Here is a 72,089-nt window from a genome sequence, read left to right as displayed (position 1 = left end):
TTTTAAACCATATAAAGGCAATGCTACCAAATACTAATTGAGTGTATGTAAACTTCTGATCCACTGGGAATGTGATTAAAGAAATACAAGCTGAAATAAATCATTCTCTCTACTTTTATTCTGACATCTCACATTCTTAAAATAAAGTGGTGATCCTAACTGACCTAAAACAGGGAATATTTACTAGGATTAAATGTCAGGAATTGTGAAAAACTGAGTTTAAATTTATTTGGCTAAGGTGCATGTAAACTTCCAACTATATATATATATATATTTTTTACTTCAATTGTGGGAGGCGCACAGTACTACATAGAGCCATGACTACATTGAGCTCTATTCCATTTCAAGTAACTGATTCAAAATGTAATATTTGATTTAAAAAACAGATAAAAATCACCTTATGGAACAGCAGGGACTGTGAAGCAACACAAACATAGGCACACACGCACAATACACACACAAGCACATGGATTTAGTACTGTAGACATGTGGTAGTGGTGGAGTCGGGGCCTGAGGGGACTTGGTGTGTTGTGAAATACATAAATGTAGTGTAATGTTTTTAAAATTGTATCAATGCCTTTTAATGTTGCTGGACCCCAGGAAGAGTAGCTGCTGCTTTGGCAGGAACTAATGGGGATCCACAATAAATACAAATACTTCTCCTCTCCTCCCCATGTTTCAACCACACAGCCCTCCATGTTATCAAACACTGCTACTGGATAATGGGCCCACGTGGGGAAGATCGTTTTTTTATTTTTTGTTATCAAGTGGATATTTTATGTCCTATTATTATAAATTCTCGATGGGACAATAAAGATACGAATTGATTATTGATTGAACTTTGTACTGACTCGCGTTGTATTTCACTCTATCAACAGTCACCACCAAAACAGCAGTGGGACTGAGCCCGACCGACATATCGATTCACCGATATTGGCCTTAAGCGCCATAACAGTATCGATCGATAATTCCACTGATAATTAACATTCAATACATAGGAGAGAGAGAGAAAAAGGGATTCTTAAGCTGATCTGAACACTTGTGGCAAGGTAGCCTAGTGGTTAGAGCGTTGGACTAGTAACCGGAAGGTTGCAAGTTCAAACCCCCGAGCTGACAAGGTACAAATCTGTCGTTCTGTCCCTGAACAGGCAGTTAACCCCACTGTTCCCAGGCTGTCATTGAAAATAAGAATTTGTTCTTAGCTGTCTTGCCTAGTTAAATAAAGGTAAAATAAAATAAAAATTCTAACGATGTGTCATTATTGTCACAAAGTAACATTTGAAGCATATTTTAGACAATTGCTCTTTTGAATGGACATTTATGAGAATTCCGTGTAAAACAGTATATATCGGTATCTGTAAGTTTTGCCCCCCCCCCCCAAAAAAAAATCTGAATTTGTATCAGATCTCAAAAAAACATTGGTTAAGCTCCATTCCTCTCCAAGGTTCAGTTTGAAAGTAATTTCCTGGTTCACTTTGAAAGTCATTTCCTGGTTCAGTTCGAAAGTCATTTCCTGGTTCAGTTTGAAAGTCATTTCCTGGTTCAGTTTGAAAGTCATTTCCTGGTTCAGTTTGAAAGTCATTTCCTGGTTCAGTTCGAAAGTCATTTCCTGGTTCAGTTCGAAAGTCATTTCCTGGTTCAGTTTGAAAGTCATTTCCTGGTTCAGTTTGAAAGTCATTTCCTGGTTCAGTTTGAAAGTCATTTCCTGGTTCAGTTTGAAAGTCATTTCCTGGTTCAGTTTGAAAGTCATTTCCTGGTTCAGTTTGAAAGTCATTTCCTGGCTCAGCACAATGTGTCTGATCAGCTGCACATTGAGCTCCAGGTCCATCTTCTAATCACCGTCCATCATTTCCAACAAGTCTATGGTGCTGTCAGAGTACCTGCCAATCACAACGAGACAGACACGCAGAGTACCCAATCACAGACAGGGACTGACACAAACAGGAAGAGAAACAGACTAATCAGTCAAAGAATGAGACAGTAATGCTGTTGGCAATGAAAACGAGCCAAAAATAACAGTCATTTATTAAATTAAATCTTTAATTTGTTAGACAGCTTTGACAATCCTCTCAGTACCATTGACATTGTCCTATCAGAGTAATATAATGGATGTCTAATAAACTAAAGGTATGGTAAGTTAGAGGCACTGGTGGCATACATTCATCTCTTTAAATAAACATCCCCCACCCCCTCCCCCTTCCCCCTTCCCCCAGTAACTCACTTGTCTTGTAGTCTGAGGGCGTAGCAGGGCCAGCACCCCCCCCTCAGTAACTCACTGGTCTGGTTGTGTGAGGGCGTAGCAGGGCCAGCACCCCCCCCTCAGTGACTCACTGGTCTGGTTGTGTGAGGGTGTAGCAGGGCCACCCCCCCCCCCAGTAATTCACTGGTCTGGTTGTGTGAGGGTGTAGCAGGGCCAGCATCCCCCCCCCCCCCTCAGTGACTCACTGGTCTGGTTGTGTGAGGGTGTAGCAGGGCCAGCATCCCCCCCCTCCCCCAGTAACTCACTTGGCAGGTTGTGTGAGGGCGTAGCAGGGCCAGCATCCCCCCCCCTCCCCCAGTAACTCACTTGGCAGGTTGTGTGAGGGCGTAGCAGGGCCAGCATCCCCCCCCTCCCCCAGTAACTCACTTGGCAGGTTGTGTGAGGGCGTAGCAGGGCCAGCATCCCCCCCCCCCAGTAACTCACTTGGCAGGTTGTGTGAGGGCGTAGCAGGGCCAGCATCCCCCCTCCCCCCAGTAACTCACTTGGCAGGTTGTGTGAGGGCGTAGCAGGGCCAGCTTTAGTCTCCGGATAAGAAGGTGCTAATCTTCCTCATTAATTTAGGCTTGAGGCTAATGGATCTATCCTAGTGTGTACACCTTATCATCTCCAAAACATCCTCCAGTAGGATCTCACCTAATCATCTCCAACACATCCTCCAGTAGGATCTCACCTAATCCTCTCCAACACCTCCTCCAGTAGGAATTCACCTAATCCTCTCCAACACCTCCTCCAGTAGGAATTCACCTAATCCTCTCCAACACCTCCTCCAGTAGGAACTCACCTAATCCTCTCCAACACATCCTCCAGTAGGATCTCACCTAATCCTCTCCAACACATCCTCCAGTAGGATCTCACCTAATCCTCTCCAACACATCCTCCAGTAGGATCTCACCTAATCCTCTCCAACACATCCTCCAGTAGGATCTCACCTAATCATCTCCAAAACATCCTCCAGTAGGATCTCACCTAATCATCTCCAAAACATCCTCCAGTAGGATCTCACCTAATCATCTCCAACACATCCTCCAGTAGGATCTCACCTAATCATCTCCAACACCTCCTCCAGTAGGATCTCACCTAATCATCTCCAAAACATCCTCCAGTAGGATCTCACCTAATCATCTCCAACACCTCCTCCAGTAGGAACTCACCTAATCCTCTCCAACACATCCTCCAGTAGAATCTCACCTAATCCTCTCCAACGCCTCCTCCAGTAGGAACTCACCTAATCCTCTCCAACACATCCTCCAGTAGAATCTCACCTAATCCTCTCCAATGCCTCCTCCAGTAGGAACTCACCTAATCCTCTCCAACACATCCTCCAGTAGAATCTCACCTAATCCTCTCCAACACATCCTCCAGTAGGAACTCACCTAATCATCTCCAAAACATCCTCCAGTAGGATCTCACCTAATCATCTCCAAAACATCCTCCAGTAGGATCTCACCTAATCATCTCCAATACATCCTCCAGTAGGATCTCACCTAATCATCTCCAACACCTCCTCCAGTAGGATCTCACCTAATCATCTCCAACACCTCCTCCAGTAGGATCTCACCTAATCATCTCCAAAACATCCTCCAGTAGGATCTCACCTAATCATCTCCAACACCTCCTCCAGTAGGAACTCACCTAATCCTCTCCAACACATCCTCCAGTAGAATCTCACCTAATCCTCTCCAACGCCTCCTCCAGTAGGAACTCACCTAATCCTCTCCAACACATCCTCCAGTAGAATCTCACCTAATCCTCTCCAACACCTCCTCCAGTAGGAACTCACCTAATCCTCTCCAACACATCCTCCAGTAGAATCTCACCTAATCCTCTCCAACGCCTCCTCCAGTAGGATCTCACCTAATCATCTCCAACACCTCCGCCAGTAGGAACTCACATCCCCCAGTAGGAAAGGGAGAGAGGGAGAGAGGGAGGAAGGGAGAGGGAGGAAGAAAGGGAGAGAGGTAGGGAGAAAGGGAGAGAGGGAGAGGGAGGAAGAAAGGGAGAGGGAGGGAGTAAGAAAGGGAGAGGGAGGGAGGAAGAAAGGGAGATAGGGAGAGAGGGAGGAAGAAAGGGAGAGAGGGAGGGGAGGAAGAAAGGGAGAGGGAGAGGGAGGACTAAAGGGAGAGGGAGGGAGGAAGAAAGGGGAGGGAGGGAGGAAGAAAGGGAGGGAGAGAGGGAGGAAGAAAGGGAGAGAGGGAGGAAGAAAGGGAGAGGGAGGGAGGAAGAAAGGGAGAGGGAGGGAGGAAGAAAGGGAGAGGGAGGGAGGAAGAAAGGGAGAGGGAGGAAGGAAGGAAGAAAGGGAGGGAGGGAGGAAGAAAGGGAGAGAGGGAGGAAGAAAGGGAGAGAGGGAGGAAGAAAGGGAAAGAGGGAGGAAGAAAGGGAGAGAGGGAGGAAGAAAGGGAGAGAGGGAGGAAGAAAGGGAGAGGGAGGAAGAAAGGGAGAGGGAGGAAGAAAGGGAGAGGGAGGAAGAAAGGAGAGGGAGGAAGAAAGGGAGAGAGGGAGAGGGAGGAAGAAAGGGAGAGAGGGAGAGGGAGGAAGAAAGGGAGAGAGGGAGAGGGAGGAAGAAAGGGAGAGAGGGAGAGGGAGGAAGAAAGGGAGAGGGAGGGAGGAAGAAAGGGAGAGAGGGAGAGGGAGGAAGAAAGGGAGAGAGGGAGAGGGAGGAAGAAAGGGAGAGAGGGAGAGGGAGGAAGAAAGGGAGAGAGGGAGAGGGAGGAAGAAAGGGAGAGGGAGGGAGGAAGAAAGGGAGAGAGGGAGGAAGAAAGGGAGAGAGGGAGAGGGAGGGAGGAAGAAAGGGAGAGAGGGAGGAAGAAAGGGAGAGATACATGGAGAAAGAAAGAGAGCTAGAGAGGTAGGGAGAAAGGGAGAGAGGGAGAGGGAGGAAGAAAGGGAGAGAGGGAGAGGGAGGAAGAAAGGGAGAGAGGGAGAGGTAGGGAGAAAGGGAGAGAGCCATGGAGAAAGAGAGATAGGGAGAGAGACATGGAGGTAGGGAGAGAGGGAACACGACATGGAGAAAGAGAGAGAAAGAGTGGAGGAGGAATTTACAAATTTAATTAAAACGTTAATTCACAATTTCCATTTTTGATTTTCAAACTCCATTCCACATTTTGCTATGACCAAACACACACTGAATCCGGTCAGACTCGGAGCAGGTCGTTAACGGCAGAGGGAACGTTCCTCTCATGAACCAGGTGGCTGACGGAGAGAGAGAGAGATATTTAGAGGAGATAGGAGAGGAGGATGAGGATGATGAAGAGGAAAGAGAGGATAGGAAGACACTCACGTTGAGGAGCGAAGCCACTGTAGAATAATACCCGCTGTGCAATACAACACCGAGCCCTGTTTCCGTGGTAACCGACTGAAAGGGGAGGGGGAAGAAATTCAATACTCAATTGAATATAAGCACTTATTAATATGTGTTATTACTGCGTAGATACTCATGTATTAATACAGGGTATTACAGTTTATAAATGCACTTATTAACATGTGTTATTACTGCGTAGATACTCACTCACTTATTAATACAGGTTATTACTGCATAGATACTCACTTATTAATACAGGTTATTACTGCATAGATACTCACTTATTAATACAGGTTATTACTGCGTAGATAGTCACTTATTAATATGTCTTATTACTGCGTAGATACTCACTTATTAATATAGGGTATTACAGCCTAGATAAACACTTATTAATACAGGGTATTACTGCGTATATACTCACTTATTAATATGTGCTATTACTGCGTAGATACTCACTTATTCATACAGGTTATTAATCTTATAAACACACTTTCTCTAATACACTGGAAGCCATTTAATTAGGGCACAGAAAAAGGAGGCGATGTTGGGGAGAGAACTCAGAGAGGCCTAAGCAGGGTCTGACAATGAACCACGGCCCGCTGGCCCACGACCAGTGAAGACAACATCTGACTGAAGATAACTTTTCAGCTCAATTTTGCATTTCTGTTCAAAATATTTACATGCTGTGTCACAGTCTACCATTGAAAAGCACTGAAGACTACAATTGGAGAAAGTCATGCTATTTGTATTTGAGTAATATGATTGGTCATTATTTCAAGCAGTACATGAGCTGATAACTTCACACAGTACCCGAGAGCTGTCCAGAGCAAGAAGAAGCACTCATCAATCTAACTGATTTATTTTAGGGAAAGTGAATTACAAACGTAAACCTTCAATAGTGAACATACTAGCAATATTTTGGCTACTGTTTATAGTCTGCACAAAGAAAGCTACAAAAAGACACCTAGTATTCGTCTTAGACCGTAGGATAGTTATCTCTTTTGGAATATTTTGTCTTGGCTAGCCTACTTTAGCCAGGTCCATATCTCCTTTGGAATACATTGTCTTGGCTAGCCTACTTTAGCCAGGTCCACATCTCCTTTGGAACTTGTCTTAAAAAAAAGAAAAGGGGGCGGCGTCCTATTTTTAGATGTAAACAACAACAAAAATATTCTCAAAATGACATTGGTCTGCTTTTGAAGCAATAATTACTACAATGCAATTCGAAAGAACAGGGAAAATCTCATTTTTGACTGTACTGCCCCTTTAATACATATCATAACAACAAATGTAGCCTATAAATATCTGAATATAAATTCTGTTCGGGCCTGTACATTTTTGGCCAAGTAGCTCGACAAAGTTATCTTTGGTCGTTGGGCCTACAGACTACACAAAAAAAAGCAGCAAGTGTATTTCACTATCAAATATTTGATGTCTTCCATCACCAACACATTTGAGGATGTGGACTAAGCGTCTGGCTGACACACACACACACACACACACACACACGCACGCACACGCATACACGCACACACGCACCTGTGTGCATGATGTATTGATCACATTAACTTGTCTCTGAGCCACTGGACACATGATTAGTCTGTCATCTCTCCTCCCTGATTACCCCAGTCTGTCATCTCTCCTCCGTGATTACCCCAGTCTGTCATCTCTCCTCCGTGATTACCCCAGTCTGTCATCTCTCCTCCGTGATTACCCCAGTCTGTCATCTCTCCTCCGTTATTACCCCAGTCTGTCATCTCTCCTCCGTGATTACCCCAGTCTGTCATCTCTCCTCCGTGATTACCCCAGTCTGTCATCTCTCCTCCGTGATTACCCCAGTCTGTCATCTATCCTCTGTGATTACCCCAGTCTGTCATCTCTCCTCCGTGATTACCCCAGTCTGTCATCTCTCCTCCGTGATTACCCCAGTCTGTCATCTCTCCTCCGTGATTACCCCAGTCTGTCATCTCTCCTCCGTGATTACCCCAGTCTGTCATCTCTCCTCCGTGATTACCCCAGTCTGTCATCTCTCCTCCGTGATTACCCCAGTCTGTCATCTCTCCTCTGTGATTACCCCAGTCTGTCATCTCTCCTCTGTGATTACCCCAGTCTGTCATCTCTCCTCCGTGATTACCCCAGTCTGTCATCTCTCCTCCGTGATTACCCCAGTCTGTCATCTCTCCTCCGTGATTACCCCAGTCTGTCATCTCTCCTCCGTGATTACCCCAGTCTGTCATCTCTCCTCCGTGATTATTCTATTCTGTCCTATTTCCTCTCTGTCCATTCTGTTCTATTTCTTCTGTCTGTCTATGTTGTCCTATTTCCTCTGTCTGTCTATTCTGGAGTCTCTCACTCTACACATTTATCAGACATTGTTATCCAGAGAGCTTTCCAGTAATATATCAATTTTAAGATGGCTGGGTGAGACAAGCACATTACAGCCATAGAAGTATGTTTCACTATCTACTGCCATCCTCTTTTCTCTGTCACAGATCTCCTCTGTTTCTCTCTGATCTTCTCTCACTTCCCAGATTCCCCCTCCATCTGTCCTCTTCATCCCTCTCTCCTCTTGGCCTCTGATCCCTCTCCTTTTGGCCTCTGATCCCTCTCCTTTTGGCCTCTGATCCCTCTCTCCTCTTGGCCTCTGATCCCTCTCCTTTTGGCCTCTGATCCCTCTCCTTTTGGCCTCTGATCCCTCTCTCCTCTTGGCCTCTGATCCCTCTCCTTTTGGCCTCTGATCCCTCTCCTTTTGGCCTCTGATCCCTCTCCTCTTGGCCTCTGATCCCTCTCCTTTTGGCCTCTGATCCCTCTCCTTTTGGCCTCTGATCCCTCTCCTCTTGGCCTCTGATCCCTCTCCTTTTGGCCTCTGATCCCTCTCCTCTTGGCCTCTGATCCCTCTCCTCTTGGCCTCTGATCCCTCTCCTTTTGGCCTCTGATCCCTCTCCTTTTGGCCTCTCTCTCCAGCTTAGGAGGACTATACAGGACAGCATCTTAACCATCCATACCCCTGTCTGTCTGTCTCTACCCCAAACCCCTGTCTGTCTCTACTCCAAACCCCTGTCTGTCTCTACCCCATACCCCTGTCTGTCTCTACTCCATACCCCTGTCTGTCTCTACTCCATACCCCTGTCTGTCTTTACTCCATACCCCTGTCTGTCTTTACTCCATACCCCTGTCTGTCTCTACTCCATACCCCTGTCTGTCTCTACTCCATACCCCTGTCTGTCTCTACTCCAAACCCCTGTCTGTCTCTACTCCATACCCCTGTCTGTCTCTACTCCATACCCCTGTCTGTCTCTACTCCATACCCCTGTCTGTCTCTACTCCATACCCCTGTCTGTCTCTACTCCATACCCCTGTCTGTCTGTACCCCAAACCCCTGTCTGTCTTTACTCCAAACCCCTGTCTGTCTCTACTCCAAACCCCTGTCTGTCTCTACTCCATACCCCTGTCTGTCTCTACTCCATACCCCTGTCTGTCTCTACTCCATACCCCTGTCTGTCTGTCTGTCTGTCTGTACTCCATACCCCTGTCTGTCTGTACCCTATACCCCTGTTTGTCTGTACCCCATACCCCTGTCTGTCTGTACCCCATAACCCTGTATGTCTATACTCCATACCCCTGTCTGTCTGTACCCCATACCCCTGTATGTCTATACCCCATACCCCTGTCTGTCTGTACTCCATACCCCTGTCTGTCTGTCTGTACCCCATACCCCTGTCTGTCAAGACTCAATACCCCTGTCTGTCTGTACCCCATACCCCTGTCTGTCTCTACCCCATACCCCTGTCTGTCAAGACTCAATACCCCTGTCTGTCTGTACCCCATACCCCTGTCTGTCTGTACTCCAAACCCCTATCTGTCTCTACCCCATACCCCTGTCTGTCTGTACCCCATACCCCTGTCTGTCTGTACCCCATACCCCTGTCTGTCTGTACCCCATACCCCTGTCTGTCTCTACCCCATACCCCTGTCTGTCTCTACCCCATACCCCTGTCTGTCTGTACCCCATACCCCTGTCTGTCTGTACTCCAAACCCCTATCTGTCTCTACTCAATACCCTTGTCAGATAGGGGTTTGGAGTACAGACAGACAGTCTGTCAAGACTCAATACCCCTGTCTGTCTGTACCCCATACCCCTGTCTGTCTCTACCCCATACCCCTGTCTGTCAGGGGTATCCTGTCTGTCTGTACCCCATACCCCTGTCTGTCTCTACCCCATACCCCTGTCTGTCTCTACCCCATACCCCTGTCTGTCTGTACTCCAAACCCCTATCTGTCTCTACTCAATACCCTTGTCTGTAACCCATACCGCTGTCTGTCTGTACTCTCCCACTCTACCAATGCTTCTTGTCCTTCAGCAAAAACACAATACCACCCACACACACCGGCTCCAACACACACACACACAACGCAACCAACCAACACACACACACACCGCCTCCAACACACACACACACACACCGCAACCAACACACACACCGCCTCCAACACACACACACACCGCCTCCAACACACACACCGCTACCAAAACACACACACACACACACACACACACACACACACACACACACTGCCTCCAACACTCACACACACCGCCTCCAACACATACATGGATAAAAAAAGCATCTGCTAAATGGCATATATACATACACACACACACCGCAACCAACACACACACACACCGCCTCCAACACACACACTGCAACCAACACACACACACACCGCCTCCAACACACACACCGCAACCAAAACACACACACACACCGCCTCCAACACTCACACACACCGCCTCCAACACATACACACACCGCAACCAACACACACACACACACACACCGCCTCCAACACACACACTGCAACCAACACACACACACACACCGCCTCCAACACACACACCGCAACCAACACACACCGCCTCCAACACACACACACACACCGCAACCAACACACACACACACACACACACCGCAACCAACACACACACACACATACCGCCTCCAACACACACACCGCCTCCAACATACACACACCGCCTCCAACACACACACACACACACCGCAACCAACACACACACACACCGCCTCCAACACACACACACACCGCAACCAACACACACACACACCGCCTCCAACACACACACACACCGCCTCCAACACACACACACACCGCAACCAACACACACCGTCTCCAACACACACACACACCGTCTCCAACACACACACACACTGCCTCCAACACAGTCACATTATCTGCTTCCCACACACACACACCGTCTCCAACACACACACACACCGCCTCCAACACAGGCACATTATCTGCTTCCCACACACACATGACCTTGATGGGATAAGTTGTATTGCTCCGTCCGCCCCCAGCATCAGACTGCTGGACAGAAAGACAGAACAGACGCTGCTAAAAGCCATCAGACTGCTGGAGAGAAAGACAGAACAGACGCTGCTAAAAGCCATCAGACTGCTGGACAGAAAGACAGAACAGACGCTGCTAAAAGCCATCATACTGCTGGACAGAAAGACAGAACATACGCTGCTAAAAGCCATCAGACTGCTGGACAAAAAGACAGAACAGAAGCTGCTAAAAGCCATCAGACTGCTGGACAGAAAGACAGAACATACGCTGCTAAAAGCCATCAGACTGCTGGACAGAAAGACAGAACATACGCTGCTAAAAGCCATCAGACTGCTGGACAGAAAGACAGAACATACGCTGCTAAAAGCCATCAGACTGCTGGACAGAAAGACAGAACAGACGCTGCTAAAAGCCATCAGACTGCTGGACAGAAAGACAGAACATACGCTGCTAAAAGCCATCATACTGCTGGACAGAAAGACAGAACATACGCTGCTAAAAGCCATCAGACTGCTGGACAGAAAGACAGAACAGATGCTGCTAAAAGCCATCAGACTGCTGGACAGAAAGACAGAACAGACGCTGCTAAAAGCCATCAGACTGCTGGACAGAAAGACAGAACAGACGCTGCTAAAAGCCATCAGACTGCTGGACAGAAAGACAGAACAGACGCTGCTAAAAGCCATCAGACTGCTGGACAGAAAGACAGAACAGACGCTGCTAAAAGCCATCAGACTGCTGGACAGAAAGACAGAACAGACGCTGCTAAAAGCCATCAGACTGCTGGACAGAAAGACAGAACAGACGCTGCTAAAAGCCATCAGACTGCTGGACAGAAAGACAGAACAGACGCTGCTAAAAGCCATCAGACTGCTGGACAGAAAGACAGAACAGAAGCTGCTAAAAGCCATCAGACTGCTGGACAGAAAGACAGAACAGACGCTGCTAAAAGCCATCAGACTGCTGGACAGAAAGACAGAACAGACGCTGCTAAAAGCCATCAGACTGCTGGACAGAAAGACAGAACAGACGCTGCTAAAAGCCATCAGACTGCTGGACAGAAAGACAGAACAGACGCTGCTAAAAGCCATCAGACTGCTGGACAGAAAGACAGAACAGACGCTGCTAAAAGCCATCAGACTGCTGGACAGAAAGACAGAACAGACGCTGCTAAAAGCCATCAGACTGCTGGACAGAAAGACAGAACAGACGCTGCTAAAAGCCATCAGACTGCTGGACAGAAAGACAGAACAGACGCTGCTAAAAGCCATCAGACTGCTGGACAGAAAGACAGAACAGACGCTGCTAAAAGCCATCAGACTGCTGGACAGAAAGACAGAACAGACGCTGCTAAAAGCCATCATACTGCTGGACAGAAAGACAGAACAGACGCTGCTAAAAGCCATCAGACTGCTGGACAGAAAGACAGAACAGACGCTGCTAAAAGCCATCATACTGCTGGACAGAAAGACAGAACAGACGCTGCTAAAAGCCATCAGACTGCTGGACAGAAAGACAGAACAGACGCTGCTAAAAGCCATCAGACTGCTGGACAGAAAGACAGAACAGACGCTGCTAAAAGCCATCATACTGCTGGACAGAAAGACAGAACAGACGCTGCTAAAAGCCATCAGACTGCTGGACAGAAAGACAGAACAGACGCTGCTAAAAGCCATCAGACTGCTGGACAGAAAGACAGAACAGACGCTGCTAAAAGCCATCAGACTGCTGGACAGAAAGACAGAACAGACGCTGCTAAAAGACATCATACTGCTGGACAGAAAGACAGAACAGACGCTGCTAAAAGACATCATACTGCTGGACAGAAAGACAGAACAGACGCTGCTAAAAGCCATCAGACTGCTGGACAGAAAGACAGAACAGACGCTGCTAAAAGCCATCAGACTGCTGGACAGAAAGACAGAACAGACGCTGCTAAAAGCCATCAGACTGCTGGACAGAAAGACAGAACAGACGCTGCTAAAAGCCATCAGACTGCTGGACAGAAAGACAGAACAGACGCTGCTAAAAGCCATCAGACTGCTGGACAGAAAGACAGAACAGACGCTGCTAAAAGCCATCAGACTGCTGGACAGAAAGACAGAACAGACGCTGCTAAAAGCCATCAGACTGCTGGACAGAAAGACAGAACAGACGCTGCTAAAAGCCATCAGACTGCTGGACAGAAAGACAGAACAGACGCTGCTAAAAGCCATCAGACTGCTGGACAGAAAGACAGAACAGACGCTGCTAAAAGCCATCAGACTGCTGGACAGAAAGACAGAACAGACGCTGCTAAAAGCCATCATACTGCTGGACAGAAAGACAGAACAGACGCTGCTAAAAGCCATCAGACTGCTGGACAGAAAGACAGAACAGACGCTGCTAAAAGCCATCATACTGCTGGACAGAAAGACAGAACAGACGCTGCTAAAAGCCATCAGACTGCTGGACAGAAAGACAGAACAGACGCTGCTAAAAGCCATCAGACTGCTGGACAGAAAGACAGAACAGAAGCTGCTAAAAGCCATCAGACTGCTGGACAGAAAGACAGAACATACGCTGCTAAAAGCCATCAGACTGCTGGACAGAAAGACAGAACAGACGCTGCTAAAAGCCATCAGACTGCTGGACAGAAAGACAGAACAGACGCTGCTAAAAGCCATCAGACTGCTGGACAGAAAGACAGAACAGACGCTGCTAAAAGCCATCAGACTGCTGGACAGAAAGACAGAACAGACGCTGCTAAAAGCCATCAGACTGCTGGACAGAAAGACAGAACAGACGCTGCTAAAAGCCATCATACTGCTGGACAGAAAGACAGAACAGACGCTGCTAAAAGCCATCAGACTGCTGGACAGAAAGACAGAACAGACGCTGCTAAAAGCCATCATACTGCTGGACAGAAAGACAGAACAGACGCTGCTAAAAGCCATCAGACTGCTGGACAGAAAGACAGAACAGACGCTGCTAAAAGCCATCAGACTGCTGGACAGAAAGACAGAACAGACGCTGCTAAAAGCCATCAGACTGCTGGACAGAAAGACAGAACAGACGCTGCTAAAAGCCATCAGACTGCTGGACAGAAAGACAGAACAGACGCTGCTAAAAGCCATCAGACTGCTGGACAGAAAGACAGAACAGACGCTGCTAAAAGCCATCAGACTGCTGGACAGAAAGACAGAACAGACGCTGCTAAAAGCCATCAGACTGCTGGACAGAAAGACAGAACAGACGCTGCTAAAAGCCATCATACTGCTGGACAGAAAGACAGAACAGAAGCTGCTAAAAGCCATCAGACTGCTGGACAGAAAGACAGAACAGACGCTGCTAAAAGCCATCAGACTGCTGGACAGAAAGACAGAACATACGCTGCTAAAAGCCATCATACTGCTGGACAGAAAGACAGAACAGACGCTGCTAAAAGCCATCAGACTGCTGGACAGAAAGACAGAACATACGTTGCTAAAAGCCATCAGACTGCTGGACAGAAAGACAGAACAGACGCTGCTAAAAGCCATCAGACTGCTGGACAGAAAGACAGAACAGACGCTGCTAAAAGCCATCAGACTGCTGGACAGAAAGACAGAACATACGCTGCTAAAAGCCATCAGACTGCTGGACAGAAAGACAGAACAGACGCTGCTAAAAGCCATCAGACTGCTGGACAGAAAGACAGAACAGACGCTGCTAAAAGCCATCAGACTGCTGGACAGAAAGACTGAACAGACGCTGCTAAAAGCCATCAGACTGCTGGACAGAAAGACAGAACAGACGCTGCTAAAAGCCATCAGACTGCTGGACAGAAAGACAGAACAGACGCTGCTAAAAGCCATCAGACTGCTGGACAGAAAGACAGAACAGAAGCTGCTAAAAGCCATCAGACTGCTGAACAGAAAGACAGAACAGACGCTGCTAAAAGCCATCATACTGCTGGACAGAAAGACAGAACAGACGCTGCTAAAAGCCATCAGACTGCTGGACAGAAAGACAGAACAGACGCTGCTAAAAGCCATCAGACTGCTGGACAGAAAGACAGAACAGAAGCTGCTAAAAGCCATCAGACTGCTGGACAGAAAGACAGAACATACGCTGCTAAAAGCCATCAGACTGCTGGACAGAAAGACAGAACAGACGCTGCTAAAAGCCATCAGACTGCTGGACAGAAAGACAGAACAGACGCTGCTAAAAGCCATCAGACTGCTGGACAGAAAGACAGAACAGACGCTGCTAAAAGCCATCAGACTGCTGGACAGAAAGACAGAACAGACGCTGCTAAAAGCCATCAGACTGCTGGACAGAAAGACAGAACAGACGCTGCTAAAAGCCATCATACTGCTGGACAGAAAGACAGAACAGACGCTGCTAAAAGCCATCAGACTGCTGGACAGAAAGACAGAACAGACGCTGCTAAAAGCCATCATACTGCTGGACAGAAAGACAGAACAGACGCTGCTAAAAGCCATCAGACTGCTGGACAGAAAGACAGAACAGACGCTGCTAAAAGCCATCAGACTGCTGGACAGAAAGACAGAACAGACGCTGCTAAAAGCCATCAGACTGCTGGACAGAAAGACAGAACAGACGCTGCTAAAAGCCATCAGACTGCTGGACAGAAAGACAGAACAGACGCTGCTAAAAGCCATCAGACTGCTGGACAGAAAGACAGAACAGACGCTGCTAAAAGCCATCAGACTGCTGGACAGAAAGACAGAACAGACGCTGCTAAAAGCCATCAGACTGCTGGACAGAAAGACAGAACAGACGCTGCTAAAAGCCATCAGACTGCTGGACAGAAAGACAGAACAGACGCTGCTAAAAGCCATCAGACTGCTGGACAGAAAGACAGAACAGACGCTGCTAAAAGCCATCAGACTGCTGGACAGAAAGACAGAACAGACGCTGCTAAAAGCCATCAGACTGCTGGACAGAAAGACAGAACAGACGCTGCTAAAAGCCATCATACTGCTGGACAGAAAGACAGAACAGACGCTGCTAAAAGCCATCAGACTGCTGGACAGAAAGACAGAACAGACGCTGCTAAAAGCAATCAGACTGCTGGACAGAAAGACAGAACAGACGCTGCTAAAAGCAATCAGACTGCTGGACAGAAAGACAGAACAGACGCTGCTAAAAGCCATCAGACTGCTGGACAGAAAGACAGAACAGACGCTGCTAAAAGCCATCAGACTGCTGGACAGAAAGACAGAACAGACGCTGCTAAAAGCCATCATACTGCTGGACAGAAAGACAGAACAGACGCTGCTAAAAGCCATCAGACTGCTGGACAGAAAGACAGAACAGACGCTGCTAAAAGCCATCAGACTGCTGGACAGAAAGACAGAACAGACGCTGCTAAAAGCCATCAGACTGCTGGACAGAAAGACAGAACAGACGCTTCTAAAAGCCATCAGACTGCTGGACAGAAGGACAGAACAGACGCTGCTAAAAGCCATCAGACTGCTGGACAGAAAGACAGAACAGACGCTGCTAAAAGCCATCATACTGCTGGACAGAAAGACAGAACAGACGCTGCTAAAAGCCATCAGACTGCTGGACAGAAAGACAGAACAGACGCTGCTAAAAGCCATCAGACTGCTGGACAGAAAGACAGAACAGACGCTGCTAAAAGCCATCAGACTGCTGGACAGAAAGACAGAACAGACGCTGCTAAAAGCCATCAGACTGCTGGACAGAAAGACAGAACAGACGCTGCTAAAAGCCATCAGACTGCTGGACAGAAAGACAGAACAGACGCTGCTAAAAGCCATCAGACTGCTGGACAGAAAGACTGAACAGACGCTGCTAAAAGCCATCAGACTGCTGGACAGAAAGACAGAACAGACGCTGCTAAAAGCCATCAGACTGCTGGACAGAAAGACAGAACATACACTGCTAAAAGCCATCAGACTGCTGGACAGAAAGACAGAACAGATGCTGCTAAAAGCCATCAGACTGCTGGACAGAAAGACAGAACAGACGCTGCTAAAAGCCATCAGACTGCTGGACAGAAAGACAGAACAGACGCTGCTAAAAGCCATCAGACTGCTGGACAGAAAGACTGAACAGACGCTGCTAAAAGCCATCAGACTGCTGGACAGAAAGACAGAACAGACGCTGCTAAAAGCCATCAGACTGCTGGACAGAAAGACAGAACATACACTGCTAAAAGCCATCAGACTGCTGGACAGAAAGACAGAACAGATGCTGCTAAAAGCCATCAGACTGCTGGACAGAAAGACAGAACAGACGCTGCTAAAAGCCATCAGACTGCTGGACAGAAAGACAGAACAGACGCTGCTAAAAGCCATCAGACTGCTGGACAGAAAGACAGAACATACACTGCTAAAAGCCATCAGACTGCTGGACAGAAAGACAGAACAGATGCTGCTAAAAGCCATCAGACTGCTGGACAGAAAGACAGAACAGACGCTGCTAAAAGCCATCAGACTGCTGGACAGAAAGACAGAACAGACGCTGCTAAAAGCCATCAGACTGCTGGACATTAATCAAATGTTCACCCAGACTATTCACATTATATCACATTGACGCCCCCCCCCCCCCTTTTAATTTTACATTTATTTACTAAATATTTTCTTGACTCTATTTTCTTAAAACTGCGTTGTTGGTTAAGGGCTTGTAAGTAAGCATTTTACGGTAAGGTACCTGTTGTATTCAGCGCATTGTGACAAATATGATTTGATTTGATTAGAATTTGATTTGATGTGAGCCGGAGCCGAGAATGTAAGCTCAGTGTTTGTCTGTGTGGTGCAGAACACAGAGACTCACTGAGAACATCTAAGCCTCCAGACGAGACGAATGTCTGCAGCCTCAGTGATCCGTCACTCACCCTGCTTGTACGACCTGCACACACCTTCTCTCACTAGTTAGTCAGAAACATCGGAGGGTAAGATTATCAGAGCCCTGTACTCCATGTGCAGCTGTGCTTTCTCTATGCCCTGAACACTTAACCCTCTATGCCCTTAACACTTAACCCTCTATGCCCTGAACACTTAACCCTCTATGCCCTGAACACTTAACCCTCTATGCCCTGAACACTTAACCCTCTATGCCCTGAACACTTAACCCTCTATGCTCTGAACACTTAACCCTCTATGCCCTGAACACTTAACCCTCTATGCCCTGAACACTCATCCCTCTATGCCCTGAACACTCATCCCTCTATGCCCTGAACACTCATCCCTCTATGCCCTGAACACTCATCCCTCTATGCCCTGAACACTCATCCCTCTATGCCCTGAACACTCATCCCTCTATGCCCTGAACACTGCTAACTTAAAGGTCACTCACCCATGTAAATGGCAGAAGAAGACAATTACCAAGGGGACAAAGTGAACACTCCGCAGTGTGCGACCTGGTGACTGAGCCGTTTACGAAGATGAGGATCTACTCGGACAACAGAAATACTACGACACTGAAAGGAAAAAATATGAACACAACATTGTGAAGTGTTGGTCCCGTGTTTCATGAGCTGAAATATAAAAAGATCCCAGAAATGTTCCATACGCACAAAAAGCTTATTTCTCTCTAAATATTGTGTACAGACTTGTTTTATATCCCAGTTAGTGAGCATTTCTGTGGCATATCAAGAAGCTGATTAAAAACAGCATGATTATTACACAGGTGCACCTCGTATACATGCGTGTCGTGTTCACCAGGGTCTTGACCTGACTGCAGTTCGGCGTCGTAAATGCAGGAGAAGTGTGCCCTTCGCGGATGAATCCCGGTTTCAACTGTACCGGACGGATGACAGACAGCGTGTATGGCGTGGTGTGGGCGAAGGCAGCCGATAGGTCTGCCATGTGGGCGAGCGATTTGCTGATGTCAACGATGTCTGCAGAGTGGCCCCGTAGTGGCAGTGGGGTTATGGTATGGGCAGGCATAAGCTACGGACAACAAACACAATTGCATTTTTATCGACGGCAATTTGAATGCCCAGAGATACCGTGACGAGATCCTGAGGCCCATTGTCGTGCCATTCATCCGCCGCCATCACCTCATGTTTCAGCATGATAATGCACAGCCCCATGTCACAAGGATCTGTACACAATTCCTGCAAGCTGAAAATGTCCCAGTTCTTCCATGGCCTGCATACTCACCAGACATGTCACCCCTCGAGCATGTTTGGGATGCTCTGGATCAACGTGTAAGACAGCACCTATCCAGGAACTCTGTTAAAGCCATTGAAGAGGAGTGGGGAGAACATTCCACAGGCCACAATCAACAGTCTGATCAACTCAATGCGAAGGAGATGTGTGAGGCAAATGGTGGTCTCACCGGATACTGACTGGTTTTCTGAACCGCTCCCCTACTTTTTTTTTTAAAGGTATCGCTGACCAGCAGAAACATATCCATATTCCCAGTCAGGTGAAATCCATAGATTAGGGACTAATTAATTTATTTCAATTCACTGATTTCTTCATATAAACTTTAACTCAGTAAAAATCTTTTGAAATGGTTACATGTTGATTTATTTTTGTTCAGTGTTGTTCTGTTGTATATTCAATAAAATGTGTCTCCGTTTCCCTGGACTCCAGGGGCCGTCTGTGATCGTACCCTCAAATCCTATGGAGGATATTTAAAGGAAAACTCCACCTAAAAACAAATCTTTTGTTATTTGTTTCATTCGGTTGTCAACATAATCCCAAAGTGCTATGATATGCACCTTGATATGCACCTTTATGATATGCACCTTGATATGCACCTTTATGATATGCACCTTGATATGCACCTTTATGATATGCACCTTGATGATATGCACCTTGATGATATGCACCTTTATGATATGCACCTTTATGATATGCACCTTGATATGCACCTTTATGATATGCACCTTGATATGCACCTTTATGATATGCACCTTGATATGCACCTTTATGATATGCACCTTTATGATATGCACCTTTATGATATGCACCTTGATATGCACCTTTATGATATGCACCTTGATATGCACCTTTATGATATGCACCTTGATATGCACCTTTATGATATGCACCTTTATGATATGCACCTTGATATGCACCTTTATGATATGCACCTTGATATGCACCTTTATGATATGCACCTTGATATGCACCTTTTAAAATACATAAATCATCTGATGCATTTTGCCAATTCAAAAACAACAAACTGAAAGATTAAAATAAATGTTTATTTAAACAAGTGCCTTGTTATTATGCCTATGGCGTGCAGAACACAGTACACGATCGTACGGCTTTTTCAAATCATCACTTAGCTGAAGGTGCCTTTGATGCCTCAAACTTTTACTGGGGCTTCATGTCCGAAGAGACCGTGAGGTTCTTCACTACGTGTTCAGACTCCCACTGCTCCCACTAACACAGTGTTTTTAATTGGACTGTGTTCAGATTTCCATTAGTCTTTTGTTAAAAATCTGTTGAATAACAGGGATGTGAGAGGCTGTTTTATTTACAGAGCAGAGAGCCAGATAATTACTGCCCTAAAGCACAGAGAGAGTAAGAAGGAGAGAGTTATATAAATAGAGAGACGGGGGGGGCTCTTGAGAGGTATACAGAAAGAGAGGGTGAGCTTTTAAGAGGGGTCAAAATTAAGGGAGAGTCATGAATGTGAGACGTATGAGGTAACAAGGCAGATTGCCCTGTCATGAAATATGGATAGAATTTTCAGTAAGAGCCCTTTTTGAAATGTGCTTCCCTCTCCTCCTGCTTCTGTCACCGCCTGCATCCCTCTCCTCTGACTTCTGTCACCTCCTGCTTCCTTCTGCTCCTGCCTCTGTCACCTCCTGATTCCTTCTGCTCCTGCCTCTATCACCTCCTGCTTCTGTCTCCTCCTGCTTCTGTCTCCTCCTGAAGGAGTCTCCTCCTGCTTCTGTGTCCTCCTGAAGGAGTCTCAGTAATAATACAGGAGTCTGTGACTCTCCTCCTCCTGAAGGAGTTTCAGTAATATTACAGGAGTTTGTGACTCTCCTCCTGAAGGAGTCTCAGTAATATTACAGGAGTTTGACTCTCCTCCTCCTGAAGGAGTCTCAGTAATAATACAGGAGTCTGTGACTCTCCTCCTGAAGGAGTCTCAGTAATATTACAGGAGTTTGTGACTCTCCTCCTCCTGAAGGAGTCTCAGTAATAATACAGGAGTCTGTGACTCTCCTCCTGAAGGAGTCTCAGTAATAATACAGGAGTTTGACTCTCCTCCTCCTGAAGGAGTCTCAGTAATAATACAGGAGTCTGTGACTCTTCTCCTCCTGAAGGAGTCTCAGTAATAATACAGGAGTCTGTGACTCTCCTCCTCCTGCTGCTGTAATGTTTTTCCGTCTGTCAGTCCGTCTGCACCTCGTCCATCACTATGGAGGTCGTCCTCAACTCCTACTCTGTGTGGTCCAGCGTTACACCCAGCCAATCAATTAACAGGAATGACCTCAGAATGCATTACGTCAATGGGCGAAGCTGCTATTCAATCAAATAAATAACTGATATCAGTGTCAATTTAAATGAATGACAGGTGATTATTGTTGGGGTTATTCTGTTTTGACCATGATTCAACCTTCTGTGTGTATTTAATGTAAGTCCCCAATCTCGTGAGGATGTTTCACTTCCTAGAAATCAATTCGAAACCATTTTTATTTGTCACATACACATGGTTAGCAGATGTTAATGCGAGCGTAGCGAAATGCTTGTGCTTCTAGTTCCGACCATGCAATAATATCTAACAAGGAATCTAACAATTTCACAACAACCCCGTTATACACACTATAAGTGTAAAAGAACGAATAGGAATGTGTACATAAAATGACATGAATGAGTGATGGCCGAACGGTATCGGCTAGATATTCTACCTTTTACGATCCGCCACTAATCAGTTGTGACTGAAATCTACTCCGTCTGTGAACATGTTTCTGGGAGACGATGTGAAAGATTCACAATGGTTCCCTCTGGCGTTGAGGTGACGGGGAAAACACAGACGGCTCTCCATCTGCTAGTGCCTTTAGTCTCAACTTTACCACTATTTGAAACGTGCGAGACAGGGAATGAGTCAGAAAGAGGGGAGAGAGGAAAGAGAGGGGAGGGGAGGGGAGAGAATGAGGAGATAGGAGGCCAGAGAAATCCAGTTAGAGAGATTGAGAGGGAGAGTTGCTTTAGGTTGAATTGAATTCCCCACCCTCTATCCTCTGTGCTTCCTTACACTTTAACTCTCCTTAGGCCTCCCGGTGTTACCCGGTAACCAACAACCTTTGACCCCCACCATACTGAATGACTTAACCCAGAGGTGAGGAAAAGCATGCTGTTTTAACACTCATGCGGTAGTGCTAGTAGGTTTAACTCTTTATATTTGGTTGGCACTATTTCAGATTTTATTCTTCCAGTAACAAGTGTGTAAATTACATTTTGTTAATTAATAGGAAGATCTATCCCTCATACCATGATGGCCACCTAATCACCCCCCTTCCTCTCCGTAAATTAGAATGTGTTCTTAGTCAACTAAACCTGGTAAAATAAGGGTTAAATAAACATTTAAATAAATAAATTAAGTGGCTTCAGGACAGATGAGGGATGTGTCACCTACTGGTTAAAGAGGACATCAACACTCAGTTCCTACCCCAGGACACTTCCTATGGTCTTCAGTTCCTACCCCAGGACACTTCCTATGGTCTTCAGTTCCTACCCCAGGACACCTCCTATAGTCTTCAGTTCCTACCCCAGGACACAGAGGTCATGTTAAAAAAGCTAATAGTGGGGAGGTTAAAACCCAGAGGACGTGTCAGGTGACAGAGAGAGGACGGGGATGGGGGGACATGGGCGAGAGGACAGGGATGGGGGGTACATGGGCGAGAGGAAGGGGATGGGGGGACATGGGCGAGAGGACAGGGATGGGGGTACATGGGCGAGAGGACAGGGATGGGGGGTACATGGGCGAGAGGACGGGGATGGGGGATACATGGGCGAGAGGACAGGGATGGGGGTACATGGGCGAGAGGACAGGGATGGGGATACATGGGCGAGAGGAAGGGGATGGGGGATACATGGGCGAGAGGACAGGGATGGGGGGTACATGGGCGAGAGGACAGGGATGGGGATACATGGGCGAGAGGAAGGGGATGGGGGATACATGGGCGAGAGGAAGGGGATGGGGGGACATGGGCGAGAGGACAGGGATGGGGATACATGGGCGAGAGGACAGGGATGGGGGATACATGGGCGAGAGGACAGGGATGGGGGATACATGGGCGAGAGGACAGGGATGGGGGATACATGGGCGAGAGGACGGGGATGGGGGATACATGGGCGAGAGGACGGGATGGGGGATACATGGGCGACATGGGCGAGAGGACGGGGATGGGGGGTACATGGGCGAGAGGACGGGGATGGGGGATACATGGGCGAGAGGACGGGGATGGGGGATACATGGGCGAGAGGACGGGGACGGGGGATACATGGGCGAGAGGACAGGGATGGGGGATACATGGGCGAGAGGACAGGGATGGGGGGGACATGGGCGAGAGGACAGGGATGGGGGATACATGGGCGAGAGGACAGGGATGGGGGATACATGGGCGAGAGGACAGGGATGGGGGATACATGGGCGAGAGGACAGGGATGGGGGGGACATGGGCGAGAGGAATGTTCATGAGGCAGAAAAAAACACTGTCGTATATTCATCACTACCTCTCTCTCACCTTTATTTAACCAGGTCACAGTTGCAAATGAGAACTTGTTCTCAACTAGCCTAAAAAAATGTAGTCAGTTTAGTTACCTTAGTTAATAACACCTACTGCGGTGTGTTGATACCGTGATAACTAGTCTGTTGGTTATGTTATCGATCATTTTAGATACATTTTTTTCTCCAGATAAGTTAAAATCAACCTGGAATTATTATTTTTTTCACTGATTGTCAGTCATTCAATGAGCAGAAATAAGTAATTCCAATTGTGCAAGTTCTCCCACTTAACAATATGAGAGAGGCCTGTAATTTTCACCATAGGTACACTTAAACTATGACAGACAAAATGAGAAAAAAAATCCAGAAAATCACATTGTAGTGTACCAATGATGAAAATGTACAGGCCTCTCTCGTCTTTTTAAGTGGGAGAACTTGCACAATTGGTGGCTGACTAAATATGTTTTTGCCCCACTGTAGGTAAACAAACATCAATGCCAGCCTTCTCAGTGGTGAGCCATGCGTCCTTCCTCAATGTTTTCCAATTAAAAATAAGAAAAACATCTAAAAATGTGTACTGAATGGAAAAGCAGATGGACTTTCAATGCCTTTGTATTCACATGAATGAATAAATAAGACAATGTTGAGTTTATTTCCATTCTGCTTGGCTGATGTGGCACTGCTGTGTTGAAAGGGTTGGTCAATTCTAAACACTCTGTCAAAACACTGAAATGCTCTCTATTCATTACAAGGTCAGAGGTCAACTCATCTACTGGGACACACTGGTTATGATTCATATGTCATATTATGAATAAGCCATATGATTCATAGGCATTATGATTCAAAAGCCATATGATTCAAAAGCCATATGATTCATAAGTCATATGATTCATAAGCCATATGATTCATAAGTCATATGATTCATAATACATATGATTCATAAGCCATATGAGTCATAAGTCATATGATTCATAAGCCATATGATTCATAAGCCATATGATTCATAAGTCATATGATTCATAATACGTAGAATGTATGCACACATGACTGTAAGTCGCTTTGGATAAAAGCGTCTGCTAAAAGGCATATATTATAATACATATGATTCATAAGCCATATGATTCAAAAGCCATATGATTCTGTAAGCCTCTTTTAACTAACTTCCTTTTGTTGTTGTTGCCTTGAAGCAGTCTGGATGTTAATGTATTTTACAGTGTTGTTTGAGGCAATTTTCTAGTATAAATATGTAATGAGCACACTCATATGAAGGACAGAACATTATGTCACACGTGACAAAGCTTTTCTCTGCTGAAAGACACACAGGACACAGATAACACACAACAAAACACATCCATTATGAAACATCAAATAGAATACATCCATTACTGCGTGACCTGAAGGTAGGGTGTAATGTACCTTGTTGGTGTGTGTGTGCGGGTGTGTGTGTGTGTGTGCGTGTGTGTGCGCGTGTGTGTACAAACAAAGCAGTGAAACAGAATATAACTATAATATAACTCCATCTTTTAGTTCATAGTCATCCTGGTGTGTATTTAGAACCGTAGTGAATCACCAATAGATATTCTATTACCGTCTAGTTTTAAGCATATGTACGAAGCATAGCGGAAGGGCCTGGGTCACTCCGTGTGATTGGAGAGGCAGTGAACTGAGAGGCTAGAGGAGGACAGCTCTAAGTGACTTGGGAAAAAAACGCACATTCACTTGGTGCCTCCATCAGTGGTAAAATATTCACACTGTTGTTCAGGGAAATTATTAGTGGAATGTTCATGAGGCAGAAAAAAACACTGTCGTATATTCATCTCCCTCTCTACCTCTACCTCTCTCTCTCTCTCTCTCTCTCTCTCTCTCTCTCTCTCTCTCTCTCTCTCTCTCTCTCTCTCTCTCTCTCTCTCTACCTCTCTCTCTCTCTCTCTCTCGCTCTCTCTCTTTCCCTCCCTCTCTCTACCTCTCTCTCTCTCTCCCTCCCTCTCTCTACCTCTCTCTCTCTCTCTCTCTCTCTCTCTCTCACTACCTCTCTACCTCTCTCTCTCTCTCTCTACCTCTCTCTCTCTCGCTCTCTCTCTCGCTCTCTCTTTCTCCCTCCCTTTCTCTACCTCTCTCTCTCTACCTCTCTCTCTCTCTCTCTCTCTCTCTCTCTCTCTCTCGCACCTTCTATTTCTCTCTTCAGACTGATTTACATAAAATGATAGTTTTGTCTCACAGCAGCAGAATGAACAGTATGGTAAATATATCTAAAATAGGTAAATGATCTATTCTGAGTCTAGGCTTTCAGCAGATTATATTACGAGTACAGACACACTGATCTGTATGTAACACACACACAGTGGAATGACTCAGCCATACCCATTGGCAGCCATATGTTGGAGACCCTGGAAGGAATACTAACATGGGTAATCTTCTCTCCATCCTTTCTCTCTGCACTCCCTTTCAGTCTTCACTCTTTTATTGTGCTGCTAACCTTTAGTCCTGTATCACCTTCTCTCCACCTCACCCCTTAGTCCTGCAGCATCACCTTCTCTCCACCTCATCCTTTAGTCCTGCAGCATCACCTGCTCTCCACCTCACCCCTTAGTCCTGCAGCATCACCTTCTCTCCACCTCATCCTTTAGTCCTGCAGCATCACCTTCTCTCAACCTCATCCTTTAGTCCTGCAGCATCATCTTCTCTCCACCTCATCCCTTAGTCCTGCAGCATCACCTTCTCTCCATCTCATCCCTTAGTCCTGCAGCATCACCTTCTCTCCACTTCATCCCTTAGTCCTGCATCACCTTCTCTCTACCTCATCCCTTAGTCCTGCAGCATCACCTTCTCTCCATCTCATCCCTTAGTCCTGCAGCATCACCTGCTCTCCACCTCATCCCTTAGTCCTGCACCATCACCTTCTCTCCACCTCACCCCTTAGTCCTGCAGCATCACCTGCTCTCCACCTCACCCCTTAGTCCTGCAGCATCACCTGCTCTCCACCTCATCCTTTAGTCCTGCAGTATCACCTTCTCTCCACCTCACCCCTTAGTCCTGCAGCATCACCTTCTCTCCACCTCATCCTTTAGTCCTGCAGCATCATCTTCTCTCCACCTCACCCCTTAGTCCTGCAGCATCACCTGCTCTCCACCTCATCCCTTAGTCTTGCAGCATCACCTTCTCTCCACCTCACCCCTTAGTCCTGCATGACCTTCTCTCCACCTCACCTCACCCCTTAGTCCTGCAGCATCACCTTCTCTCCACCTCATCCCTTAGTCCTGCATGACCTTCTCTCCACCTCACCTCACCCCTTAGTCCTGCAGCATCACCTGCTCTCCACCTCATCCCTTAGTCCTGCAGCATCACCTGCTCTCCACCTCATCCCTTAGTCCTGCAGCATCACCTTCTCTCCACCTCATCTCATCCCTTATTCCTGCATCCACTTCTCTCCACCTCACCTCATCACATCTATACATAATGGACCTCTAGATCACAGAATGGACACAGGATAAGTGTCCCAGCAGTTTTAGGCAGTGGCAGCTAATGTTTAGTCAAAATACATACTTAAAATATATAGTTATGCATTCCCAGTCTGCATCCTTTGTGTACTCATCGGTATTCTATGTCCACTCATTGTCTTCCTATGTGTATCAGACTTCTCTGTCCACTTCCTGCTTCCTGTGTGTTTATCAGCCTTCTCTGTCTGTTCCTGCTTCCTGTGTGTATCAGTCTTCTCTGTCCTCTTCCTGCTTCCTGTAGGCTTCGTTGAGCAGCTGTATCTCCTCGCGGTAGCCTCCCGTCTCCTGTTTCTGCCTGCGACTGTTCTGCCGGTGGGCCTCCACCGTGTCAGGGATGTTGATGTTGATGTTGTCCACCTCGGGGTTGCCACTGTTGGGGATGAGCAGTGAGTAGGAGGCTGTCTCCCCCAGGTCACAGGAGACAAAGCGGTTCTCCTTCCGAGAATAGCGCAGCGACGGGGAGCGGGCGTGGGTGGACGACTGGCTGATGTTCGAGATGATGGACACGCTGTCCGTGGCCTCCTCGTTGTCACAGATCTCCAACACCTCCAGGTGGATCTTCACATTGGTGTCCCGCATTTCCACCTCCACCTCCGTCCCCACTCCCCCGGCCGGGCCCCCGGTGGTAGGGTCGTCTGCACTGGGCTCGTGGCCTACAGACTTTGAGCGGTAGACCTCCACCTTCTTGGTGGCGTGGGGGGAGATGGTGAGGCCGTCGCTGCTGACCTCGTAGGTGGAGAGGGAGAGGGTCTTCCCTGTGGGGGCATGCAGGGAGACGGTGCCCTGGAAGGCACACAGAGGGAGGGCCAGACCTCCCACAGATCTCTGTAAGGACACAAGACGAACACAGACTAAAGTCAAAATCTAGTAGAGCAACAACTATACATTTTATCAAGGGCATATACAGAAATATCTCAACGTACATTTCCAATTACATACAGATCAAAGACACTAAATGAATACAGATAAGTTGTGATGTTGAAAATAAAATAATTCAATTGAAATGGTAGTAGTTCTTAAAAGGCCTTTATCTTTGTTGATAAACAAAGTGTGTGTATATGCAGGTGTGATTAGAGCACAGGGTAGAATACCTTTTCTCTCATTTCAAGCTCCCCTGCATCACTCAGCTAGGTGCTAGCATAGCTCGTGGTAATAGAATGGGTGGTATGCATCATATTCAGCTAGGTGCTAGCATAGCTCGTGGTAATAGAATGGTTGATCTGTATCACTCAGCTAGGTGCTAGCATAGCTCGTGGTAATAGAATGGGTGGTATGCATCATATTCAGCTAGGTGCTAGCATAGCTCGTGGTAATAGAATGGGTGATCTGCATCACTCAGCTAGGTGCTAGCATAGCTTGTGGTAATAGAATGGGTGGTATGCATCATATTCAGCTAGGTGCTAGCATAGCTCGTGGTAATAGAATGGGTGGTATGCATCATATTCAGCTAGATGCTAGCATAGCTCGTGGTAATAGAATGGGTGATCTGCATCACTCAGCTAGGTGCTAGCATAGCTCGTGGTAATAGAATGGGTGAGCTTCCACCATTAAGTGTAAATGGATGTTCTCAATCCATTATTACTTTCATTAACGAAGGGTCCCTCTTTTAAATTACGAGACTATTTTCAATAATTTAATATTTTGCATTTTGTCATGTCGCTTTAATGTTGATGTACTTGTATGTAAACACAGATTTCATTCTAAGAGAAAGAGAGAGAAACTGACCCAAAAATTAAGGAAAGCATTGAAAATGTACAGAATCAGTGAGCATAGCCTTGCTATTGAGAAAGGCCGACTTGGCACTCATGAGAAGACAGGCTATGTGCTCACTGCCCACAACATGAGGTGGAAACTGAGCTGCACTTCCTAACCTCCTGCCAAATGTATGACCATATTAGAGACACATATTTCCCTCAGATTACACAGATCCACAAAGATTTTGAAAACAAACCCAATTTTGATAAACTCCCATATCTACTGGGTGAAATACCACAGTGTGACATCACAGCAGCACGATTTGTGACCTGTTGCCACGAGAAAAGGGCAACCAGTGAAGAACAAATGACATTGTAAATACAACCCATATTTATGTTTATTTATTTTCCCTTTTGTACTTTAACTATTTGTACATCGTTACAACACTCTATATAGACATAATATGACATTTGTAATGTCTCTATTCTGTTGGAACTGTTGTGAGTGTAATGTTTACTGTTTAGTTTTTATTGTTTATTTCACTTTTATTTATTATCTATTTCATTTGCTCTGGCAATGTAAAAATATGTTTTCCATGCCAATAAAGCCCTTTAATTGAGAGTGTGAGAGCATGAGAAAGAGAGTGAGAGAGGCATAGCGAGTGAGAGAGGCATAGCGCGAGAGAGTGTGAGAGGGAGAGAAAGTGAGACGGAGAGAGGGAAAGAGAGAGTGGGAGAGTAACGGTTAAGGGAGTGGCAGGTTGTCTAACTGGTTGTATTGAGCTTGACTAAGATGAGTGAATTAGTTAAGACATGGTGATCTGGTGATCTTACCCACCCTGTCATTCTCTCCATCTTCAACCCCCTCTCTTTCCTTTCTCTCTCTTATCTGTCTTACCCTCTGTCTCCCATTGTCTCTCTTTCTCTCTATCCCACATTCGAGAAAACTAAAGCATTGAGGAGTCAATATGCCTGCCGTGTCTCACAGTCACGCTGGGAGGAAAACACACTGTGCCAGTCGAATCAAATAATACACCAAGCCCATCAGCGGAGCAACGGAGAGGGGAGAGCAGGAGGGGGGGGGGGAGGGGGGGGCATAGGGGTAGGCAGAGAGAGAGAGAGTGAGAGAGAGTGTTTCTAAAATGTCCTTAACATTGCCCAGAGATAGAGAGTGATAGTGAAAGCTAGTGTCACCCTGTCTTTATTAACACAGTGGGTAGAGTCACTGAAAGGCCAAACAATGTCTTCCTCCTTAATGTCTGGAAAACTAGAGGCCTGAGGCTTGTAGCAGTGGCGTAGTGGATGAAAACAGGACAACAACAACAACAACACAACCCTGACCTCTGTTTTCATCTGTGAAGCACGTGACCTTCTGTTCCTAATGTGTTTCCAGAAATGTTACTTGGGTATATCATTCAGTATGTGAGAACATCTTCACACACACACACACACACACGCACGCACACGCGCACACGCACACGCACACACACGCACACGCACACGCACGCACGCACGCACACACACACACACACACACACACACACACACACACACACACACACACACACACACACACACACACACACACACAATACTATAAACAGGATGTAAACTAAGTGCCAAAACACACTCCTTGGTATTTACACCCAAAAGGCACTTCCTAATCCACAGCACAGCAGCGTTGTAGAAAGCAGCCAATTTGTGTGTGTGTGTGTGTGTGTGTGTGTGTGTGTGTGTGTGTGTGTGTGTGTGTGTGTGTGTGTGTGTGTGTGTGTGTGTGTGTGTGTGTGTGTGTGTGTGTGTGTGTGTGTGTGTGTGTGTGTGCGTGTGTGTCTGGAGTACAATGTGTTTATAACGCCTTCCTAATATTGAGTTGCACAGTAATTATGACAACTTCCAGTGGACATCGTCCAACCTATCAGAGCTCATGAACTGACATGTTGTCCACCCAATCAAAGGATCAGAGAATGAATCTAGTACTGAAAGCATAAGCTACAGCTAGCGAGCACAGCAAGTCTATAACATGTAGTGTGAGTAGTTGACTCAAAGAGATAGACAATAGTAGAACAGTTTTGTACTAATTATTTAATTAAAAAATAAAATGAATACAGCTATCTAGTTTTTTAGCTCAAACACCCGGCTCCAAACAGAAAGGGATGCTATGTTAGCCATCAGGCTACGGCTAGCCAACAGAAAGGGATGCTATGTTAGCCAGCTAGCTACGGCTAGCCAACAGAAAGGGATGCTATGTTAGCCAAAAGGCTACGGCTAGCCAACAAAAAGGGATGCTATGTTAGCCAGCTGGCTACGGCTAGCCAACAGAAAGGGATGCTATGTTAACCAGCTGGCTATGGCTAGCCAACAGAAAGGGATGCTATGTTAGCCAGCAGGCTAGCCGACACTGGAACTCTTCCAAGTCGAGTTAGATTTTGGTTTTAATAATTATGAATTATCAGTTGGTTTTATTAATTTATTGCCACTGGGGCCCAGGGGTGTAACTGCTAAACTGCTTGAACACTGTACTGCATGATTGTAGCGGGTTTACCAACTAATTAGCTCTAGTAGCGATGTTGACTAGCTATGACATTAGCTAATATGGTGACAATAATGTAGGCTGTGTGTAGCAGTTAGCGGTTATGATATGAAGGCTTGAAAAGGTTTTTTCTCCTGGTCACAGGCAGCTGATGTAGTGTTCACTGAAGTCCACAAGCAAAGGGAAAAGGTGAAGAAGAGCACGTAGACGTGAGAAGGAATTCTACAAGGAGCAAAATGATCATGCTGTTTGTATGTGGCTGCTATGAAAGTGAACTGTGTCTGCGTGTGATTCATTCCTCCGATTTTCTTGAAAAAAACATTTCTTAAAAGGAAGCAAACGGAATGAAAGAGATGACCATACCTGAATTTGTCAAATAGAAACTCTCGTTTGCAATTGTTGGACTACTGATTACACCCTAGATCAGCTAGATGCAGGCAAGAGTGTGCAAGGCGGCATTGAATGTGTCACTGTCTGTCAGTTTGACTGATCCAATTTCTCTCGACTCGTGCACCTACGTTGTAAACTTTTATAGGCTAGATTGTAGCAACTTCATGATGGGTTTAGGGAAAATTAGAGTATCATGTAGTAGCCTAAACCTATCGATGTTACATTGAACTAGGTGAATGGAATATGAATGACAGTCATCCAATATCCTGTAATAGAAATAAGGCCATGTTCACGAAACAAAAATCATCCTCTCTCATCTTAAACGTCGCCGAACGTCACTGAATTTAGGTAATATGTTCATGTGGGTAGGGGTAAAAGTGATCAGGCAATCAGGATAGATAATCAAGAGAGTAGCAGCAGCAGCAGTAGCAGCAGCAGCAGCAGCAGCAGCAGTAGCAGCAGCAGCAGCAGCAGCAGCAGTAGCAGCAGCAGTAGCAGCAGCAGCAGCAGCAGTAGCAGCAGCAGCAGCAGCAGCAGCAGCAGTAGCAGCAGCAGTAGCAGCAGCAGTAGCAGCAGCAGCAGCAGCAGTAGCAGCAGCAGCAGCAGCAGCAGCAGCAGTAGCAGCAGCAGCAGTAGCAGCAGCAGCAGTAGCAGCAGCAGCAGTAGCAGCAGCAGTAGCAGTAGCAGTAGCAGCAGCAGCAGCAGTAGCAGCAGCAGTAGCAGCAGCAGCAGTAGCAGCAGCAGCAGTAGCAGCAGCAGCAGCAGTAGCAGCAGTAGCAGCAGCAGCAGTAGTAGCAACAGCAGTAGTAGCAGCAGCAAGAGAATGAAAGAGTGTGGAACATCCACAATCTCTGTTGCACTCCACACTGTCCTTTCCCACCTGGACAAAAGGAACACTTATGTGAGAATGCAATTCATTGACTACAACTCAGCGTTCAACACCATAGTACCCTCAAATCACTAAGCTAAGGACCCTGGGACTCAACACCTCCCTCTGCAACTTGATCCTGGATTTCCTATCGGGCCGCCTCCAGGTGGTGAGGGTAGGTAACAACACCTCTGTCACGCTGAACATCAACATCGGAGCCCCTCAGGGGTGCGTGCTCAGTCCACTCCTGTACTCTCTGTTCACCTATGACTGCAAGGCCAGACACGACTCCAACACCATCATTAAGTTTGCAAACGACACAACAGCCTGATCACCGACAATGACGAGACTGCCAATAGGGAGGAGGTCAGAGACCTGGCCGGGTGGTGTCAGAATAACAACCTATCCCTCAATGTAACCAAGACTAAGGAGATGATTGTGGACTACAGGAAAAGGAGGACCGAGTACGCCCCCATTCTCATCGGCGGGGCTGTAGTGGAGCAGGTTCAGAGCTTCAAGTTCCTTGGTGTCCATATCAACAACAAACTAGAATGGTCCAAACGCACCAAGACAGTCGTGAAGAGGGCACAACAAAGCCTATTCCCCCTCAGGAAACTAAAAAGATTTGGCATGGGTCCTGAGATCCTCAAAATGTTCTACAAACATCGTCCTGACTGGTTGCATCACTGCCAGGTGCAATTGCTCGTCCTCCGAGCAATGCACTGACACAGGGTTGCATCACTGCCTGGGGCTAAGCTGCCTGCCATCCAGGACCTCTACACCAGGCAGTGTCAGAAGATGCCCTAAAAATTGTCAAAGACCCCAGCCACCCCAACCATAAACTGTTCTCTCTACTACCGCATGGCAAGCGGTACCGAAGTGCCAAGTCTAGGACAAAAATGCTTCTCAACAGTTTTTACCCCCAAGCCATAAGACTCCTGAACAGGTAATCAAATGGCTACTGGGACTATTTGCATTGTTTGCCACCCCCAACCCCTCTTTTACACTGCTGCTACTCTCTGTTTATCTTATATGCATAGTCACTTTAACTACACATCCATGTACATACTACCTCAATTGGCCCGACCAACTAGTGTTCCCGCACATTGGCTATCCGGGCTATCTGCATTGTGTCCCGCAACCCGCCAACCCCTCTTTTACACTACTGCTACTCTCTGTTCATCATATATGCATAGTCACTTTAACCATATCTACATGTACATACTACCTCAATCAGTCTGACTAACTGGTGTCTGTATATAGCCTCTCTACTGTGTATAGCCTCTCTACTGTATATAGCCTCTCTACTGTATATAGCCTCTCTACTGTATATAACCTCTCTACTGTATAACCTCTCTACTGTATATAGCCGCTCTACTGTATATAGCCTCACTACTGTATATAACCTGTCTTTTTACTGTTGTTTTATTTCTTTTCCTACCTATTGTTCACCTAATACCTTTTTTGCACTGTTTGTTAGAGCCTGTAAGTAAGCATTTCACTGTAAGGTCTACATCTGTTGTATTCAGCGCACGTGACAAATAAACTTTGATTTGATTCTAGGGCCTTCATCTGAGACCGCCTGGTATAGAGGTCCAGGATGGCAGGGAGCTTGGCTCCAGTGCACCTTATGGGTTGATGCCAAGAAGTTGATGCCAGTCAAGATGCTCTCAATGGTGCACCTGTATAACCTTTTGAGGATCTGAGAGCCTGTCCCAAACATTTTCAGCATCCTGAGTAGGAAGAAGAGTTGGCATGCACTATTCACGACTGTGTTGGTGTGTTTGTACCACGATAGTTCCTTAGTGATGGAGACACAGAGGAACTCAAAGCTCTCAATCCATTTCACTACAGTCCCTTTTGGAGTCGTGCGGTCATGGGTGAACAGGGAGTACAGGAAGGGACTAAGCATGCACCCCTGACAGTCCCCCATGTTGAGGGTCAGTGTGGCGCATGTGTTGTTGCCTACCTTCACCACCTGGAGGCTGCCAGTCAGGAAGTCCATGATCTAGTTGCAGAGGGAGGTGTTCAGTCCCAGGGTCCTGATCTTAGTGATGAGCTTGGAGGGCACTAAGGTGTTGACAACTGAGCTGTATTCAATTAACAGCATTCTCATTGTAGTAAAGCAGGAAGTAGAAAGTGTAGGGTGTAGTATGTTGTAAAGTAGAAAGTGTAGGGTGCAGTATGTTGTAAAGTAGAACATGTAGGGTGCAGTATGTTGTAAAGTAGAAAGTGTAGGATACAGTATGTTGTAAAGTAGAAAGTGTAGGGTGCAGTATGTTGTAAAGTAGAAAGTGTAGGGTGCAGTATGTTGTAAAGTAGATCGTGTAGGGTGCAGTATGTTGTAAAGTAGAACGTGTAGGGTGCAGTATGTTATAAAATAGAAAGTAGAAAGTGTAGGGTGCAGTATGTTGTAAAGTAGAAAGTAGAAAGTGTAGGGTGCAGTATGTTGTAAAGTAGAACGTGTAGGGTGCAGTATGTTGTAAAGTAGAAAGTGTAGGGTGCAGTATGTTGTAAAGTAGAACGTGTAGGGTACAGTATGTTGTAAAGTAGAAAGTGTAGGATACAGTATGTTGTAAAGTAGATTGTGTAGGGTGCAGTATGTTGTAAAGTAGAACGTGTAGGGTGCAGTATGTTGTAAAGTAGAAAGTGTAGGGTGCAGTATGTTGTAAAGTAGAAAGTGTAGGGTACAGTATGTTGTAAAGTAGAAAGTGTAGGATACAGTATGTTGTAAAGTAGATTGTGTAGGGTGCAGTATGTTGTAAAGTAGAAAGTGTAGGATACAGTATGTTGTAAAGTAGATTGTGTAGGGTACAGTATGTTGTAAAGTAGAAAGTGTAGGGTGCAGTATGTTGTAAAGTAGATTGTGTAGGGTACAGTATGTTGTAAAGTAGATTGTGTAGGGTACAGTATGTTGTAAAGTAGATTGTGTAGGGTACAGTATGTTGTAAAGTAGAAAGTGTAGGGTGCAGTATGTTGTAAAGTAGAAAGTGTACGGTACAGTATGTTGTAAAGTAGAAAGTAGAAAGTGTAGGGTGCAGTATGTTGTAAAATAGAAAGCGTAGTGTGCAGTATGTTGTAAAGTAGAAAGTGTAGGGTGCAGTATGTTGTAAAGTAGAAGGTGTAGGGTGCAGTATGTTGTAAAGTAGAAGGTGTAGGGTGCAGTATGTTGTAAAGTAGAAAGTGTAGGGTGCAGTATGTTGTAAAGTAGAAAGTAGAAAGTGTAGGGTACAGTATGTTGTAAAGTAGAAAGTGTAGGGTGCAGTATGTTGTAAAGTAGAAGGTGTAGGGTGCAGTATGTTGTAAAGTAGAACGTGTAGGGTGCAGTATGTTGTAAAGTAGAAAGTGTAGGGTGCAGTATGTTGTAAAGTAGAAAGTGTAGGGTGCAGTATGTTATAAAGTAGAACGTGTAGGGTGCAGAATGTTATAAAATAGAAAGTAGAAAGTGTAGGGTGCAGTATGTTGTAAAGTAGAAAGTGTAGGATACAGTATGTTGTAAAGTAGAAAGTAGAAAGTGTAGGGTACAGTATGTTGTAAAGTAGAAAGTGTAGGATACAGTATGTTGTAAAGTAGATTGTGTAGGGTGCAGTATGTTGTAAAGTAGAAAGTGTAGGGTGCAGTATGTTGTAAAGAATAATGTGTAGGATACAGTATGTTCTCTGACTTCTCCTGGATGTCAACTCAATATCATTCAGTCTGACTTCTCCTGGGTGTCAACTCAATATCATTCAGTCTGACTTCTCCTGGCTGTCAACTCAATATCATTCAGTCTGACTTCTCCTGGCTGTCAACTCAATATCATTCAGTCTGACTTCTCCTGGCTGTCAACTCAATATCATTCAGTCTGACTTCTCCTGGCTGTCTGCTCAATATCATTCAGTCAGGAACCCATTACCAGGACAATACTCAGAGTACAATACACACACACACTCACGCAAACCCACAGTGTTTGAGTGTGAATGTGTGTCTTTGAGATAGGGGACTGAGCGTGAATGTGTGTCTTTGAGATAGGGGACTGAGTGTGAATGTGTGTCTTTGAGATAGGGGACTGAGCGTGAATGTGTGTCTTTGAGATAGGGGACTGAGTGTGAATGTGTGTCTTTGAGATAGGGGACTGAGCGTGAATGTGTGTCTTTGAGATAGGGGACTGAGTGTGAATGTGTGTCTTTGAGATAGGGAACTGTGTGGTCTCAGAAAGGGCTCTGTCTCTTCTCACCGTTCGCTCCTTTGTTTTCTAAACCCTTTCCTTCAGCAGTGGAGCGACTGTATTGCCTACACCTGCTGTATACCATGTTCACGCACAGCCAAACCTCCCTCACACCTTCTTCCACTGTCGTTATTCACATCAGGTCTGGAAACAGGCTTAAAGAACTGTCTACAGAACTGAATCTAAATAGACAGACCTGACTTTTTCAAAGTTCACAAAGAGTTCATGAATTTCATAGAAGGTAATGCCTATCCTGAGAAATTAGACTTGAATCACAGGGTTATATCTGAATAACACGAGTATTCCTAAAACCACAACTGTCAAATACAATGCACAATCCTACCATTCTGAGGTAAACGGTTAACCAAGACAGGAAGGACAGCAAAACAACATAGAGTCATTTAACTGTAGGTCTATCTCCTGTCATTTAACTGTAGGTCTATCTCCTGTCATTTAACTATAGGTCTATCTCCTGTTATCATTTAACTGTAGGTCTATCTCCTGTTATCATTTAACTGTAGGTCTATCTCCTGTCATTTAACTGTAGGTCTATCTCCTGTTATCATTTAACTGTAGGTCTATCTCCTGTTATCATTTAACTATAGGTCTATCTCCTGTTGTCATTTAACTGTAGGTCTATCTCCTGTTGTCATTTAACTGTAGGTCTATCTCCTGTTATCATTTAACTGTAGGTCTATCTCCTGTCATTTAACTGTAGGTCTATCTCCTGTTATCATTTAACTGTAGGTCTATCTCCTGTTATCATTTAACTATAGGTCTATCTCCTGTTGTCATTTAACTGTAGGTCTATCTCCTGTTATCATTTAACTATAGGTCTATCTCCTGTTGTCATTTAACTGTAGGTCTATCTCCTGTTTTAACTGTAGGTCTATCTCCTGTCATTTAACTGTAGGTCTATCTCCTGTTATCATTTAACTGTAGGTCTATCTCCTGTTATCATTTAACTGTAGGTCTATCTCCTGTTATCATTTAACTGTAGGTCTATCTCCTGTTATCATTTAACTGTAGGTCTATCTCCTGTTATCATTTAACTGTAGGTCTATCTCCTGTCATTTAACTGTAGGTCTATCTCCTGTTGTCATTTAACTGTAGGTCTATCTCCTGTTGTCATTTAACTGTAGGTCTATCTCCTGTCATTTAACTGTAGGTCTATCTCCTGTTATCATTTAACTGTAGGTCTATCTCCTGTTGTCATTTAACTGTAGGTCTATCTCCTGTTGTCATTTAACTGTAGGTCTATCTCCTGTCATTTAACTGTAGGTCTATCTCCTGTCATTTAACTGTAGGTCTATCTCCTGTTGTCATTTAACTATAGGTCTATCTCCTGTTATCATTTAACTGTAGGTCTATCTCCTGTTATCATTTAACTGTAGGTCTATCTCCTGTTATCATTTAACTGTAGGTCTATCTCCTGTTATCATTTAACTGTAGGTCTATCTCCTGTTGTCATTTAACTGTAGGTCTATCTCCTGTTGTCATTTAACTGTAGGTCTATCTCCTGTTATCATTTAACTGTAGGTCTATCTCCTGTTGTCATTTAACTGTAGGTCTATCTCCTGTTGTCATGTAGGTCTATCTCCTGTTATCATTTAACTGTAGGTCTATCTCCTGTCATTTAACTGTAGGTCTATCTCCTGTCATTTAACTGTAGGTCTATCTCCTGTTATCATTTAACTGTAGGTCTATCTCCTGTTATCATTTAACTGTAGGTCTATCTCCTGTCATTTAACTGTAGGTCTATCTCCTGTTATCATTTAACTGTAGGTCTATCTCCTGTCATTTAACTGTAGGTCTATCTCCTGTCATTTAACTGTAGGTCTATCTCCTGTTGTCATTTAACTGTAGGTCTATCTCCTGTCATTTAACTGTAGGTCTATCTCCTGTTATCATTTAACTGTAGGTCTATCTCCTGTTATCATTTAACTGTAGGTCTATCTCCTGTTGTCATTTAACTGTAGGTCTATCTCCTGTTGTCATTTAACTATAGGTCTATCTCCTGTTATCATTTAACTGTAGGTCTATCTCCTGTCATTTAACTGTAGGTCTATCTCCTGTTATCATTTAACTGTAGGTCTATCTCCTGTTATCATTTAACTATAGGTCTATCTCCTGTTGTCATTTAACTGTAGGTCTATCTCCTGTTGTCATTTAACTGTAGGTCTATCTCCTGTTATCATTTAACTGTAGGTCTATCTCCTGTCATTTAACTGTAGGTCTATCCCCTGTTATCATTTAACTGTAGGTCTATCTCCTGTTATCATTTAACTATAGGTCTATCTCCTGTTGTCATTTAACTGTAGGTCTATCTCCTGTTATCATTTAACTATAGGTCTATCTCCTGTTGTCATTTAACTGTAGGTCTATCTCCTGTCATTTAACTGTAGGTCTATCTCCTGTCATTTAACTGTAGGTCTATCTCCTGTTATCATTTAACTGTAGGTCTATCTCCTGTTATCATTTAACTGTAGGTCTATCTCCTGTTATCATTTAACTGTAGGTCTATCTCCTGTCATTTAACTGTAGGTCTATCTCCTGTTATCATTTAACTGTAGGTCTATCTCCTGTCATTTAACTGTAGGTCTATCTCCTGTTATCATTTAACTGTAGGTCTATCTCCTGTTGTCATTTAACTATAGGTCTATCTCCTGTCATTTAACTGTAGGTCTATCTCCTGTTATCATTTAACTATAGGTCTATCTCCTGTTGTCATTTAACTGTAGGTCTATCTCCTGTTGTCATTTAACTGTAGGTCTATCTCCTGTCATTTAACTGTAGGTCTATCTCCTGTCATTTAACTGTAGGTCTATCCCCTGTTGTCATTTAACTATAGGTCTATCTCCTGTTATCATTTAACTGTAGGTCTATCTCCTGTTATCATTTAACTGTAGGTCTATCTCCTGTTATCATTTAACTGTAGGTCTATCTCCTGTTATCATTTAACTGTAGGTCTATCTCCTGTTGTCATTTAACTATAGGTCTATCTCCTGTTATCATTTAACTGTAGGTCTATCTCCTGTTATCATTTAACTGTAGGTCTATCTCCTGTTGTCATTTAACTGTAGGTCTATCTCCTGTTATCATGTAGGTCTATCTCCTGTTATCATTTAACTGTAGGTCTATCTCCTGTCATTTAACTGTAGGTCTATCTCCTGTCATTTAACTGTAGGTCTATCTCCTGTTATCATTTAACTGTAGGTCTATCTCCTGTTATCATTTAACTGTAGGTCTATCTCCTGTCATTTAACTGTAGGTCTATCTCCTGTTATCATTTAACTGTAGGTCTATCTCCTGTCATTTAACTGTAGGTCTATCTCCTGTCATTTAACTGTAGGTCTATCTCCTGTTGTCATTTAACTATAGGTCTATCTCCTGTCATTTAACTATAGGTCTATCTCCTGTCATTTAACTGTAGGTCTATCTCCTGTCATTTAACTGTAGGTCTATCTCCTGTTGTCATTTAACTGTAGGTCTATCTCCTGTTGTCATTTAACTATAGGTCTATCTCCTGTTATCATTTAACTGTAGGTCTATCTCCTGTCATTTAACTGTAGGTCTATCTCCTGTTATCATGTCATTCCTAATTTAACTATAGGTCTATCTCCTGTTGTCATTTAACTGTAGGTCTATCTCCTGTTGTCATTTAACTATAGGTCTATCTCCTGTTATCATTTAACTGTAGGTCTATCTCCTGTTATCATTTAACTGTAGGTCTATCTCCTGTTATCATTTAACTGTAGGTCTATCTCCTGTTGTCATTTAACTGTAGGTCTATCTCCTGTTATCATTTAACTGTAGGTCTATCTCCTGTTATCATTTAACTGTAGGTCTATCTCCTGTTATCATTTAACTGTAGGTCTATTTCTTGTTATCATTTAACTGTAGGTCTATCTCCTGTTGTCATGTAGGTCTATCTCCTGTTGTCATGTAGGTCTATCTCCTGTTGTCATGTAGGTCTATCTCCTGTTATCATTTAACTATAGGTCTATCTCCTGTCATTTAACTGTAGGTCTATCTCCTGTTATCATTTAACTGTAGGTCTATCTCCTGTCATTTAACTGTAGGTCTATCTCCTGTTATCATTTAACTGTAGGTCTATCTCCTGTCATCATGTAGGTCTATCTCCTGTTGTCATTTAACTGTAGGTCTATCTCCTGTTATCATGTAGGTCTATCTCCTGTTATCATTTAACTGTAGGTCTATCTCCTGTTATCATTTAACTGTAGGTCTATCTCCTGTCATTTAACTGTAGGTCTATCTCCTGTTATCATTTAACTGTAGGTCTATCTCCTGTTATCATTTAACTATAGGTCTATCTCCTGTTGTCATTTAACTGTAGGTCTATCTCCTGTTATCATTTAACTATAGGTCTATCTCCTGTCATTTAACTGTAGGTCTATCTCCTGTTATCATTTAACTGTAGGTCTATCTCCTGTTATCATGTAGGTCTATCCCCTGTTATCATTTAACTGTAGGTCTATCTCCTGTTATCATTTAACTATAGGTCTATCTCCTGTTATCATTTAACTATAGGTCTATCTCCTGTTATCATTTAACTGTAGGTCTATCTCCTGTTATCATGTAGGTCTATCCCCTGTTATCATTTAACTGTAGGTCTATCTCCTGTTATCATTTAACTGTAGGTCTATCTCCTGTTATCATTTAACTGTAGGTCTATCTCCTGTTGTCATTTAACTGTAGGTCTATCTCCTGTTATCATTTAACTATAGGTCTATCTCCTGTTGTCATTTAACTGTAGGTCTATCTCCTGTCATTTAACTGTAGGTCTATCTCCTGTTATCATTTAACTGTAGGTCTATCTCCTGTTATCATTTAACTGTAGGTCTATCTCCTGTCATTTAACTGTAGGTCTATCTCCTGTTATCATTTAACTGTAGGTCTATCTCCTGTCATTTAACTGTAGGTCTATCTCCTGTTATCATTTAACTGTAGGTCTATCTCCTGTCATTTAACTGTAGGTCTATCTCCTGTTATCATTTAACTGTAGGTCTATCTCCTGTTGTCATGTAGGTCTATCTCCTGTTATCATTTAACTATAGGTCTATCTCCTGTTGTCATTTAACTGTAGGTCTATCTCCTGTTGTCATTTAACTGTAGGTCTATCTCCTGTCATTTAACTGTAGGTCTATCTCCTGTCATTTAACTGTAGGTCTATCCCCTGTTGTCATTTAACTATAGGTCTATCTCCTGTTATCATTTAACTGTAGGTCTATCTCCTGTTATCATTTAACTGTAGGTCTATCTCCTGTTATCATTTAACTGTAGGTCTATCTCCTGTTATCATTTAACTGTAGGTCTATCTCCTGTTGTCATTTAACTATAGGTCTATCTCCTGTTATCATTTAACTGTAGGTCTATCTCCTGTTATCATTTAACTGTAGGTCTATCTCCTGTTGTCATTTAACTGTAGGTCTATCTCCTGTTGTCATGTAGGTCTATCTCCTGTTATCATTTAACTGTAGGTCTATCTCCTGTCATTTAACTGTAGGTCTATCTCCTGTTGTCATTTAACTGTAGGTCTATCTCCTGTCATTTAACTGTAGGTCTATCTCCTGTTATCATTTAACTGTAGGTCTATCTCCTGTTATCATTTAACTATAGGTCTATCTCCTGTTATCATTTAACTGTAGGTCTATCTCCTGTTATCATTTAACTGTAGGTCTATCTCCTGTTATCATTTAACTGTAGGTCTATCTCCTGTTATCATTTAACTGTAGGTCTATCTCCTGTTGTCATTTAACTATAGGTCTATCTCCTGTTATCATTTAACTGTAGGTCTATCTCCTGTTATCATTTAACTGTAGGTCTATCTCCTGTTGTCATTTAACTGTAGGTCTATCTCCTGTTGTCATGTAGGTCTATCTCCTGTTATCATTTAACTGTAGGTCTATCTCCTGTCATTTAACTGTAGGTCTATCTCCTGTTGTCATTTAACTGTAGGTCTATCTCCTGTCATTTAACTGTAGGTCTATCTCCTGTTATCATTTAACTGTAGGTCTATCTCCTGTTATCATTTAACTGTAGGTCTATCTCCTGTTATCATTTAACTGTAGGTCTATCTCCTGTCATTTAACTGTAGGTCTATCTCCTGTCATTTAACTGTAGGTCTATCTCCTGTTATCATTTAACTGTAGGTCTATCTCCTGTTATCATTTAACTTAATCTCTGTCATTTAACTGTAGTCTATCTCCTGTTATCATTTAACTGTAGGTCTATCTCCTGTCATTTAACTGTAGGTCTATCTCCTGTCATTTAACTGTAGGTCTATCTCCTGTTGTCATTTAACTGTAGGTCTATCTCCTGTCATTTAACTATAGGTCTATCTCCTGTCATTTAACTGTAGGTCTATCTCCTGTCATTTAACTGTAGGTCTATCTCCTGTTGTCATTTAACTGTAGGTCTATCTCCTGTTGTCATTTAACTATAGGTCTATCTCCTGTTATCATTTAACTGTAGGTCTATCTCCTGTCATTTAACTGTAGGTCTATCTCCTGTTATCATGTAGGTCTATCTCCTGTTATCATTTAACTATAGGTCTATCTCCTGTTGTCATTTAACTGTAGGTCTATCTCCTGTCATTTAACTGTAGGTCTATCTCCTGTCATTTAACTGTAGGTCTATCCCCTGTTGTCATTTAACTATAGGTCTATCTCCTGTTATCATTTAACTGTAGGTCTATCTCCTGTTATCATTTAACTGTAGGTCTATCTCCTGTTATCATTTAACTGTAGGTCTATTTCCTGTTATCATTTAACTGTAGGTCTATCTCCTGTTGTCATTTAACTATAGGTCTATCTCCTGTTATCATTTAACTGTAGGTCTATCTCCTGTTGTCATTTAACTGTAGGTCTATCTCCTGTTGTCATGTAGGTCTATCTCCTGTTATCATTTAACTGTAGGTCTATCTCCTGTCATTTAACTGTAGGTCTATCTCCTGTTGTCATTTAACTGTAGGTCTATCTCCTGTCATTTAACTGTAGGTCTATCTCCTGTTATCATTTAACTGTAGGTCTATCTCCTGTTATCATTTAACTGTAGGTCTATCTCCTGTTATCATGTAGGTCTATCTCCTGTTATCATTTAACTGTAGGTCTATCTCCTGTTATCATTTAACTGTAGGTCTATCTCCTGTTATCATTTAACTGTAGGTCTATCTCCTGTCATTTAACTGTAGGTCTATCTCCTGTCATTTAACTGTAGGTCTATCTCCTGTTATCATTTAACTGTAGGTCTATCTCCTGTTATCATTTAACTGTAGGTCTATCTCCTGTTATCATTTAACTGTAGGTCTATCTCCTGTTATCATTTAACTATAGGTCTATCTCCTGTTATCATTTAACTATAGGTCTATCTCCTGTCATTTAACTGTAGGTCTATCTCCTGTTATCATTTAACTATAGGTCTATCTCCTGTCATTTAACTGTAGGTCTATCTCCTGTTGTCATTTTAATGGTTGGTGGGGCGTAATGTCAGGGATAATTCACTGAAATGATTCTGGCCATCGATCTACACTTTGATAACTGACATGAATCTGGGTTGCTGTGGTTCAAAGAACAGCCAATAACATCACTGTGACTGTAATGTGACTCTCTACAATGACTGGCACTTCAATGCAAACACAAGTCCATCTCTCTCTCTCTCTCTCTCTCTCACTCACTCACTCACTCACTCACTCACACACACTAGATGCACACACACACACACTCACACACACTCACACACACACACACACACACACACACACACACACACACACACACACACACACACACACACACACACACACACACACACACACACACACACACACACACACACACACACACACACACACACACACACACACACACACACACACACACACACACACGGCTTGTTTTCAAGTGAAGCTGCTGAATGTTCCAACAACGAACCGCTAAAACGGGACATTTAAGTGACTTGTACCATCTGTGAGCTTTTTAAATGACCAATTAGAAAGCCATCAGGCTTGCCAGCGCCGACAGGTGCACTCCGTACAGAGGCTATGGGTCACTTCTGCCTAACGTAATGTGTGTAAACTCACAAGTAGCCATAGAGAGATGAAAAGTCCATCTGTTGTAAGGGGCCAGTTCCTTAGCATTGGCCCTGAATTACAAACGTTTTAGTTACTGTAGGCCTACGCAATATCACTGTAGCCGCTCTTAATTCATGATCGGCCTTGATTGTTCACTTGTTTGCAAGTGAGAATAAAGCAGAAAAAAGTGGGATGTCTTGGAGGATAATTAATATTATACAACAGGTCTGAATTCTGAATTCTGATTGGTTAAACACGTATTCCAGCTGGTGTCTATTCCACAAATCATTATTTGAATAGGTTGGTAACCCGTTGTATAAAAGTGATAATACCCTCGAAGCCGGTGTTTGTTGGATATATTGGCACGGTTTGCTGGCCCTCGACTTCGATACCAATATATCCAACAAACACCGGCTTCTCGGGCGTTATCACTTAATCATATGATGGCTAGATAGCAGGGGACATATTGGTCAGCCTCGTTCACACTGCAGGTCTTAATGCTCAAATCGGTTTTTGGGGAATAGGCTACAGGTGACCAAGTCGAATGTGTGTGTTCAGACAGCAGTCATTTGCTGACGTGGCTACGCCGGTTGTCATAGTAACGACTGGTGTGTGAGCGGTGGTGTATTCTGATTGGTGTTGGTTCTCCCGCTTCAGTCAGAAGTTCTGTAGCGAGCTAAGCTGACAACAATGTCACAGCGTCACCATGGACGTTTCCCAGTCACTTCCAATGTAGAGTAAGAATACTTTAGTAAGTAAAACAAATTATACAACTTTCAGAACAAATCATTTTTGGCTAGTAACAGCAGTCAACTAGCTAGTAACAGCAGTCAACTAGCTAGTAACAGCAGTCAACTAGCTAGTAACAGCAGTCAACTAGCTGGTAACAGCAGTCAACTAGCTAGTAACAGCAGTCAACTAGCTAGTAACAGCAGTCAACTAGCTAGTAACAGCAGTCAACTAGCTAGTAACAGCAGTCAACTAGCTAGTAACAGCAGTCAACTAGCTAGTAACAGCAGTCAACTAGCTAGTAACAGCAGTCAACTAGCTAGTAACAGCAGTCAACTAGCTAGTAACAGCAGTCAACTAGCTAGTCACAGCAGTCAACTAGCTAGTCACAGCAGTCAACTAGCTAGTAACAGCAGTCAACTAGCTAGTAACAGCAGTCAACTAGCTAGTAACAGCAGTCAACTAGCTAGTAACAGCAGTCAACTAGCTAGTAACAGCAGTCAACTAGCTAGTAACAGCAGTCAACTAGCTGGTAACAGCAGTCAACTAGCTAGTAACAGCAGTCAACTAGCTAGTAACAGCAGTCAACTAGCTAGTAACAGCAGTCAACTAGCTAGTAACAGCAGTCAACTAGCTAGTAACAGCAGTCAACTAGCTAGTAACAGCAGTCAACTAGCTAGTCACAGCAGTCAACTAGCTAGTCACAGCAGTCAACTAGCTAGTCACAGCAGTCAACTAGCTAGTAACAGCAGTCAACTAGCTAGTAACAGCAGTCAACTAGCTAGTAACAGCAGTCAACTAGCTAGTAACAGCAGTCAACTAGCTGGTAACAGCAGTCAACTAGCTAGTAACAGCAGTCAACTAGCTAGTAACAGCAGTCAACTAGCTAGTAACAGCAGTCAACTAGCTAGTAACAGCAGTCAACTAGCTAGTAACAGCAGTCAACTAGCTAGTAACAGCAGTCAACTAGCTAGTAACAGCAGTCAACTAGCTAGTAACAGCAGTCAACTAGCTAGTAACAGCAGTCAACTAGCTAGTAACAGCAGTCAACTAGCTAGGAACAGCAGTCAACTAGCTAGTAACAGCAGTCAACTAGCTAGTAACAGCAGTCAACTAGCTAGTAACAGCAGTCAACTAGCTAGTCACAGCAGTCAACTAGCTAGTAACAGCAGTCAACTAGCTAGTAACAGCAGTCAACTAGCTAGTAACAGCAGTCAACTAGCTAGTCACAGCAGTCAACTAGCTAGTCACAGCAGTCAACTAGCTAGTCACAGCAGTCAACTAGCTAGTCACAGCAGTCAACTAGCTAGTCACAGCAGTCAACTAGCTAGTCACAGCAGTCAACTAGCTAGTAACAGCAGTCAACTAGCTAGTAACAGCAGTCAACTAGCTAGTCACAGCAGTCAACTAGCTAGTCACAGCAGTCAACTAGCTAGTCACAGCAGTCAACTAGCTAGTCACAGCAGTCAACTAGCTAGTAACAGCAGTCAACTAGCTAGTAACAGCAGTCAACTAGCTAGTAACAGCAGTCAACTAGCTAGTCACAGCAGTCAACTAGCTAGTCACAGCAGTCAACTAGCTAGTAACAGCAGTCAACTAGCTAGTCACAGCAGTCAACTAGCTAGTAACAGCAGTCAACTAGCTAGTCACAGCAGTCAACTAGCTAGTCACAGCAGTCAACTAGCTAGTCACAGCAGTCAACTAGCTAGTAACAGCAGTCAACTAGCTAGTAACAGCAGTCAACTAGCTAGTAACAGCAGTCAACTAGCTAGTAACAGCAGTCAACTAGCTAGTCACAGCAGTCAACTAGCTAGTCACAGCAGTCAACTAGCTAGTCACTGCAGTCAACTAGCTAGTAACAGCAGTCAACTAGCTAGTAACAGCAGTCAACTAGCTAGTAACAGCAGTCAACTAGCTAGTCACAGCAGTCAACTAGCTAGTCACAGCAGTCAACTAGCTAGTAACAGCAGTCAACTAGCTAGTAACAGCAGTCAACTAGCTAGTAACATCAGTCAACTAGCTAGTAACAGCAGTCAACTAGCTAGTAACAGCAGTCAACTAGCTAGTCACAGCAGTCAACTAGCTAGTCACAGCAGTCAACTAGCTAGTCACAGCAGTCAACTAGCTAGTCACAGCAGTCAACTAGCTAGTAACAGCAGTCAACTAGCTAGTCACAGCAGTCAACTAGCTAGTAACAGCAGTCAACTAGCTAGTAACAGTAGTCAACTAGCTAGTAACAGCAGTCAACTAGCTAGTAACAGCAGTCAACTAGCTAGTAACAGCAGTCAACTAGCTAGTCACAGCAGTCAACTAGCTAGTAACAGCAGTCAACTAGCTAGTAACAGCAGTCAACTAGCTAGTAACAGCAGTCAACTAGCTAGTAACAGCAGTCAACTAGCTAGTAACAGCAGTCAACTAGCTAGTAACAGCAGTCAACTAGCTAGTAACAGCAGTCAACTAGCTAGTAACAGCAGTCAACTAGCTAGTCACAGCAGTCAACTAGCTAGTAACAGCAGTCAACTAGCTAGTCACAGCAGTCAACTAGCTAGTAACAGTAGTCAACTAGCTAGTCACTGCAGTCAACTAGCTAGTCACAGCAGTCAACTAGCTAGTAACAGCAGTCAACTAGCTAGTCACAGCAGTCAACTAGCTAGTCACAGCAGTCAACTAGCTAGTAACAGCAGTCAACTAGCTAGTCACAGCAGTCAACTAGCTAGTAACAGCAGTCAACTAGCTAGTCACAGCAGTCAACTAGCTAGTAACAGCAGTCAACTAGCTAGTAACAGCAGTCAACTAGCTAGTAACAGTAGTCAACTAGCTAGTCACTGCAGTCAACTAGCTAGTCACAGCAGTCAACTAGCTAGTCACAGCAGTCAACTAGCTAGTAACAGCAGTCAACTAGCTAGTCACAGCAGTCAACTAGCTAGTAACAGCAGTCAACTAGCTAGTCACAGCAGTCAACTAGCTAGTCACAGCAGTCAACTAGCTAGTAACAGCAGTCAACTAGCTAGTCACAGCCGTCAACTAGCTAGTAACAGCAGTCAACTAGCTAGTCACAGCAGTCAACTAGCTAGTCACAGCGGTCAACTAGCTAGTCACAGCAGTCAACTAGCTAGTAACAGCAGTCAACTAGCTAGTCACAGCAGTCAACTAGCTAGTCACAGCAGTCAACTAGCTAGTCACAGCAGTCAACTAGCTAGTAACAGCAGTCAACTAGCTAGTCACAGCAGTCAACTAGCTAGTCACAGCAGTCAACTAGCTAGTAACAGCAGTCAACTAGCTAGTCACAGCAGTCAACTAGCTAGTAACAGCAGTCAACTAGCTAGTCACAGCAGTCAACTAGCTAGTAACAGTAGTCAACTAGCTAGTCACTGCAGTCAACTAGCTAGTCACAGCAGTCAACTAGCTAGTCACAGCAGTCAACTAGCTAGTCACAGCAGTCAACTAGCTAGTCACAGCAGTCAACTAGCTAGTAACAGCAGTCAACTAGCTAGTCACAGCAGTCAACTAGCTAGTCACAGCAGTCAACTAGCTAGTCACAGCAGTCAACTAGCTAGTCACAGCAGTCAACTAGCTAGTAACAGCAGTCAACTAGCTAGTCACAGCTAGTCACAGCAGTCAACTAGCTAGTAACAGCAGTCAACTAGCTAGTCATAGCAGTCAACTAGCTAGTCACAGCAGTCAACTAGCTAGTCACAGCAGTCAACTAGCTAGTCACAGCAGTCAACTAGCTAGTCACAGCAGTCAACTAGCTAGTCACAGCAGTCAACTAGCTAGTAACAGCAGTCAACTAGCTAGTCACAGCAGTCAACTAGCTAGTCACAGCAGTCAACTAGCTAGTCACAGCAGTCAACTAACTAGTCACAGCAGTCAACTAGCTAGTCACAGCAGTCAACTAGCTAGTAACAGCAGTCAACTAGCTAGTCACAGCAGTCAACTAGCTAGTCACAGCAGTCAACTAGCTAGTAACAGCAGTCAACTAGCTAGTCACAGCCGTCAACTAGCTAGTAACAGCAGTCAACTAGCTAGTAACAGCAGTCAACTAGCTAGTCACAGCAGTCAACTAGCTAGTAACAGCCGTCAACTAGCTAGTAACAGCAGTCAACTAGCTAGTCACAGCAGTCAACTAGCTAGTCACAGCAGTCAACTAGCTAGTCACAGCAGTCAACTAGCTAGTCACAGCAGTCAACTAGCTAGTCAAAGCAGGCAACTAGCTAGTAACAGCAGTCAACTAGCTAGTCACAGCAGTCAACTAGCTAGTCACAGCAGTCAACTAGCTAGTCACAGCAGTCAACTAGCTAGTCACAGCAGTCAACTAGCTAGCAAGGTAGCTGTTTAACGTTCTAACACATTCACTAATTTGTTTGTAAACAATTAACAAGCTAACTAGCTGCCACATGTTATGGTCAAAACTGTTAATTAACAGAGTAGCAAGCGAGCAACAAGATATGGCAAATCATATAAATTAGATTTGACCTTTCAGACACAAGTTGCATGGCCAGGAACAAGATTTGTACATGACTTCAAAACACCTACGAAAGTGGTTTGAAATGTGGCTTGAAATATCAGATTCCATGTGTTTTTTTCGCAGTTCGGAAATCTGAACTGGAATCAGATATGCAAATCAATCGGATTTGAGTCCCTTCAAACTGCCAGTGTGAACAGGGCTTCGATCTATCTATATATATCTATATCTTCTATCTATCTATATATCTATCTATCTATCTATCTATCTATCTATCTATCTATCTATCTATATATATATATATATATATATATATATATATTCTATCTATATATATATATATTCTATCTATATATATATATATATTCTATCTATATATATATATATATTCTATCTATCTATCTATCTATATATATATATATATCTTCTATCTATCTATCTATCTATCTATCTATCTATCTATATATATATATATATCTTCTATCTATATATATATCTATATATATATATCTATATTCTATCTATCTATACGTAACAATTGGTGTCTGACTAAATACTTTTTTGCCCCACTGTATATCTTCAATCTATATATATATATATCTATATCTTCTATCAATATATATCTATATCTATCTATCTATCTATCTATCTATATATATATATATATATATCTTCTATCTATCTATCACAGCCAGAAGAGGACTGGCCACCCCACATAGCCCGGTTCCTCTCTAGGTTTCTTCCTAGGTTTTGGCCTTTCTAGGGAGTTTTTCCTAGCCACCGTGCTTTTACACCTGCATTGTTTGCTGTTTGGGGTTTTAGGCTGGGTTTCTGTACAGCACTTTGAGATATCAGCTGATGTACGAAGGGCTATATAAATAAATTTGATTTGATTTGATTTGATTTGATCTATACGTTACATGTGTTTGTTAATTCTGGTCCTGGAAACACAGAGGACCTGAATAATGCATTGCCTCAGCACTACACACACCTGATTTAACTCTAAAGCTTGATGATGAGTTGATCATTTGAATCAGGTGTGTAGTTGCTAGGGGCACAAACTAAAATGTGCACCCCTTTGGGTTCCTAGGACCAGGATGAAGAACCACTGGGTTAGGCTATACAGGTCAAAGTGATGCAGCCCTAGTGTAAACATTGATTTACCTAGCTAGCCTATAGTCTAACCCAGAGCCATATTATTTTCTAAATATACAGCACTGGTTGGTATAGACTAAAGGTTTGTTTATGTTAGCCACTTAGGTAAACGTTGCGAGGTTAGATACCTGTCTGGGGGTCCTCTCGGATTTACTCCTACACCACTCCCAGTCCATCAGCTCCATTTTTCTGCACTCTACATGCGACAGTCTCCGTTCCGTTCCCTCGAACACCGACGACGTGTCGGTGAGGTTGAGGTCCTGGTCTCTGTGGTTATCGTGAGGAAATTGGAGGCAGTCTGCCAGCGCCAGGGTCTCTCCTCCACCTGGCACTACCTCGAGAAGCAGCTCGCCATGTTCACGCAGTGGGGAACTATCGACTGCACGTGGGGTCCTGAACTCCAGCTCGGCCTGCAGGCTCGCGACCCCGGAGCTGTCCAGCACGGCAAACTGGTTTTCTGTGAAGTCGCAGTTGAAGAAGTTGTAATAGGAAGGCTTCTCGATGGACGGGTTTCGGTGGGGTTTGGTCTCGTCCGATATCTTGTATATTCCGAACCCTTTTTGGAAGGAGAGGTTAAATTCCAACCTCCTCTTTGCTGCGGGAAGAGAATGAAAATGTATAGTGACTTTTGCCCCCCCAAAAAATAATAAACATATTTCATTTAGATAAGTGATTGTTTTTAAATGTATGACATTGATGTTTATGTGTTTCAGACCCAAATTATGCTTCATTGTAACAACTGTTGTCGCGTAAATGTATTAGGTTTAATGTGTAGATCTATACTGTATGTTATGGGGCATTTACCACAATACTGTGAGTTTGATTCTCATAGGCATATCCAGTAGGGTTATGTAGCTTATGTTATGTTTAAATGGTACGTCGCTTTAGATAAGCGTCTGGTTTTTCCACTCTGCACCTCAGCTCACTGGCCCTTTACAATCACATACCGGTGGGCTCACGCTCTGTGTCCCGCGGGCAGTTGATGAAGCAGCCGCACGGAAGGTGGATCCAGCGATCGGAGAGTATGAATACCGGCGTGACGGCAGGCGCCAGCAGGGTCAGGAAGAAGCTCACCGTTTCTACCGCCTCCAGGTCTGAGCTGCTGGCGTTTACAGCATGACGCACGAGCACCAGAGTCTGTGAATAAAACGCTACTCATCATTAGATGACAACACAGGGTAATGTGGGGTAACTGCCACCCACACACACCGCAATTCAAACAGAAACCACTTTATGTCACCAAATGTTCCCCAACACTTTCCCTGACTGTCACTACTCTTGGTCAACAATAATACATGTTCCCCAACACTTTCCCTGACTGGCACTACTCTTGGTCAACAATAATACATGTTCCCCAACACTTTCCCTGACTGTCACTACTCTTAGTCAACCATAATACATGTTCCCCAACACTTTCCCTGACTGTCACTACTCTTGGTCAACAATAATACATGTTCCCCAACACTTTCCCTGACTGTCACTACTCTTAGTCAACAATAATACATGTTCCCCAACACTTTCCCTGACTGTCACTACTCTTGGTCAACAATAATACATGTTCCCCAACACTTTCCCTGACTGTCACTACTCTTGGTCAACAATAATACATGTTCCCCAACACTTTCCCTGACTGTCACTACTCTTGGTCAACAATAATACATGTTCCCCAACACTTTCCCTGACTGTCACTACTCTTGGTCAACAATAATACATGTTCCCCAACACTTTCCCTGACTGTCACTACTCTTGGTCAACAATAATACATGTTCCCCAACACTTTCCCTGACTGTCACTACTCTTGGTCAACAATAATACATGTTCCCCAACACTTTCCCTGACTGTCACTACTCTTGGTCAACAATAATACATGTTCCCCAACACTTTCCCTGACTGTCACTACTCTTGGTCAACAATAATACATGTTCCCCAACACTTTCCCTGACTGTTACTACTCTTGGTCAACAATAATACATGTTCCCCAACACTTTCCCTGACTGTCACTACTCTTGGTCAACAATAATACATGTTCCCCAACACTTTCCCTGACTGTCACTACTCTTGGTCAACAATAATACATGTTATCTGTCTCATATACTTTTTTTTAAGTGACTTTTTTAAGACAAAATTATTCTGAGGTGAGTTGATCTGGTATTTCCACATTTAGACCAAGTTATATAGTGTACAAAACATTAGAGCACCTTCCTAATATTCCTAATTGTGTGATTTTAATGCTGCTCTTTAATTATTTGTTACTTTTATTTATTATTCGTATTCTTATTTTTGTTTGTATTTACTTTTTAAACTTCCTTGTTGGTTAAAGGCTTCTTAACCTTTTTAAACTTCCTTGTTGGTTAAGGGCTTCTTAACCTTTTTAAACTTCCTTGTTGGTTAAGGGCTTCTAAGTAAACATTATTATCCTCCCACTATGACTTGGGAAAGCAGTTTATTAGGCTATAGACTCAGTTAATTATGATGAACTACACAGGTTGGTAAAAGAGAACGGTTATGAGCTTGATGTAGGCTGGGTCTCTCTACCGCACTTTGAGATATCAGCTGATGTACGAAGTGCTATATAAATACATTTGATTTTATTTTATTTGATGTACCTTTCCAATAAATATCGAGGGTCGTATTCTGGTGACATGATTATCGATGCTTGCCTACCGTTTGACAAAATACAAATAATCTCTCTCTTCAGTCCATAATAATCTCATTATGTGTGCTATACCCGCACGGTATCTGAGAACTGTTGGCTGGAGCGCCCTGCCAATATCAAACTGAGCACATTTATAACGCAATGTTTATTTCTGTGAAAAGAAAATAACCCTCAGTAGTGTTCAAATGAGATGTGAATTATACTGAACAACTATTTTGTTATGTGCACTACATTATCACAGCCTTTTATCCACAACAAATCACTTTGATGGAAACACATCTCTGGTGGGGAAATTAGCATATTGTAATAATGACGGCCTGGGGGCGGCAGGGTAGCCTAGTGGTTAGAGCGTTGGACTAGTAACCGGAAGGTTGCGAGTTCAAACCCCCGAGCTGACAAGGTACAAATCTGTCGTTCTGCCCCTGAACAGGCAGTTAACCCACTGTTCCCAGGCCGTCATTGAAAATAAGAATGTGTTCTTAACTGACTTGCCTAGTTAAATAAAGGTTATAAAAAAATAAAAAAATAAAAACCATAGTGAGGATATTAACAGTGAGATATGCCATGTTGTGGGGCTGGTTACCCCACCTTACCCCACATGCTTTATAGAGTGGGCAGACGGCCTACGTGGCATTGCAGGACTAAGAAAATACACTGTATATAATGCAATAGCATTATTAAACCCCACATGAACACCTAATTGTTATAGGAGCATACATAGCCTGTCTATGATTTTATATTTTTTTTTGTAATCTACACATTTTAGCATCTCTAGGCCACTCACCATCATAGGCATCCACAAGACAACTCGTACCACCGCTAGGATCATGGAGAAGCGCTTTTGTGCAAAGAACACCGGGGATTCCCAGTTACAGATGGTGCCGCCATCCCTCAGTACACCGTCAGAGGCAGGGTTTGAACAGGTATATGTTTCCACTTTGTCCCGCACTCCTAACCCTTTCCCCAGCCCACCCAGGCTCAGCTCGTTGTAGGTACTGAAACTTCTGTCCAAGCTATCCCGAGAGAAGGACGGGAGTTCGCAGAGAGGCGCAGACCCGTCCCCTGTCAGATCCCTGGCTATATCCAAGTAGCTCGGGTATAACGTCCCCTGTGGCTCTCTGGAACACAGAAGCTGGTAGGTGAGAGGAACGAAGAAGATCACCAATCCGCAGAAACACACGGAGTACAAAGAGAAAAGGATCAGAGGGTAAAAGCCTCGTCTCTCCGGGAAGCAGCCGAGAGAGAGCCGAGTGAAAGTCCCCCAGCCGCACAGGGGTAGTACACTGACCGCCAGGCTGACGACCCACACCCCTGCTATCGCCAACATCACCCTCAACGGCCGAGGGCTTCCTTCTCGCTTGGTAACATAAAAGGTATAGGCTGCGATAAGGCAAGCCTTCATATTGCTGGAGAGTCCTTGGAACACATAGAGAAGTCCCGATAACGTGCATATGGTCACCGACCCTCCCTCTCCATCGCGCTCCCACTGTAGGAGCATGAAGAGGGAGAGAGGTATCACGCTGAGCAGGTCGTCCACGGACATTGAAGCCACGATGAGCCACAGGATGGTTTTCCACTTCATCCGAATGAAAAAGAATAGAGAATATACACTTCCCAAGAAGGTAAGAGCGGCGATGGCGACGCACAAGCCGAACAGAAGCAGGCTCATCTGTCTTTGCGCCTCCGTGAGGTCCGTCCTCTCGTAGCTCGCGGTGAAAAGATTGCTGTTGTTCGGCGATGGGGAGCTGAGATTCGAGGACATTTTCATTTAGGTAACTTTGTCGACCGGGCTTGTGTTGCCCAATGTCCAGCCGCCCATATATATATATATTTTAAACAAAACTTTGAGCCAATGCCAAAATGTTACTAGAGTTATAACGGCACCCATAGGCTAGACTACATCCCTGGTGAGTCACTCTGATAGGCTATATTTCAGCAGTCCAGTTGGATATATCTTGGATACATAACGGAAAGTAGCTTCCAGAATAGGACACCGGTGCACTTCAGACGCGCACTGGTGGAGATAGATGGCGAGGCTCCTCGAGGATGATGCTCCGCGATTTATGTACAAACCCGAGAAGTGCGTGCTGCACTTTTACAAACCTCACGCTGTCGTCACTGTCTTTTCTTTCAATGGCAGAAGGGTAGGCTGCCGTGTAATAATAATAACTTTAAACTTATACAAGTGTTCATCGGTTCCAAGTGTTTAATGGAGATGTGTTTCTTTCATATGTCCACAGGGAGTGGGGTCACGGCCAGGGTCTCCATTGTCCAGCGCCTCTGGAACATTTGGGGGTTAAGTGCCTTGCTCAAGGACACATCAACAGATTGCTCACCTTGTCAGCTCAAGGATTCAAACCAGTGACCTTTCAGTTATTGGCAGAATGTTCTAACCTCGAGGCTAGCTGCCATGTGTGTGTGTGTGTGTGTGTGTGTGTGTGTGTGTGTGTGTGTGTGTGTGTGTGTGTGTGTGTGTGTGTGTGTGTGTGTGTGTGTGTGTGTGTGTGTGTGTGTGTGTGTGTGTGTGTGTGTGTGTGTGTGTGTGTGTGAGAGAGCTCCGGTTTTGAGGGTTGTGTGTTCAATCCCGATACAAGGCACTAGTTTTGATTGAAACCTTCACCATTCTGAATTCATGCCTGATCTGTTTCAGACTGTACAGGGTTTATACAAACACAGTCCATAATGCTGCTGGGTCCCAGTGTCTTGTTTCAGACTGTACAGGGTGTATGGAAACGCAGTCCATAATGCTGCTGGGTCCCAGTGTCTTGTTTCAGACTGTACAGGGTTTATACAAACACAGTCCATAATGCTGCTGGGTCCCAGTGTCTTGTTTCAGACTGTACAGGGTTTATACAAACACAGTCCATAATGCTGCTGGGTCCCAGTGTCTTGTTTCAGACTGTACAGGGTTTATACAAACACAGTCCATAATGCTGCTGGGTCCCAGTGTCTTGTTTCAGACTGTACAGGGTTTATACAAACACAGTCCATAATGCTGCTGGGTCCCAGTGTCTTGTTTCAGACTGTACAGGGTTTATACAAACACAGTCCATAATGCTGCTGGGTCCCAGTGTCTTGTTTCAGACTGTACAGGGTTTATACAAACACAGTCCATAATGCTGCTGGGTCCCAGTGTCTTGTTTCAGACTGTACAGGGTTTATACAAACACAGTCCATAATGCTGCTGGGTCCCAGTGTCTTGTTTCAGACTGTACAGGGTTTATACAAACACAGTCCATAATGCTGCTGGGTCCCAGTGTCTTGTTTCAGACTGTACAGGGTTTATACAAACACAGTCCATAATGCTGCTGGGTCCCAGTGTCTTGTTTCAGACTGTACAGGGTTTATACAAACACAGTCCATAATGCTGCTGGGTCCCAGTGTCTTGTTTCAGACTGTACAGGGTTTATACAAACACAGTCCATAATGCTGCTGGGTCCCAGTGTCTTGTTTCAGACTGTACAGGGTTTATACAAACACAGTCCATAATGCTGCTGGGTCCCAGTGTCTTGTTTCAGACTGTACAGGGTTTATACAAACACAGTCCATAATGCTGCTGGGTCCCAGTGTCTTGTTTCAGACTGTACAGGGTTTATACAAACACAGTCCATAATGCTGCTGGGTCCCAGTGTCTTGTTTCAGACTGTACAGGGTTTATACAAACACAGTCCATAATGCTGCTGGGTCCCAGTGTCTTGTTTCAGACTGTACAGGGTTTATACAAACACAGTCCATAATGCTGCTGGGTCCCAGTGTCTTGTTTCAGACTGTACAGGGTGTATGGAAATGCAGTCCATAATGCTGCTGGGTCCCAGTGTCTTGTTTCAGACTGTACAGGGTGTATGGAAACGCAGTCCATAATGCTGCTGGGTCCCAGTGTCTTGTTTCAGACTGTACAGGGTGTATGGAAACACAGTCCATAATGCTGCTGGGTCCCAGTGTCTTGTTTCAGACTGTACAGGGTGTATGGAAACACAGTCCATAATGCTGCTGGGTCCCAGTGTCTTGTTTCAGACTGTACAGGGTGTATGGAAACACAGTCCATAATGCTGCTGGGTCCCAGTGGTTCCCTCTGTCTGGTTTCAGACTGTACAGGGTGTATGGAAACACAGTCCATAATGCTGCTGGGTCCCAGTGGTTCCCTCTGTCTTGAACCTGTGTTCTATTGAACCCTTATTTAACTAAGCATGTCGGTTAAGAACATATTCCTATTTACAATGACGGCCAACCGTCGACCTACCGCCAGCCTACCGTTGACCCACCGTCAGCCTACCGTCGACCTACCGTCGGCCTACTGGGGAACAGTGGGTTAACTGCCTTGTTCAGGGGCAGAACAAAATAATTTGACAGCTCAGGGATTCGATCCAGCAACCTTTCGGTTAATGGCCCAACGCTCTAACCACTAGGCTCCCAGGTGATGGTTATGGTGTGGGGATGGTGTGGTGTGGTGATGGTTATGCTGTGGTGATGGTGTGGTTATGGTGATGTGATGGTGTGGTTATGGTGATGGTATGGTTATGGTGTGGGGATGGTGATGGTGTGGTGTGGTGATGGTGTGGTTATGGTGATGGTGTGGTTATGGTGTGGTGATGGTATGGTGATGGTATGGTATATGGTGATGGTATGGTGATGGTATGGTGTGGTGATGGTGTGGTTATGGTGATGTAATGGTGTGGTTATGGTGATGGTGTGAGTATGGTGTGGTTATGGTGATGGTGTGTTTATGATGTGGTGATGGTGTGGTGTGGTGTGGTTATGATGTGGTGTGGTGATAGTTATGGTGTGGTGATGGTGTGGTGATGGTTATGCTGTGGTGATGGTGTGGTTATGGTGATGGTGTGGTTATGGTGTGGTTATAGTGTGGTGTGGTGTGGTGTGGTGATGGTGTGGTTATGGTGAAGGTGTTGTGTGGTGTGGTGATGGTGTTGTGTGGTGATGGTGTAGTTATGGTGTGGTGTGGTGATTGTTATGGTGATGGTGTTGTGTGGTGATGTTGTGGTTATGGTGTGGTGATGATGATGGTGTGGTTATGGTGTGGTGATGGTTATGCTGTGGTGATGGTGTGGTGTGGTGATGGTGTGGTGATGGTTCTGGTGTGGTGTGGTGATGGTGATGGTGTGGTGATGGTTATGCTGTGGTGATGGTGTGGTTATGGTGCTGGTGTGGTGATGTTGGTGTTGTGTGGTGTGGTGATGGTTATGATGATGGTTATGGTGATGGTGATGGTGATGGTGTGGTGATGGTTATGGTGTGGTTATGGTGATGGTTATGTTGATGGTGTGGTGTGGTGATGGTTATGCTGTGGTGATGGTGTGGTTATGGTGATGTGATGGTGTGGTTATGGTGTGGGTATGGTGTGGTTGTGGTGATGGTGTGGTTATGATATAATGTGGCTAGGAGAAAAAGAGTTTAATGACATGTAATGTGGCTAGGAGATAAAGAGTTTAATGACATGTAATGTGGCCAGGAGATATAGAGTTTAATTAGATTTAATTGGAGACCGTCTCATTTCCAATTGGACAACACACCACCAATGGGTCACCTCGTCACCGGGCTCCATTGCTAGTGATCGGGCTGGGTGGACCAGATTAACCGGGGCTGGGTGGACCAGATTAACCGGGGCTGGGTGGAGCAGATTAACCAGGGCTGGATGGACCAGATTAACCGGGGCTGGGTGGAGCAGATTAACCGGGGCTGGGTGGAGCAGATTAACCGGGGCTGGGTGGAGCAGATTAACCGGGCTGGGTGGACCAGATTAACCGGGCTGGGTGGAGCAGATTAACCGGGGCTGGGTGGAGCAGATTAACCGGGGCTGAGTGGACCAGATTAACCGGGGCTGGGTGGACCAGATTAACCAGGGCTGGGTGGAGCAGATTAACCGGGGCTGAGTGGACCAGATTAACCGGGGCTGGGTGGACCAGATTAACCGGGGCTGGGTGGACCAGATTAACCGGGGCTGAGTGGACCAGATTAACCGGGGCTGGGTGGACCAGATTAACCGGGGCTGGGTGGACCAGATTAACCGGGGCTGGGTGGACCAGATTAACCGGGGCTGGGTGGACCAGATTAACCGGGGCTGAGTGGACCAGATTAATTGATGGGATATGTTGGTCTGTGTCTTGTGCAGAGGGTCGCAGGAGGGAATGGTATCCTGTATATATTCTTGTCCTTATAGGGTGTAGTTGTCTGGTTGAACCACCATGTTCATCAGGTTATAGAGGAGGGAATGGTATCCTGTATATATTCTTGTCCTTATAGGGTGTAGTTGTCTGGTTGAACCACCATGTTCATCAGGTTATAGAGGAGGGAATGGTATCCTGTATATATTCTTGTCCTTATAGGGTGTAGTTGTCTGGTTGAACCACCATGTTCATCAGGTTATAGAGGAGGGAATGGTATCCTGTATATATTCTTGTCCTTATAGGGTGTAGTTGTCTGGTTGAACCACCATGTTCATCAGGTTATAGAGGAGGGAATGGTATCCTGTATATATTCTTGTCCTTATAGGGTGTAGTTGTCTGGTTGAACCACCATGTTCATCAGGTTATAGAGGAGGGAATGGTATCCTGTATATATTCTTGTCCTTATAGGGTGTAGTTGTCTGGTTGAACCACCATGTTCATCAGGTTACAGAGGAGGGAATGGTATCCTATATATATTCTTGTCCTTATAGGGTGTAGTTGATTGGTTGAACCACCATATTCATCAGGTTATAGAGGAGGGAATGGTATCCTGTATATATTCTTGTCCTTATAGGGTGTAGTTGATTGGTTGAACCACCATGTTCATCAGGTTATAGAGGAGGGAATGGTATCCTGTATATATTCTTGTCCTTATAGGGTGTAGTTGTCTGGTTGAACCACCATGTTCATCAGGTTATAGAGGAGGGAATGGTATCCTGTATATATTCTTGTCCTTATAGGGTGTAGTTGATTGGTTGAACCACCATGTTCATCAGGTTATAGAGGAGGGAATGGTATCCTGTATATATTCTTGTCCTTATAGGGTGTAGTTGTCTGGTTGAACCACCATGTTCATCAGGTTATAGAGGAGGGAATGGTATCCTGTATATATTCAGGTTATAGAGGAGGGAATGGTATCCTGTATATATTCTTGTCCTTATAGGGTGTAGTTGTCTGGTTGAACCACCATGTTCATCAGGTTATAGAGGAGGGAATGGTATCCTGTATATATTCTTGTCCTTATAGGGTGTAGTTGTTGGTTGAACCACCATGTTCATCAGGTTATAGAGGAGGGAATGGTATCCTGAATATATTCTTGTCCTTATAGGGTGTAGTTGTCTGGTTGAACCACCATGTTCATCAGGTTATAGAGGAGGGAATGGTATCCTGTATATATTCTTGTCCTTATAGGGTGTAGTTGTCTGGTTGAACCACCATGTTCATCAGGTTATAGAGGAGGGAATGGTATCCTGTATATATTCTTGTCCTTATAGGGTGTAGTTGTCTGGTTGAACCACCATGTTCATCAGGTTATAGAGGAGGGAATGGTATCCTGTATATATTCTTGTCCTTATAGGGTGTAGTTGATTGGTTGAACCACCATGTTCATCAGGTTATAGAGGAGGGAATGGTATCCTGTATATATTCTTGTCCTTATAGGGTGTAGTTGTCTGGTTGAACCACCATGTTCATCAGGTTATAGAGGAGGGAATGGTATCCTGTATATATTCTTGTCCTTATAGGGTGTAGTTGTCTGGTTGAACCACCATGTTCATCAGGTTATAGAGGAGGGAATGGTATCCTGTATATATTCTTGTCCTTATAGGGTGTAGTTGTCTGGTTGAACCACCATGTTCATCAGGTTATAGAGGAGGGAATGGTATCCTGTATATATTCTTGTCCTTATAGGGTGTAGTTGTCTGGTTGAACCACCATGTTCATCAGGTTATAGAGGAGGGAATGGTATCCTGTATATATTCTTGTCCTTATAGGGTGTAGTTGTCTGGTTGAACCACCATGTTCATCAGGTTATAGAGGAGGGAATGGTATCCTGTATATATTCTTGTCCTTATAGGGTGTAGTTGTCTGGTTGAACCACCATGTTCATCAGGTTATAGAGGAGGGAATGGTATCCTGTATATATTCTTGTCCTTATAGGGTGTAGTTGTCTGGTTGAACCACCATGTTCATCAGGTTATAGAGGAGGGAATGGTATCCTGTATATATTCTTGTCCTTATAGGGTGTAGTTGTCTGGTTGAACCACCATGTTCATCAGGTTATAGAGGAGGGAATGGTATCCTGTATATATTCTTGTCCTTATAGGGTGTAGTTGTCTGGTTGAACCACCATGTTCATCAGGTTATAGAGGAGGGAATGGTATCCTGTATATATTCTTGTCCTTATAGGGTGTAGTTGTCTGGTTGAACCACCATGTTCATCAGGTTATAGAGGAGGGAATGGTATCCTGTATATATTCTTGTCCTTATAGGGTGTAGTTGTCTGGTTGAACCACCATGTTCATCAGGTTATAGAGGAGGGAATGGTATCCTGTATATATTCTTGTCCTTATAGGGTGTAGTTGTCTGGTTGAACCACCATGTTCATCCTGTATATATTCTTGTCCTTATCAGGTTATAGAGGAGGGAATGGTATCCTGTATATATTCTTGTCCTTATAGGGTGTAGTTGTCTGGTTGAACCACCATGTTCATCAGGTTATAGAGGAGGGAATGGTATCCTGTATATATTCTTGTCCTTATAGGGTGTAGTTGTCTGGTTGAACCACCATGTTCATCAGGTTATAGAGGAGGGAATGGTATCCTGTATATATTCTTGTCCTTATAGGGTGTAGTTGTCTGGTTGAACCACCATGTTCATCAGGTTATAGAGGAGGGAATGGTATCCTGTATATATTCTTGTCCTTATAGGGTGTAGTTGTCTGGTTGAACCACCATGTTCATCAGGTTATAGAGGAGGGAATGGTATCCTGTATATATTCTTGTCCTTATAGGGTGTAGTTGTCTGGTTGAACCACCATGTTCATCAGGTTATAGAGGAGGGAATGGTATCCTGTATATATTCTTGTCCTTATAGGGTGTAGTTGATTGGTTGAACCACCATGTTCATCAGGTTATAGTGGTATCCTGTATATATTCTTGTCCTTATAGGGTGTAGTTGATTGGTTGAACCACCATGTTCATCAGGTTATAGAGGAGGGAATGGTATCCTGTATATATTCTTGTCCTTATAGGGTGTAGTTGTCTGGTTGAACCACCATGTTCATCAGGTTATAGAGGAGGGAATGGTATCCTGTATATATTCTTGTCCTTATAGGGTGTAGTTGTCTGGTTGAACCACCATGTTCATCAGGTTATAGAGGAGGGAATGGTATCCTGTATATATTCTTGTCCTTATAGGGTGTAGTTGATTGGTTGAACCACCATGTTCATCAGGTTATAGAGGAGGGAATGGTATCCTGTATATATTCTTGTCCTTATAGGGTGTAGTTGTCTGGTTGAACCACCATGTTCATCAGGTTATAGAGGAGGGAATGGTATCCTGTATATATTCTTGTCCTTATAGGGTGTAGTTGTCTGGTTGAACCACCATGTTCATCAGGTTATAGAGGAGGGAATGGTATCCTGTATATATTCTTGTCCTTATAGGGTGTAGTTGTCTGGTTGAACCACCATGTTCATCAGGTTATAGAGGAGGGAATGGTATCCTGTATATATTCTTGTCCTTATAGGGTGTAGTTGTCTGGTTGAACCACCATGTTCATCAGGTTATAGAGGAGGGAATGGTATCCTGTATATATTCTTGTCCTTATAGGGTGTAGTTGTCTGGTTGAACCACCATGTTCATCAGGTTATAGAGGAGGGAATGGTATCCTGTATATATTCTTGTCCTTATAGGGTGTAGTTGTCTGGTTGAACCACCATGTTCATCAGGTTATAGAGGAGGGAATGGTATCCTGTATATATTCTTGTCCTTATAGGGTGTAGTTGTCTGGTTGAACCACCATGTTCATCAGGTTATAGAGGAGGGAATGGTATCCTGTATATATTCTTGTCCTTATAGGGTGTAGTTGATTGGTTGAACCACCATGTTCATCAGGTTATAGAGGAGGGAATGGTATCCTGTATATATTCTTGTCCTTATAGGGTGTAGTTGTCTGGTTGAACCACCATGTTCATCAGGTTATAGAGGAGGGAATGGTATCCTGTATATATTCTTGTCCTTATAGGGTGTAGTTGTCTGGTTGAACCACCATGTTCATCAGGTTATAGAGGAGGGAATGGTATCCTGTATATATTCTTGTCCTTATAGGGTGTAGTTGATTGGTTGAACCACCATGTTCATCAGGTTATAGAGGAGGGAATGGTATCCTGTATATATTCTTGTCCTTATAGGGTGTAGTTGTCTGGTTGAACCACCATGTTCATCAGGTTATAGAGGAGGGAATGGTATCCTGTATATATTCTTGTCCTTATAGGGTGTAGTTGTCTGGTTGAACCACCATGTTCATCAGGTTATAGAGGAGGGAATGGTATCCTGTATATATTCTTGTCCTTATAGGGTGTAGTTGATTGGTTGAACCACCATGTTCATCAGGTTATAGAGGAGGGAATGGTATCCTGTATATATTCTTGTCCTTATAGGGTGTAGTTGTCTGGTTGAACCACCATGTTCATCAGGTTATACCTGAGGAGGGAATGATATATTCTTGTCCTTATAGGAGGGAATGGTATCCTGTATATATTCTTGTCCTTATAGGGTGTAGTTGTCTGGTTGAACCACCATGTTCATCAGGTTATAGAGGAGGGAATGGTATCCTGTATATATTCTTGTCCTTATAGGGTGTAGTTGTCTGGTTGAACCACCATGTTCATCAGGTTATAGAGGAGGGAATGGTATCCTGTATATATTCTTGTCCTTATAGGGTGTAGTTGTCTGGTTGAACCACCATGTTCATCAGGTTATAGAGGTCAACAAGCAAAATATGAAGAAAATAAGTTGGTTGGTTTTTGAGGAGGGAGGAATAATTTATTTGAGTGAGTTTCTGGTTGAACCACCATTTTTTATAGAGGAGGGAGGATCCTGGGAAGATGGACTGTAACCGGTTGGTTTTTGAGGAGAGAGGATAAGAGTGACTGGTTGGTTTTTGAGGAGGGAGGATAAGAGTGACTGGTTGGTTTTTGAGGAGGGTGGATAAGAGTGACTGGTTGGTTTTTGAGGAGAGAGGATAAGAGTGACTGGTTGGTTTTTGAGGAGGGAGGATAAGAGTGACTGGTTGGTTTTTGAGGTGAGAGGATAAGAGTGACTGGTTGGTTTTTGAGGTGAGAGGATAAGAGTGACTGGTTGGTTTTTGAGGTGAGAGGATAAGAGTGACTGGTTGGTTTTTGAGGTGAGAGGATAAGAGTGACTGGTTGGTTTTTGAGGTGAGAGGATAAGAGTGACTGGTTGGTTTTTGAGGAGAGAGGATAAGAGTGACTGGTTGGTTTTTGATGAGAGAGGATAAGAGTGACTGGTTGGTTTTTGAGGTGAGAGGATAAGAGTGACTGGTTGGTTTTTGAGGAGAGAGGATAAGAGTGACTGGTTGGTTTTTGAGGTGAGAGGATAAGAGTGACTGGTTGGTTTTTGAGGTGAGAGGATAAGAGTGACTGGTTGTATAAAGAGTATGTATACCTCTGTTTCCAAGGCAGCAGTTAGAACGCACAACACAACACAACAGATCACAACACAACCTCTGTTTGGCTTGGTCCTGTGTCCAAGGACGACCAGTGAAATGAATAGCAGTCAATGTGTGTGTGTGAGAGAGAGAGAGAGAGAGAGAGAGAGAGAGAGAGAGAGAGAGAGAGAGAGAGAGAGAGAGAGAGAGAGAGAGAGAGAGAGAGAGAGAGAGAGAGAGAGAGAGAGAGAGAGAGAGAGAGAGAGAGAGAGAGAGAGAGAGAGAGAGAGAGAGAGAGAACCTCATCCTGTCATGTTTTGTGTGTTTCATGGTTGTGACAGCCTCACTGTAGGCTACACAGTAAACCCCTGCCTAACAGATATCCTTTTCATTTTCTGCCTGTTAACACATAATATAGAAATGACTACGCGACACAAAGCTTTTGTTTCTTCTGTCCCCTACAGTAACTTTATTACAGAAATACCGTTTGATCATTTGCTCTCCTTGTTTTCTATGTTGTGTGAACGCTTCATAGTTTACGCGGTAGCAGTCATTGGTATAATTTAACTCATTCTTCTACTTTTATAATTGAACCTTTTTCATTCTCAAGCAAATAGTCACAGTTGAATGTAATGTCTTGTTTACCTCCCTGTCTCAGCAGTCTAACCGGCACCACGTCTGCAGCATCGATTCTGTGGTGTTCTGGTAAAGGAGGTCAGAGAGCGAGACAGTCACAGACAAACAAAGAGAAAGAGAAAGACAGAGACAGACAGAGAGAGAGAGAGAGAGACAGACAGAGAGAGAGAGACAGACAGAGAGAGAGAGAGATAGACAAAGAGAGAGAGTGGAGAGAGAGAGAGACAGACAGACAGAGAGAGAGACAGACAGAGAGAAGAGACAAAGAGACAACGAGAGAGAGACAGACAGAGAGAGAGAGACAAAGAGAGAGAGAGAGAGAGAGAGAGAGAGAGAGAGAGAGAGAGAGAGAGAGAGAGAGAGAGAGAGAGAGAGAGACAGAGAGAGAGAGAGAGAGACAGACAGACAGACAGACGGAGAGAGAGAGACAAAGAGAGAGAGACAGACAGAGAGAGAGAGACAGACAGAGAGAGAGACAGAGACAGACAGAGAGAGAGAGACAGACAGAGAGAGAGAGACAGACAGAGAGAGACAAAGAGACAAAGAGAGAGAGACAGACAGAGAGAGAGACAAAGAGAGAGAGAGAGAGAGAGAGAGAGAGAGAGAGAGAGAGAGAGAGAGAGAGAGAGAGAGAGAGAGAGAGAGAGAGAGAGACAGAGAGATACAAAGAGAGAGAGAAGAGAGAGAGAGAGAGAGACAGGCAGAGAAAGGGAGACAGACACAGAGAGCGAGACAGACAAAGAGACAGACAGAGGTAGGGAGAGAGACAGACAGACAAAGACAGACACAATGGGAGGGAGAGACATACAGAGGGAGGGAGTGACAAAGAGAAAGAGAAAGACAGAGACAGACAGAGAGAGAGAGAGAGAGAGAGACAGACAGAGAGAGAGAGACAGACAGAGAGACAAAGAGAGAGAGAAGAGAGAGAGAGACAGAGAGAGAGAGAGAGACAGACAGACAGAGAGAGAGAGACAAAGAGAGAGAGACAGACAGAGAGAGAGAGACAAAGAGAGAGAGAAGAGAGAGAGAGAGAGAGACAGGCACAGAAAGGGAGACAGACACAGAGAGCGAGACAGACAAAGAGACAGACAGAGGTAGGGAGAGAGACAGACAGACAAAGACAGACACAGTGGGAGGGAGAGACATACAGAGGGAGGGAGTGACAGACAGAGATAGACAGAGGGATAGACAGACAGAGACAGACAGAGGGAGGGAGAGACAAAGACAGAGACAGACAGGGAGGGAGAGACAGACAGAGACAGACACAGAGGGAGAGACAGACAGAGACAGACAGGGAGGGAGAGACAGCCAGAGAGAGACAGACACAGAGGGAGAGACAGACAGAGACAGACAGACACAAAGGGAGACAGAAGGAGAGAGTAACAGACAGACAGACAGACAGACAGATTGGGAGACAGGCACAGAGGGAGACCCCACAGAGCCCCAGGACAGCAGCACAATTAGACCCAACCAAATCATGAGAAAACAAAAAGATAATTACTTGACATATTGGAAAGAATTAACAAAAAAACAGAGCAAACTAGAATGCTATTTGGCCCTAAAAAGACAGTACACAGTGGCAGAATACCTGACCACTGTGACTGACCCAAACTCATGGAAAGCTTTGACTATGTACAGACTTAGTGAGCATAGCCTTGCTATTGAGAAAGGCCGCCGTAGGCAGACATGGCTCTCAAGAGAAGACAGGGTATGTGCTCACTGCCCACAAAATGAGGTGGAAAACTGAGCTGCACTTCCTAACCTCCTACCAAATCTACGACCATATTAGAGAGACATATTTCCCCTCAGATTACACAAATCCACAAAGAATTCGAAAACAAATCCAATTTTGATAAACTCCCATATCTACTGGGTGAAATACCACAGTGTGACATCACAGCAGCAAAATTTGTGACCTGTTGCCACGAGAAAAGGGCAACCAGTGAAGAATAAACACCATTGTAAATACAACCCATATTTATGCTGATTTATTTGTTTACTGTTCATTTTTATTGTTTATTTCACTTTTGTTTATTATCTACTTCACTTGCTTTGGCAATGTTAACACATGTTTCCCATGCCAATAAAGCCCTTGAATTGAATTGACAGACAAAGGGAGAGGGGAGAGACAGAGAGGTTGGTTTTTCTGTTGGTAACATTAGTGAGCGTGTTGTCCTAAAGGAGAACGAGAACTCCCTCTGTCTGTACAGCGCTTTGAGATATCAGCTGATGTAAGAAGGGCTATATAAATACATTTGATTTGATTTGAACTAGAGAGAGAGAGCAGTGTTCGTCAGATCTTAGCACATCATGAAACACACTGAAGGTCTGTATAGCTCCTGGGAGAAAGTTTTATCTCCTCCCTTCCCTCCTCCCATGAAACACACTGAAGGTCTGTATAGCTCCTGGGAGAAAGTTTTATCTCCTCCCTTCCCTCCTCCCATGAAACACACTGAAGGTCTGTATAGCTCCTGGGAGAAAGTTTGAGAAACAAATATGGAGAAGAGGGAGAGAGAGAGGGGGGTTAAATAATACACCTAAAGGAAAGATCCACCCAAAACCACTAATTCTTCTCATTTACAGTGTAAAATAACACTAATATGTAAGAATAATATTTTTTTTGTGAACAAATGTTTCATACTGATGTTATAATAAGGTTGGGAGCAACATGGACAATCATTGTGGAAATCTGTTGCAGCTCAAGTTGACTACAAACCCACAATGCAATGCTCTTTCTATGGGATGGCTGGCTAGCTAAGTAGCTAGCAAGCTAGAACACGTAGTCTATTTGGCGCTAGCTCATAAACCGAACATTAGCACAAATTTATTTCGTCAACAAGAAGTACAACATTACATGTTTTTTTTCTGAGATGTGAGATAATTAACTTGCTATATATAATATCGTAAAGCTTTGGAATCGTGACATTACGTTATTTCCAGGAAAACAGGCACGTTTCTCGACAAATGCACTGACTTTTAGAAGGGATTGCGTGACAATTAACTTAGCAACCACGTGACGTGTCATGACAACGTGAACGCGATTGGTCGACAGTCTGGTGGGTGGGGCGTTATACTTATCTTTATTCATTGAATTCCTATCTCCTTTCTATAATATCTCTGATAACGGGCACCATGCAATGCACCCTGGACTAAAGAGGCAGACTAATAAGAAACTTGCTAGACCCTCTGTTAAATTCAACATTTCTCCAGGTAGGATTATGGCAACAATATGATCAATGGCTCATTAGAGAGAAGACATCATCCCGAGTTATGACATCAGCCAGTATAGAAATCTGACATGTATGATAGACGTATCAGCGATATTAAAATCATATTCCTATTATCTTCCAGTGTAGTGAGAGAGACTTTACCACAGTGCTACGTCACACTGAGAGAGACTTTATCACGGTGCTACGTCATACCGAGAGAGACTTTATCACGGTGCTACGTCACACCGAGAGAGACTTTATCACGGTGCTACGTCAAACTGAGAGAGACTTTATCACGGTGCTACGTCATACCGGATGGATTTCTCAGATACACATGAAAACATGTCCCAGGGAATAGATAGCATATCACTCAGAGATACACAAATGCAATATAACATTAAAAAATGGGTGAACATCTCCTTTAAGGGTTTCAGACACCCTCACACATTCTGTGGTGACAGCAGAGATGGATTTCTCAGACATTACAAATGAAAACATGTCCCAGGGAATAGATGGGGAGCACATCAGGGAGAGATACACAAATGCAATATAACATTAAAAAGGGAGGGGTGAACATCTCCTTTAGAGGGCTTCAGACACCCTCACAGGGATTCTGTGGGAGACAGCAGAGGGGGGAGGGAGGAGAAGAGATGGGGAGGGAGGGGAGGGAGGAGAGAAGAGAGGGAGGGAGGGGAGGGAGGAGGGAGGGAGAGATGGGGAGGGAGGGAAGGGAGGAGAGAAGAGAGGGGAGGGAGGGGAGGGGAGAGAAGAGAGGGGGAGGGAGGAGGGAAGAGATGGGGAGGAGGGGAGGGAGGAGAGAAGAAGAGATGGGGAGAGAAGAGAGGGGGAGGGAGGAGGGAAGAGATGGGGAGAGAGGGGAGGGAGGAGGGAAGAGATGGGGAGGGAGGGGAGGTAGGAGAGAAGAGAGGGGGAGGAGGGAAGAGATGGGGAGAGGGGGAGGGAGGAGAGAAGAGAGGGGGAGGGAGGGGAGGGAGGAGAGAAGAGAGGGGGAGGGAGGAGGGAAGAGATGGGGAGGGAGGGGAGGGAGGAGAGAAGAGAGGGGGAGGGAGGGGAGGGAGGAGGGAAGAGATGGGGAGGGAGGGAAGGGAAGAGATGGGGAGAGAGGGGAGGGAGGAGAGAGGAGAGGGGGAGGGAGGGAGGGGAGGGAGGAGGGAAGAGAAAAGAGAGGGGGAGGGAGGGGGAGGGAGGAGAGAAGAGATGGGGAGGGAGGAGAGAAGAGATGGGGAGGGAGGGAGGGGAGGGAGGAGGGAAGAGAAAAGAGAGGGGGAGGGAGGGGAGGGAGGAGAGAGATGGGGAGGGAGGGGAGGGAGGGAGGAGAGAAAGATGGGGAGGGAGGGGAGGTAGGAGAGAAGAGAGGGGGAGGGAGGAGGGAAGAGATGGGGAGAGAGGGGAGGGAGGAGAGAAGAGAGGGGGAGGGAGGGGAGGTAGGAGAGAAGAGAGGGGGAGGGAGGAGGGAAGAGATGGGGAGAGAGGGGAGGGAGGAGAGAAGAGAGGGGGAGGGAGGGGAGGTAGGAGAGAAGAGAGGGGGAGGAGGGAAGAGATGGGAGGGAGGGAAGGTTGGGAGGAGAGAAGAGAGGGAGGGAGGGAAGGAAGGGAGGAGAGAGAAGAGATGGGGAGGGAGGGAAGGAAGGGAGGAGATAAGAGAGGGGGGGGAGGGAAGGAAGGGAGGAGGAGATAAGAGACGGGGAGGGAGGGAAGGAAGGGAGGAGATAAGAGACGGGGAGGGAGGGAAGGAAGGAGAGGAGGGGGGGGAGGGAAGGAAAGGAGGAGGAAGAGGGGGAGGGAGGGAAGGAAGGAGAGAAGAGGCAGGGAGGGAGGGAAGGAAGGAGAGAAGAGGCAGGGAGGGAGGGAAGGTTGGGAGGAGAGAAGAGACGGGGAGGGAGGGAAGGAAGGGAGGAGATAAGAGACGGGGAGGGAGGGAAGGAAGGGAGGAGATAAGAGACGGGGAGGGAGGGAAGGAAGGAAGGAGAGAAGAGGGGGAGGGAGGGAAGGAGGGAGAGAGAAGAGGGGGAGGGAGGGAGGTAGGAGAGAAGAGGCAGGGAGGGAGGGAAGGAAGGAGAGAAGAGGCAGGGAGGGAGGGAAGGAAAGGAGGAGAGAAGAGACGGGGAGGGAGGGAAGGAAGGAGAGAAGAGGCAGGGAGGGAGGGAAGGAAGGAGAGAAGAGGCAGGGAGGGAGGGAAGGAAAGGAGGAGAGAAGAGAGATGGGGAGGGAGGGAAGGAAGAGAGGAGGCAGGGAGGGAGGGAAGGAAGGGAGGGAGGAGATAAGGGGGGAGGGAGGGAGAGAAGAGATGGGGAGGGAGGGAGGGGAGGGAGGGAGAGAAGGAAGGGAGAGATAAGAGACGGGGGAGGGAGGGAAGGAAGGGAGGAGAGAGACGGGGAGGGAGGGGGAGAGAAGAGGCAGGGAGGGAAGGAAAGGAGGAGAGAAGAGACGGGGAGGGAGGGAAGGAAGGGAGGAGATAAGAGACGGGGAGGGAGGGAAGGAGGAGGAGAGAAGAGGCAGGGAGGGAGGGAAGGAAAGGAGGAGAGAAGAGACGGGGAGGGAGGGAAGGAAGGAGAGAAGAGGCAGGGAGGGAGGGAAGGAAGGAGAGAAGAGGCAGGGAGGGAGGGAAGGAAAGGAGGAGAGAAGAGACGGGGAGGGAGGGAAGGAAGGAGAGAAGAGGCAGGGAGGGAGGGAAGGAAGGGAGGGAGGAGATAAGAGACGGGGAGGGAGGGAGAGGGAAGG

At 44.8% G+C, this 72,089-nt stretch overlaps 1 protein-coding gene across 1 annotated transcript; it reads right to left on the bottom strand.

Moving 5' to 3' along the window:
• Positions 1-25,720: 25,720 nt before the first annotated feature.
• On the bottom strand, positions 25,721-55,870 carry LOC124004965 (probable G-protein coupled receptor 149). Its single transcript, XM_046313768.1, has 4 exons — positions 54,653-55,870; positions 52,160-52,349; positions 51,341-51,807; positions 25,721-27,904 (listed from the first exon to the last, which is right to left on the bottom strand). The coding sequence occupies exons 1-4, from the start codon at positions 55,634-55,636 to the stop codon at positions 27,287-27,289; spliced, it is 2,259 nt and encodes a 752-aa protein (XP_046169724.1). The 5' UTR covers positions 55,637-55,870; the 3' UTR covers positions 25,721-27,286.
• Positions 55,871-72,089: the final 16,219 nt, after the last annotated feature.

This window comes from Oncorhynchus gorbuscha, linkage group LG19 (assembly GCF_021184085.1).
Source record: "Oncorhynchus gorbuscha isolate QuinsamMale2020 ecotype Even-year linkage group LG19, OgorEven_v1.0, whole genome shotgun sequence".
NCBI lineage: Eukaryota > Metazoa > Chordata > Actinopteri > Salmoniformes > Salmonidae > Oncorhynchus > Oncorhynchus gorbuscha.
Note: the sequence above shows the minus strand (reverse complement) of the source record. Positions and strands in the feature narration are given on the sequence as shown.

Excerpts from the sequence above, each read along its gene's own strand:
- LOC124004965 (XM_046313768.1), bottom strand. The coding sequence starts at position 55,636 with ATGAAAATGTCCTCGAATCTCAGCTCCCCATCGCCGAACAACAGCAAT. Across the intron at positions 52,350-54,652 it reads TCTTGTGGATGCCTATGATG|ACTCTGGTGCTCGTGCGTCA; the intron begins GTGAGTGGCCTA and ends TTTTATTCACAG. Across the intron at positions 27,905-51,340 it reads CCGAGAGGACCCCCAGACAG|AGATCTGTGGGAGGTCTGGC; the intron begins GTATCTAACCTC and ends GTGTCCTTACAG.